At 40.1% G+C, this 50628-nt stretch overlaps 5 protein-coding genes across 6 annotated transcripts; 1 reads left to right on the top strand and 4 right to left on the bottom strand.

Annotated features, from left to right (window-relative positions):
- Positions 1-12991: 12991 nt before the first annotated feature.
- Positions 12992-16737, bottom strand: hsd11b1la (hydroxysteroid (11-beta) dehydrogenase 1-like a). Its single transcript, XM_069694883.1, has 6 exons — positions 16587-16737; positions 14738-14868; positions 14306-14509; positions 14105-14198; positions 13413-13578; positions 12992-13320 (listed from the first exon to the last, which is right to left on the bottom strand). Exons 1-6 carry the CDS (start codon positions 16669-16671, stop codon positions 13137-13139), a joined length of 864 nt encoding a protein of 287 aa, XP_069550984.1. The 5' UTR covers positions 16672-16737; the 3' UTR covers positions 12992-13136.
- A 540-nt stretch (positions 16738-17277) lies between these two features.
- Positions 17278-19967, top strand: micos13 (mitochondrial contact site and cristae organizing system subunit 13). Its single transcript, XM_069694887.1, has 4 exons — positions 17278-17435; positions 17850-18006; positions 19154-19211; positions 19465-19967. Exons 1-4 carry the CDS (start codon positions 17407-17409, stop codon positions 19560-19562), a joined length of 342 nt encoding a protein of 113 aa, XP_069550988.1. The 5' UTR covers positions 17278-17406; the 3' UTR covers positions 19563-19967.
- A 286-nt stretch (positions 19968-20253) lies between these two features.
- Positions 20254-25605, bottom strand: LOC138618862 (spindlin-1). 2 transcript variants are annotated; one of them, XM_069694884.1, is made up of 5 exons: positions 25541-25605; positions 24729-24772; positions 23151-23398; positions 22752-22985; positions 20254-22166 (listed from the first exon to the last, which is right to left on the bottom strand). In XM_069694884.1, exons 2-5 carry the CDS (start codon positions 24746-24748, stop codon positions 21961-21963), a joined length of 708 nt encoding a protein of 235 aa, XP_069550985.1. In that variant the 5' UTR covers positions 24749-24772; positions 25541-25605; the 3' UTR covers positions 20254-21960. The 2 variants fall into 2 exon arrangements, with proteins under 2 accessions (XP_069550985.1, XP_069550986.1); XM_069694885.1 differs by lacking the exon at positions 25541-25605 and adding an exon at positions 25333-25530 and having other exon boundaries at positions 24729-24770.
- Positions 25606-25665: 60 nt separating this feature from the next.
- Positions 25666-28371, bottom strand: LOC138618711 (mast cell protease 1A-like). The gene is made up of 5 exons (XM_069694625.1): positions 28294-28371; positions 27961-28114; positions 27468-27597; positions 27053-27307; positions 25666-26954 (listed from the first exon to the last, which is right to left on the bottom strand). The coding sequence occupies exons 1-5, from the start codon at positions 28352-28354 to the stop codon at positions 26802-26804; spliced, it is 753 nt and encodes a 250-aa protein (XP_069550726.1). The 5' UTR covers positions 28355-28371; the 3' UTR covers positions 25666-26801.
- Positions 28372-30301: 1930 nt separating this feature from the next.
- LOC138618727 (transmembrane protease serine 9-like) lies at positions 30302-36484 on the bottom strand. The gene is made up of 11 exons (XM_069694640.1): positions 36400-36484; positions 36167-36314; positions 35922-36057; positions 35483-35749; positions 35237-35393; positions 32040-32071; positions 31577-31655; positions 31347-31494; positions 31130-31259; positions 30641-30895; positions 30302-30541 (listed from the first exon to the last, which is right to left on the bottom strand). Exons 1-11 carry the CDS (start codon positions 36458-36460, stop codon positions 30389-30391), a joined length of 1566 nt encoding a protein of 521 aa, XP_069550741.1. The 5' UTR covers positions 36461-36484; the 3' UTR covers positions 30302-30388.
- Between the last annotated feature and the right edge of the window lie 14144 nt (positions 36485-50628).

Below are 50628 nucleotides of genomic sequence, written 5' to 3'. Positions count from 1 at the left end.
GGTCTGTCTCAAGGTCTGCAGATGTGTTTCTCATAGCTGCAATGATGGACTCTCGCAGAGATCTCTAGTGTGAGTGACTAATGGCGCGGAGACATCTCTGAAGGCATTGAAGAATGGATTTATCCAGTGTCATTTATCACACTGCCTGTCAGTGCCAATATAAGTGCCTGATGGAAAGCACACACTCACCTTTTAGTGGAAGTAACTCAGTTTCACTACATAAAATGGACACAAATTCTGCATTGAATCACAAAATAAAGTATGAGCAGTACACATTTGAGACAGAAAGATTTGTATTTTTTTGTATTGAAAATATGTGAAGCCACAAATTAGAGCAAGCAAAGGAAATATTCCTGCAAAATTAATACAAAGTTCAAGGTGAGTATGGAGAATACTTGTCTGGAACAAGTTCAGACAAGAATTCAAGGCCGCCTGGTTTTCCCATGTCAGTGACTGTGGCCTATATGGACCATCTGTGGAGGCCGTATAACTTTAGGTCTCCTCATCTTTTCTCGTGAAGGGATTTTACGGTGTGTTTTTTGCATCTGCCATCAATGAGGTTTAAAACGCTCCACTACTCTCCAGTGTGCCGTCTTCCATGAGGATAACCTTGAATTAGTCAGTGACACATTTAACTTCGTCATAAAAACAATGAAACATAAAACAACATCCATTATTTATCCGCACCAAGGCAAGAATGAAGACTTTTCAGGTCTTTGAATTTACCTGTGTCTGTCAGTGAGCAGAAAAATGCAGGAGTACATTGACAGACAGGCTCTGCATGTTCTCGGCACTCGACCACTGGGATCAGGGTTAATATATGTACGAGTTTGTGAGAAGGAACCTCCTTCCTGATGCCTGTAGAGATGACTTTTGTTTTTTATGAGAGGAATCATAAAATGCTTTAAGACTAATCAAAAGGAAACTGAAGCAGAGGGAAGCACAGCCGAGTGCATTTTTGTGACACCACACCAAACACCAAGTTTTATGTAAAGATGATTTAACTGGTGCCAGGGGGAGAGATGGGGAGAGAGGGAGAGAAAGGTAAAAAGGAACAAGGAACTGACAATTAGGGACAACTAATCACCAAGTGTGTAGCCAAGCGCATCCCCCCACGCTGGTGCCAGCGCTTGCACTATGCTTGAACCTGTGCTGAATGCCAACGGCAGATAATTATAAACCCGCAGGGCAGGCCTCCTCTGTGCAGAGGGAGGAATGGAGCCTCAGCCAAGCCTGAACTCCTGACCTTCTTCACACACCAAGCGTCTGTTGTGGGCTTCGGGAGGTGCAAGATGGGTCACAGCAAGCCGTGAGGCAACTGGGAGAGAATGAGAGAGAGGGGCGAGCGACGGAGAGAGGTGGTTGAGGGCTGTGGGAGTGGGGGGGGGGGGGGGAGAGGGGGCACAGAGCAGGGAGGGTAAGGTGGGGGATGGAGGGATTTGAGGGAGGAGGTGCTCAGTGGAGGGTCACTTTTTGCTGGCATTCTTTGGCCAGAGCTTCCAACCAATCGCAGAAGAGAAGCAGCCACTTGACAAATCAGTGAAACTCAGTAAGAGAAATCCCTTTTGTTATGCCTGTTTGGTTATCTCCTCTCTCTTTATCAGCATTCATTAGGTGGGGGAAATGTGGTCTGTTCAACCCCTTTGTATACAAATAAAGGCTTTTGTTTGAGTGGGATCATCTTTTAAAGTTTCTCCTGACCTATCATTACATTTTCACACATCATTAGCAGTTAATTATTTAAACTTAATAGTCCTGATTTTGCTTATTTTTGCCCCATTGAACAAGAGTTCACAGATTGTTTGCACAATATTTTAACTGCAGTGTCAAAAAAAAAATCCTTTACACATTGCATTCAAAAAGTATTTACACTGTTATGACATCATTTAAAAAAAAAAAAAATTCTAATTAACATTACTCATTACTTTGTTTTCATAATTTCCTCCAAAACAGTTAAAAAAAAAAACTGATTCAACAAGCTAGCTGCTAGCCTGCAGTTTAGGAGTGTTAACTGACCATCAACAGCATGTGTAAATTCGATCCCTGTCTCTTCACCTGTAAAAACAGGTAATCTCTGAATGCTGTGTTACCAGTGGCTAATGTCAGGTCAGCAAGCCAGCCAGCTCTGAAAATACAGCATGTAAATAAAATCGGACATAATACAACTGGAGTTACCAGGAGTTGCATTTCTCCTCTTTAGGTGGTACCTGACGTACCTGTGAGGTGATGAGTCGGTGAGCAGAAGAACAGAAAACTAAATTGAGTGTTGCAGTGCTAGTGATTCATAACTGTAATGCAGTAATGGAATTTCAAGTTGTAATCTCTTACACTGCCTAAAGTTTGTCACCTGTAGGTGTACCATTTTATTGAACGACTCTTGTCAGTATGTACCTGATGATGACAAATAGATAACATACAGGTTGCAATATGGTGGTGCATGTAATGCTCTTTTTTTTTTTTCAACCTACATGCAGGTTTTTTTTTCCTGACTTTCTTATCAGTGTATTTATGTGCTTTGTGACCAGAGCCCTGTTCATTTTTCCAGTCTTCTCTGTCAAGTCAGAAATGTCGGCAGACCACCTCGGCTCATCTGGCCTCCTGCTCTCATCATGAAGATCTCTCTCCGCTCTGCACTTTGCCAATTTCCCATGATTGAATGTAATTGGGACCAGATAAACCCCCCTCCTCTCTCCCTCTCCCTCCGTCCCTCCCTCCCTCAGCAGTCTTTGATCACTTCTGACCTGGCTCCAGCTCAACTCTGACACACTGGCAACCATTTCTTGGGTGGTTTGTGATTGCTCACAGACAGACAGCGAGATATATTGAGTATTGATGTGTGAGCCTAAAAAAAAAATTCAACATGCTGCAGTGAATATTACAACTTCATTCTCTGGGATTGGTGGACTTTAGGCAACAATCGACCTGACAGAAACACGTGAAATAGAACAGTGTGAGTTACTTGTACGGTGTTGTTTATGCATGTGTGCGTGCATTTCATGACCGATTGTCTTGAGGGAATAGAGCAAGATGTGCACAAAGATTCCCCCAAATTTGATTCAGGAGATTTGTAAATCCTGTGCAAATTACTGTTGCCTCTTTCTTTTTCTCCCCGCCGTACTCCTCTTTGAAACTCGTCTTCTGAGGCAATCGCTCCCAGATGGAGAATATTAGATGTAATCACTTCCATTTGCCGGCTCTTTTACTCTCACTGCGAGGTGACAGCTGTCTCCCTCTGACATCCCCTCACAATGGACAATTACCCAGCACTCATCAATCACTTTCAACGAAGAACTCTGACACCCAAACTCTGGTAGAAATCATCTCATTTGATAACCTGGAGAAATCTTCGAATCAAATAGGTTCATATTCTCTCCGTGGTGTGTGAGTTTCCTTATCAGTGGTGTTTCAAAACTGTCAAGTGCACTCAATATGAATTCCATAAGCCCTTTACTTACAGCATGGAGCACATACATACTGGCAGAGTTTCTTTTGATCTGCTGTTTGATACAAATACTGTGTCAAGGGTATTGGCTCAGCTTTAAAGATAGCCATGTGCCTTACAGCTATTCTGCTGTCAGGAATCTGTCTCTCACTCTGCCATATGGAAAAAATGAAGATCACAGATGAAGCAGACTGATGTGCTGAGTCTGTGGTGTCAACCTCTTTACCTTCAGAGTTTATTCACCCCCCCCCCCCCTCTCTCCACGTGAAATCCTCTTCTTCTATTCTAATTTCTAATTCTTCCTCTTAATCTCCCTGCTCTTCTTCTCTCCCCTTTTGCCCAACCACCAGCCTCCCTCCTCTCTCATCCGCCCACACCTCCTACCATCCCTCACTCTCTATCACTCTTCCCTCTATCCTTCATTCTCTCAGACAGACAATAAAGCAAGCTTTTCCATGGCTGACCTGCAATTCACCCCTACCTCCACACCATCCCAAACCACAGACAGTGAGGGTGAGTTACTGGGTGTTGCAGAATGGTCCTGGTCCTGGTTCGGTATTTGGGTCCCACAGGGCTTTTTTAACCGGTTTACTCGGTTCTGCTCTGCGCTGATATGGTCACACATACTCCAGACGTGCACACACCACTGTGCATGTCCCATCAGGGGAAATTCCTCTGGGTTTGGAAGTGAAAAAAAACTGAAGAATGAAGTAAAGAGGAAATGCTGCTTCACTGAGAGAGTTCTGCAATTCCACTTTGGCCAAAGAGACTCCTCGATCCACTCCTGAGACAGAACCGGAGCAAATTATGACATTCATCTAATTCTAGGCACATGCTCCTCTCTGCTTTTCTCACGACCCTTATTTGACACAGCCACATCACTGACCTTTGGATCTGTCATTTGGCAAGCAGAAATTATAGTTCATGTGAATCAGATGTTACAGAGAGGAGACTGAACGCTCCTTTGTTGCTTGGCAGCTCCGCCGGAGGAGGAGCACCTGTTTCCATATAAATCTCCAGATAAAAATGATATACTGTAGCTCGATCATATGTCTGGAAATGTGGGAATCTGATTCCTTTCGCATGCATACTGTTTTTTCACTCCCACATGAATTCTTCACCTATCGCCTCAAACTATAAGTTCCCATTTTGCACTCCCTGTATCTTAAATAAATCCTCAAACTCTGGACTTAAAGCTGAGGTGTAAGTCACATGCTTCCCCAGCCGCCTTCATCCCAGAGAGGGTGCTGACCATTTTGACCCCGGGGTTGAGGGGTTGAGGTAGAGGCCCATGCCCGCCCTCAGTGGTGGAACCATGAACCGTGTCAGGTCATGTCAGCTTTCTGCTCAGCTCCCCTTACTTGAATGTAAATAAAGCCAGTCTGGCTTGGTTCCACATCAGCAGTAGCACTCACCCTCTTTTGTCGGGATAACGGATGATGACACCCTAACAGGAAGGTCTTTTATTTAAGCCTCTTGCTCCTCTGTTGAAATTTTTTAAAGTTAGATATTTAATATCCTTAATAGAGTTTAGCTTTTAGATGCTTTTAGATAATTTGAACTTTTTGAAAAAGTGCCCATTTCCTTTCTGGTGTGGCAGGAGAAGGAAAGATTGATGCCACTCTCTGACTTGAAAATGATATTGATCCTCTCATCTCATTCTCTACTAGATAATGAATAAACAAGTCTCCCCAAAATGTTCCTTAAAATGCAACTTACATATTGTTTTTGTGCTATATTGTGACCTGGAAGGATCAATGAGGCCTTTTTCTCAACAAAAGCAAAATCCATTTCAAGCTTTGCTCCTTTCCTTTGACCCATTTCAACTGGGGACCTCATCCAAAAGTAAAGAAAGACGAGAGCACAGACCTGGTCCCGAGAGGTCATAAATTGTTGAGGCAGACCTAGTTTAGGCAGGGAATTGAGTTCAAGCAGAAGCTCCCTTAAAGAGTGTAGCGTCTCTGTTTCTCCCAGAGTTTAACCCTCTCACCTCTTCTCATTGGCTGCTCCTTTATTCAGTAGGCTGATTTATTGGCGTTCACAGGGAGAAAAACAAGCATAGCCATTAGCCTCGCCTGTGATAAATGACCCACAGTGCTATCTTCATCTCAAGTGAGACTTACAGTTGCAGTGGGTGAGAACTGGGATCCTGTTTGTATTGTGGTTTTTTTTTTGCATACAATGTGCTGATATTAAGGGAGAACTCATAATAGAAATATCTCCTTTAGTGGCAGAAATTAGAGTGAATGGTCAATCGAGGCTTGTTGAATGAGACGAAACCATCATGATTCAAACATTTTGATACCTCTGTTTTTGCTGTTTTTTTTTTTTTTGCTACTATGTTATAGTTTTTTCTCTTGTCCTTCCCTGTCTTACCAGTGTCCCCCCTGTCCGTGGTCCTGCCCCTGGCTGTCCCGATGCAACACAGCCCCTCTTCTCCCCAAATGAAATTCTTTGGAAAGTCATTTTATATCACTCTTTGACTGTGCATTGAACTGTAAAACCACCCCATTGGAAACAAAATAAAAGGATAGGAGAGGGAGAGAAGGGGGGATGGGGCAAGGAGGAGAATTATAATTCTTTGCAGGCCTTTGGTATTAACCCAAACACCAGAGCTGTCAGCAGTTCAGAGAGGGAGGTGCGAGGGGCAAACATTCAGTGTTAATTGGCACTTTGTAAGCTCTGAGCCTTCCTTTTGTGAGGGAAGTGGAAGAGAGAGTAAGTGAGCAAGAGGGGAGGGGTGGGTCTGGGGGGGGGGAGTGGTCAGCAGAGTGGGGTGAGGGGGAGAGAGAGAGAGAGAGAGAGAGAGAGAGAGAGAGAGAGAGAGAGAGAGAGAGAGACAGGCTTGTTCTTGTAGGTTTGTTGGGCCTTGTTGAGGGTGTTTACGGTTCACTTCTTATCCTTTGTTAATTGGGCATTCTCTCCCCCAATGAGAAAAAAAAAAAAAAGAATTCATGTAACCCCCTGCCCGCCACCCATGCTCCCTGTGACTCTCCTCACCAGCCTGATCAGCAAGGAAGGGATAAATGACAAGAACATAACAAGAGGATTGTCCTGCGAACATCATTTATGTTGTCCCGAAATGGAAATGAAATTGTGGTTGTGGTTGCCAGGCTGTTTTTTTTAACCAGTTGCTAGATGTAAGTATGCTGAACTTGGTAAATTAATTTGTTTGGAAAATTGTCTTTTATTCTCTCTTGCTTTTGCAGGTGCCAAAATATCAAAGGAGAACATCTTAAAAAACCCCGATTCTCAGCATCCCCCCCCCTACCTTAATCTGATGCCCTCTCTGTTAGTGGTGATACAGATGAGCAGGAACAGAGCAACGTCAGACCATTAGGTACAGGATGTAAAAACACCCTCTGTCCTCTTTGTGGATCCTCTCCTTCCGCCGATGTGTTTGGAGTTATCTGAAATAATTGGAGGAGCAGATTGGCAGGCAGACACACACACACACACACACACACACACACACACACACACACACACACACACACACACACACACACACACACACACACACACACACACACACACACACACACACACACACACACACAGATAGGAAGGCACCTGTCTTTGATAGAGTGAGGGGCTGAGGAGGGGGAAGTTGTTGGCATGAGGCTGGTGCACTCTGCTTCACAGCACCTCTGGCCTCTTTCTGTCTTTCTCTCTCTCTCCCACTGACTGATGTAAATAATAATAGAACCAGTACTGAAAGGACACAGGTGTCAACTATTGTGATGCTCTGAATGGACCTGGGGGAAGGAGGTCAGGGGTCACAGGGCCACCTCAGCCACCTCTCACACCCACAGTTTTTATTCACATTGAGCTCCCTTTCATAGGTTTTCATCTGCCTCCCCCATCTCCTCTGTCTCTCTCGCTCCCTCTCCCCTTTTGTTATCATAGCTCAATGTTTTGTGAAAACTTTTCAGAGGTCATGCACAAGCTTGGTGTTCAGGAAGATTAACATTCTTCTCCAAATTAATCAGCTCACACAACAGATCAATGCCTGGTTTCTATTTGAAGAGCCAATAAATGTTTAAACACATTAAAAAGAAAATTTGAATATTCAACATCGATGGTCTTTATTTTCATCATGCTACATGTATATATATAGTGGGTACAGAAAGTATTCAGACCCCTTTAAATTTTTCACTCTTTGTTTCATTGCAGCCATTTGCTAAAATCAAAAAAATTCATTTTATTTCTCATTAATGTACACTCAGCACCCCATGTTGACAGAAAAAAACAGAAATGTAGACATTTGTGCAAATGTATTAAAAAAGAAAAACTGAAATATCACATGGTCATAAGTATGACCTTTGCTGTGACCTTTGCTGTGACACTCATATTTAACTCACATGCTGTCCATTTCTTCTGATCCTCCTTGAGATGGTTCTACTCCTTCATTGGAGTCCAGCTGTGTTTAATTAAACTGATTGGACTTGATTAGGAAAGGCACACACCTGTCTATATAAGACCTCACAGCTCACAGTGCATGTCAGAGCAAATGAGAATCATGAGGTCGAAGGAACTGTCCAAGGAGCTCAGAGACAGAATTGTGGCAAGGCACAGATCTGGCCAAGGTTACAAAATAATTTCTGCAGCACTCAAGGTTCCTAAGAGCACAGTGGCCTCCATAATCCTTAAATGGAAGAAGTTTGGGACTACCAGAACTCTTCCTAGACCTGGCCGTCCAGCCAAACTGAGCAATCGTGGGAGAAGAGCCTTGGTGAGAGAGGTAAAGAAGAACCCAAAGATCACTGTGGCTGAGCTCCAGAGATGCAGAAGGGAGATGGGAGAAAGTTCCACAAAGTCAACTATCACTGCAGCCCTCCACCAGTCGGGGCTTTATGGCAGAGTGGCCCGACGGAAGCCTCTCCTCAGTGCAAGACATATGAAAGCCCGCATAGAGTTTGCCAAAAAACACATGAAGGACTCCCAGACTATGAGAAATAAGATTCTCTGGTCTGATGAGACCAAGATTGAACTTTTTGGCGTTAATTCTAAGCAGTATGTGTGGAGAAAACCAGGCACTGCTCATCACCTGCCCAATACAATCCCAACAGTGAAACATGGTGGTGGCAGCATCATGCTATGGGGGTGTTTTTCAGCTGCAGGGACAGGACGACTGGTTGCAATTGAAGGAAAGATGAATGCGGCCAATTAGAGATATCCTGGAAGAAAACCTCTTCCAGAGTGCTCTGGACCTCAGACTGGGCTGAAGGTTCACCTTCCAACAAGACAATGACCCTAAGCATACAGCTAAAATAACAAAGGAGTGGCTTCGAACAACTCTGTGACCGTTCTTGACTGGCCCAGCCAGAGCCCTGACATAAACCCAATTGAGCATCTCTGGAGAGACCTGAAAATGTCTGTCCACCAACGTTCACCATCCAACCTGATGGAACTGGAGAGGATCTGCAAGGAAGAATGGCAGAGGATCCCCAAATCCAGGTGTGAAAAGCTTGTTGCATCATTCCCAAGAAGACTCATGGCTGTACTAGCTCAAAAGGGTGCTTCTACTCAATACTGAGCAAAGGGTCTGAATACTTATGACCATGTGATATTTCAGTTTTTCTTTTTTAATAAATTTGCACAAATTTCTACATGTCTGTTTTTTTTCTGTCAAGATGGGGTGCTGAGAGTACATTAATGAGAAATAAAATGAACTTTTTTGATTTTAGCAAATGGCTGCAATGAAACAAAGAGCGAAAAATTTAAAGGGATCTGAATACTTTCCGTACCCACTGTATATATATATATATATATATATATACACCGAGTACACTGCTGCAAAAAAAGCATACAAAATATATATATATATAATATATAAGTTATTTAGAGTTCTTTGTGAGTTATTTCTTAATCCAATCAATTATCTTAGTTTATTTTAGCATACAGACTGAAAACGTATGCAGAAATCACCAGCCTCACCCTGTCCAAATGGCACCATATTCACCTACCATCACCTCCAAAGCTGTTTTATTAACCAGTTGCACTTTGTTTAAATTGCTCAAAAAAACAAAACAAACCCCAGATATTTACAAGGCAACTAGTAAAGTTACTTGCCTTTATGCGAAAGCTAAGGTACGCTAACCAGCTGCTCCACAGTAGCTATAGGCTACACACCTGAGAGTGATGTCAGTCCTCTCGTCAGACTCGTGGAAAGAAAATGAATACGTTTACTTACCAAATGTTGAACTACAAATTGGTTGCTTAGTTTGTTTGACTTAAAACAATACAGTTGAATGATCAGTAAAATGGCAGCACCTTTTTGGAATCGCAGTTATTTATTTTGTTTTGCCTTTGAAGGTTTTGTGTGTTTGTGTTTAACAGATGTACTATAATACAATCTTCCTGTGTCACATTGTGGGCTATCAATACACTATACTCTACATCTGTGTATTACCTCCTGGCTATAGTTTACTTTGCTACCTCCCATTGTCACCCGTTCTCAAACCTCATGGTAGTCCAAGATTAATCTTACATGCACAGAAAATACATGCAAGCCAGACCTGCACAATACTGTATGTGTGTGTACACCAAGGCTGTCCTTTCGGTAGAGCTCAAAGTAAATGATGGATGAAGTTGGACGGAGATTTGTGGAGCAGTGTCCTTTGTGCTCAAAGAAGCAGGACCAGAAAGAATCATAAAGTGGGACTGGTGCACGATGGTTGAGTTGCACCGGATTATTTCCATGGATATGTGACTATTTACGGTCTGAAACATGACATGTCTGCTGCATCAGCAGACTTTGTGTGTGGATATAAAACAGAGGACATAGGCTACAGTAGGCTATGTGGAAAAAGGTTATAGACTTATTTTACATTTCATTTAATTTGACTACTGTAGCACATCTAAAGCTGTTCTTTAGCTATACACATTGAGAATAAATGATATGCTGTATCATGGGGAAGGGGGGGAAAGCATAATTCAAACTCCTTTGTGAACTTCAGTAAATAGGAGTCTGATTGGCTGATCAGTCTAACACCTTTCAAGTCAGTAAAGCAGCCAACCTCAGCTTTGGTCTTGGCCTTGGTTGTTTGCAGTAACAATGAAAATGTTTGATCTTGATAGAGAGCCTGCGCTATACCTGGGGGAAACCTCCATAATATGGACGAAATATAGTGATTATGTAAGTTTAATTTGCAGCATTCAGAGCAGCAGATAATGAAAAAGACAATGTAAATTCATGGATCCATCAAAGTTTTGGTGTTTACTATATTTTCTATGTGTGTGTATGTCATTGTCATTGTTGTGGGTGGATGCTTCTCAGCCTATAAGATCCATGCACAGTGGAATGACAGAGATGCTAGAGAGGGGTGAGAGGATTTATTGCCTAGCATTAGAAGCACTAATCTTTTGCAGGTGTTTCTGGCTGTTCTCCCAGGCCATGCCGTCCCTCCTCTCCAGGAGGCCCCACCATTGTGTGTGCATGTGAGGAAGAGGAAGAGGAAGGGAAAAACTTTTTTTTTCTTTCCATGATATCTGCAGGGAGATTATCAAATTATCAAGAGTGTCAAGATAAGGACAAAGAGAACAAGTATTCCAATGACTTGTCACCATCAGTTATATCAAGACCACGGAAAACTGAATGTGAACTGTGCAGACTCCTATATTACAGATTCAAGACCTCTTTTTGTTGCCCCAGAATCTTATTTATATGTATCCAAAGGAAATTGCTTGTTTCTCAACTTTTCAAACTACAGTATTAGTTTTAGTAAGACTTTTTTTTTTTTTTTTTTTTTTTTTTAAGGACAGCTCACTCCTAATATACAGTAGAGGACTGCTTTAACAGCAGGGTACAGCTTCCAGGGTGTGTTACAATAGAGGAAAGACCACCAGGATGGATTTGGCCAACAGCTTCACAGGAAGCCTGTGGTGCTTTTGGGGATGATGAACAAAGGCACAAAGGAACCCACCGAGAAAGTCCTGCTCTGTGGGAAGTCTGGAACGCCTACTGTGGCCAGCTCTGGGAAGACAAAGCTAAATGAAATATAAGGGAATGGAGATGAAGGAAACTCCAGAGGGCGGAGAAGAGAGGAAAAAGAACAGGGAGTGGTAATATTGATATGGTGATAGAGGTTTAAAATAAATTGTGAACGCAGGGGTATTTAGGATGCATTTTTAAAGGTAAAACTATTTAAAACTAAAATATCTCATCACCATCAAATGCATGATCCACTGCTATTAGTTTTTTGGTTTTTTTCTCAACAGGGAATGGACTTCACTGGTTCCTGTAGTTCAGAGGCAGTGATGCTGCTTTACTATTTTGGCACTACTGCCCTCATGTGGACATTCAAAGTATATCCATTCAGATTAACGCATCATTTCAACACTACGGAATACTTAGATCAAATCAAGTGGCAATAGCTAAAACTAAATGATCTTTATTGGCTTAGTCTAAAATCAAGAATTGAATGCAAAATTCTTCTCCTGTCTTACACAGCTCTTACAGGCCAAGCTCCATCTTCTCTCAAAGCTCTTATAGTACCACATTATCCCACGTTGAATGGGAGGTAGAGCCTTCAGGTTGCTGGGCCCTCTCCCTGTTAGGACCAGTTCAGGTATCTGGTAGGTTCAGGATGCACAGACTCTCTCTCTGGTTTTGTGACTTTGATCCCTTAGTTATACTGTTGTGGGCCTAAGCCGCTGGGGGACCTCCCGATTCACTGAGCTCCTTTCCTCTCCTTGCTCTTTTACACTCCAATCATTCATATGCCACCATTATATCTCATTATCTTTATGCCTTTTCTCTCTCAAATAGTTTGATCTATCGTTTGTTGTCACCCTGTGCAGTTCTCCTGTCTCCCAAGGTTTGTGCTTTTTTTTTTTTAAAGGTACCCGTGACTCTGGAGCTGCATGCTTCTGGTCTGCGGTAACTGGCCCCACTGACATACTGTACTTGTATGTCTATGCTGTTCTTTTTTGTCTTTGCTCTACCCTCACCCCAACCACTCGAAACAGATGGCTGCCCACCTCTCGAGTCTGGTTCTATTGGATGTTTCTTCCTGTTAAAAGGGAGTTTTTTTTCCTTCCAGATGTCACTTGTGAAAATTACTGAATTGTTTGATTCCTTTTATTAATGCTATAAAGACTTTAGTATTTTAAGTAGCCTGAGATGACTTGTGTTGGGATTTGGCATATCAATAAAATTGAATAGGGGTTAACATAAAGCCAAAGCGCTGTTTACCATGCCTAAATTCATATGACTGTCTTACTTCTAAATATTTCTACCATTAAATTCAGGAGTCTCACTTTCTGGAAGAGCCAAATATGAAGCAATTCGTCAGACCTTTAAGATGCAATTGAACAGATACTACACTGACAATGCTAAATAACCTTATTTTTTCTTTGTCTTTTATTTTGGCTTGGGTTTTGGGTTTAAGATCCTTTTATTGGCTTCTATCATTTATAAGATCAGTTGACAAAAATAATAGATTTAAGATTACGTCCGTGTTCAGTTGTAGGTCATTCCCTCCTTTTCTCTCCCGTTGTTTCCTGTCAGCTCTCAAATGTCCACAGACAAATAAAGAAAAAAAATGAATACAACACTTTATAGATAAAGTTCAAGCACACCAAATAACACAGCTAACAAGCACAAGAAACAAAATATGACTGGAAGAAATGTCTGCTCCATGTGTTGTCTTTTACAATAGTACACAATAGTGCTAAAGATAAATGTTCTTCATGGACTGTAGTTGTAGGAGTTCTGGATGATATGGTTTGTGACAGAAGGAAACCAATCTTTGCTAAGAGCCACAATGTACGTGAACCAAGGGTAGAAAAGCTCCAGCTGTCTTGTAGCTCCTGTAATGATGATGTTCAGTGCTGCATCTGAGGCAGGGTAGGCCGGTACTTTAGTGACTCCGCTAGAATGCAGAAAAATACCTCATTTAACAACTGCAAATAGCAAAAACTATATCAATGATGCCAATTTGTTTTGCATGCATATTTGACTGACCTGACTTTCTCCATAGCTGAGTCAGTATCAATGAGCCCCAGTGTGCATATAGAGATTGATATATTGCTCTTCTTCATGGCCAGCTCATGATAAAGGGACCCAAAGAAGCCGTTCAAGGCAAATTTTGTTGCGGTATAAGGTGCCACAAAGGGACTGGACATTTTACCTGTGAAGCATCAACAACTGTTAGTCTTCAGACTGGTCCATTTAGTAACTTTACAAGAGCTTTTAGACACATAATACTCTTTAGCAGATATAGTATTCTGTTAGACTTCATAGTGTTCAGTTGATTGTTATTTTCTGAGCACCAGTAAAAAAATAAAATAAAAAATAAAAAAGTCCACTTGATTAGAAATATGCTGAGAAAAAAAATGTACATCCGCTAATGAAAAGCCTTTGATATGACTGAAAGCTTCTAAATTGACTAAGAGGTGAGACTGTTGTGTCCTCTGCTGTTTTTAAGGTCATAAATGAACTTTGAAGGTCCGCATTATTCATCAATTCATCAAATATTCAATATTTTGAATTTTTCAAAAACTTGGTAAACAGTCTAAGTTTGTCACGAAAAAGAGCTTTACAAAGGAATCATCATAGTATATGATGACCATGATGATGATGATGATGATGACTATATCGTGTGTGTGTGTGTGCTATTATCAACATGTGTATAAAAAATAATGTGGTAAACTTACCCAAAAGGGATGAAACAACCACCAGTGATCCTTTACTTTGCTCAAGGGAGGCCAGAGCTTTCCAAGCCATCTGAATATAGCTGAAGAAATTGACCTTTGAAAAGCACATATACACACACACTCACAAACACATTACACATACAGAGATGAAGGCTTTCTCTGCATTTGATGTGCTGAGAGAACATAAAAATGCTCCAATACCTTCATCAGCCACCTGGTGTGCTCCACATCTCCCTTCCACGTGCTGAAGGGACTTGGGCCAATGTGGTTGAGAACCAGGTAATCCAAGCCTCCCAGCTTCTCCAGAGCAAAGTCCACTACTTTTTCAGGGTCAGACTCACTGGCCATGTCCGCTGCTATGTAAAACACTTTCTGAGCTCCCAAACTCAGGCACTTTTCTGTCACCTGTGAACCAAAATCAGTAAGAATGGATAAATTGTTCAATACAGCTCCAGGAACACCTTTGGCCTCATTCTAGTACAACGTATTTCAACCAAATGCTTTTAATAAACCTGCTGTTGTTCTCTGTCCTATTGCATTTCTATGAAGTACATGATGTGCATGCAGTCTTTATTTTAAAATACTTTTATAAGTTTGAACTTTGATATCATTTATGTTTTAAAGTTCACTGACCTGCTGTAACACTTTCTCCCTCCTTGCTGTAATAACAACCTGGGCTCCAAAGCGGGCATAATGATATGCCATTTGTTCACCAATACCTGTACTGGCCCCAGTCACCAAGACCTTGGCACCTCTGAGAGATTCTGAAACAAATTCATGCCCATTTAGATTGGTGAAACTATATCAACACGTGAAAGACATAAAAAGTAAAGAAATGTTTAAAATGGTGTAGTGATTAAAAGTAATAACACAGATGCATATGACAGTAGATTACATGACCACAGTACATATTATTGTGCCTGTACATTAATTTAAAATACACATGCATATCAAGTTTGAAACTGAATTTGATGATACTAAAATAGTAATCTCAGCTCAAACTATGATCCTCATTATATCTTGAATAATTCATCGCATAGACTTATACCGAGAAAAGATAACGCAATCAATGTCACCCATAAAGGGCATTTAAACTCATTTGGCTCACGGTGTACAAAATCTCTGACTCCGAGAAGGGTTTGGCTTTGTATGGGGGTTGTAAGACGGTCCAATATTACGTTTTTTTTGTTTGTTTTTTAATCAACCATTCTTTTCATCATCATTGTCCATTTGTTAAATACAGAATAAAATAATATAAAAATATTATCAGATCACATAATGTTTTAATTGTGATATGTACAAGTACAACAACACTATCCCATTGACTCAAACCACATCATTTCATCACATGCGGTAACTTGACTGTACTGTGCACTCTGTGGATAAATGCTGCGTTCTCTGGTAAGGCCATATAGTCACAAGCGGAAAGCAGATTATCACCAATTACTCGCTCAGTTTGTGCTTCCTCTCCCAAATTTCCCAAAGGGGACATTAAACGTTCATTATCATCATGATACACAGATTATTTTGTGGAGAGCAGCGCAATAAGCATATTAAGCATCTCATCACCAACACAGTTACATGATGAGTTTACATGGCCCATACGCAAGATTTGACCGTGTAGTTTGAACCTCGCAGTCCCAATTACATGGTCCACACTCGTATGGGGAGCTGGTTCATTATTAAGTGATGAGTGGGGTGACGGGAGCAAATATAGAGAATATCCTAACAAAAATGTGTTACATTTAAAATAAATATTTTCTTAAAGTGTTTTTGAAAATTGAGTTACGTTTTCTGTTTGAAAATGGAAAGCGGTGGTACGAAAGCTCCGTATTTAGTGCTCAACAATGCGTGAATGCAAAGCACTATGAAGCAATAACATTTTCATCAGTACAACTTTGATCTTGTGACATGGAAACAGATGTTCTGTGGACATTTTGACATTAGGATATTGGAAATTGGTCTGAATTTATATTTTATTATGTTACTGCTGATTTGCAGAAATCACATGCAGTTCTCTGAACCAATCTAATATGTGTATCTATACGATCCAATATATATAGGCTAGTTCCTATCTCTTACCCTATATGGTCTGTATGTTATATGTATGTACCTGGCATTACCTCACTTATTGTGGGAGTTTTCTATCGATAAGGGTTCAGTCTCATTGGAGCATAGACAGTCTTCTCCATAACACTTAAAATTAATGTTTCACACAGTCAAAACTTTAAAAAAAAAAGATAAATATACCCAACACATATAAATATAGTCAATGCTTTCACAATATTTTGTTCCATTAATTAATAACGCGTTGCAACCACCTGCAGGTGAAACAATAACCTGCCATGGCGGTGCCCTTAACAACTGCATGTCTGCTGCTGTTAAACTGAAACAACACAAAGTTTTTGATAGTAAGAGCCAAACAGATAAGAAGGTTAACTACAATTTACAAAAGCAGGGAACATAATCTTTCTTAACTTACCTGCATCAAATCTGGGTACAGTCCACTTGACAGCTAAGAAAGCAACACATAAACTGGCCAACACGATTTTTTTTAAAGTTCCCATTTTGGAAAATAACTAGTAAATTGTAAGCACTGGGTTTTTAAAGAAGTGTCCTCTAACTTGCTTTGTCCCAGTTGTGTGGGAAAGAAAAGTGACATTTATGCAATCCGCCCACCTCTCCCTTGACATGGGGGCGGTTTTTTTTTTTTTTTCAGATAAATTTATTGGACTTAAATCAGGATCACATTTCTTCACAGAGATAATGAAGTATTTAATTGTTTAAAAACTGCCTTTTCAAATAAACAACAGCCTTTTATTTATATTTCTTTTTGTTGTTGTTGCTTTTTCTAAAACGTCAAATTAGACATTTAAACTGGGGGGAAAAAAATTGGGTCTTCAGAAAAGAACGAATCTGCTGATGTGAAATAACATCAGCACTTATTTTTGAACGTAACTTTATTGTTTAAAAACGGCCTCTTCAAACAAACAACAGCCTTTTCTTTATATTTCTTTTTTTGTTATTGCTTTTACTAAAACGTCAAATTAAACATTTAAACGGGGGAGGAAAAAAATTTAAAAAAAAATTGGGGTCGTCAGAAAAGAACGAATCTGCTGATGTGAAACAACATCAGCACTTACTTTTGAACGTAGCTTTATTGACAACACTTTTGTGCGCAGAGATCAGGCGCAGGCTTGTCCTTCAGTGAAGCGAACCAGTTAGCCTGTATTACGGTCCTGTGTTGTTGGGAGTGTTTATTAAAACAGCCACGTAAAAAGGAAATCACTCCGCTCTGGACCATGGCGGCGAGGCTTTTGCCCGTGGTGAAGTTAGTATTTTACATTTCACTCGTAAAGTCCCTTATGTTTGGTGTAGATGCTAACTCCTCGATTAGCCAACTAGCTCACTGTCAGTCTGCTCAGTAGAAGTCATTGTGGTTTTTTTTGTTTTTTTTAGTAGCTGGATATTTAGTTTGGTCATTGATTCACCTTGAACACTATTTTATTCAGTATCTTTCCATTGGATTTGTTGACTAACTTCTTAACGCTGTCTTCCCTCGCCAACGTTGAGCTCGTATTTTAAAACTTTCTAACTACTAATTGATCATTTGGCACCAAAAGGACAAATCTGAAGTACGTGTGGTCACGTCACGGTGTTGTGTGGGGAGGGGAGGGGAGGGGAGGGGAGGGGGGTTATTTCTGGCTGACGGGCCTAACCGTGTCCGCTGTTGGTCCATTTCCAGACTGGCCACCAAGGTGACCATCGCGGGAGGAGCCCTCTTCGTCGCCTGTGACTCCGGTCTGTTGGGGAGCAGCGAGCAGGGCTCAAAGGCCCTGGAGAAGGCTCGAGCAGCGATCCCACCCGCCCTGCAGGAGTGGATGAAGTACTTCGGCCTGGAGGTACAGATGGCATCATCCACCGCTTCACTAACTTGGTTCCGACCCATGAACCCCCCCCCCTCCTCCTCCTCCTCTCCTCTCCTCCATGGATCAGGAACCAGTAGTCACTGTTTTTTTGTTTTGTTTTGTTTCGGGACCAAACCAAAAACATGTACAGCCGCCCCCCCCCCCCCCCCTGTCGGGCTTTGGGAAACACTAGTGGAAGTGTTTCACCATTTTCCAAGATTTTAAGGATTAATTGACGAAATAATCGTTAATTGCAGCTCTTGTAAACATTGTAATGCAACATAAGAGAGCAAAAACAAAACAAAAATCAAACATATTTTGTATCCGTCTGTCTGGTAAAACGTGGCCGTACACAATGACGGAACAGATTGATGCTGTAGACAATCCCTGTCGATGCTTTTTGATGTTTCATACGGTGAACAAATGGGATTTCATTTGCCATCTCGTGCCCGGTTCCTTATTGGAGCGTAAATGACTTCACAAAACATAAATATTTACATTGCAACAGTTTTCGGCGTCCAGTTCTGCTGGTTACGAACCAGTCCGGGTCGTTTAAAACCAACAGCAGTCCTATTCATTAACCCCTTACTGATATTTGATTTTCTTCCTGAACTCTTATTGAATCTAAGTTTTGACATTATATAATTTTTTTTTTTTTTTTTTTAAAGTCATTTATCTAACAATGATGTCACACTTAGTAATGTTCCATGGCTCTGTCTTTAAATGGAGTAAAAAAAAACAAAAAAACAACAGCATTTTGTATTCCTCCTAAATCATCGAACTAGACGACATGATGAATAACTGTAGACAGTTTTAGTGTCACGTACGTTGTCAACAACCGACTGTCAGTCTGTTCCCCACACAAAATATCCCAGTGATATCTTATCGTCCTGTTCTGCTACAATTCTACAGCAATACCACTAATCCCTGTTATCGATGAAGCACCGACCTGTCAACCCACGTTCTCATTGCCGGTAGCGGGTTTGGGGCTCGTGTGACGCCGAGTAGCATCACGCGTGAAGAGACATCGATCCAAATGACGTCCATTACGATTCACATTGCCGCAAAGCCTCTTACAAAGCAGTGTACTATACTGTTAACAGAAATTAACAGACATCCTCCTCTCCCTCCTCTTCCTCAGACTCAGCTTCCAACCATGCCGAAGATTGAATTCTCCCCTGTTCAGTCCTGGAACTCTGGTCAGAACCGAATTATATGTTTGTTCCTATTTTTAAAAAGAGAGGGTAAAAATTTAGTAAGTGCATGATTTTGTGTTTTGAGTGTGCTCAGATTAGTGGTTTTTTTTTTTTTTTACTTCACGCATCACATGCAACGATATTTTCCACATTTCACGGTGGCAGTATTCAATTTCATCTTCAGCATTATGACTTTGAGGGTAGTATTATTCTTTGATGCATTAAACCCCAACTACTGATTCTTATTTTATTGCAGGAATACGGTGGACAATTTCATGTCTTTCGGAGGCTCCAACAAAAGCGACTGAATACACAAATCAGGGACTGGAGTATCTGAAGGACCTCACCAAGTGAACAGGAGCTCTCTGGGTGACCTGACACTATCAGCCTGTTTGACTTTTGCACTTGAGAAATGACCTTACTTCAAAACTTGTAGCCCCCACACTTACGCACTCAAGAAAGAAGGAACACCCAACATGACAGAAAACTTGCTAGATGAAAAGAAGTTGAGACATTCAGCTGCAAGGAGTGCACAGCTGTGCTGAATGGGTACTCTGGTTCTATAATTGATGGTGGCATGAGGTGGGAGTTGTACGTAATGCCACGAAGCAAAAATGTATTTAAAAGTTGTTCTTTAATTTTGTGTGTACCAACATAACCCTGTCCTCAGCCTACCAAAGTCATGTTATGAACATAATATCTGTTGTGTATATACACGAAGTTTCACCATTTGTGAGTAATACATCCATCTTAACTCGCGTCTCGTCTTTAGTCCGATTCATTGACTCAAACCACCGCGCGCGCACACACACACACACACACACACACACACACACACGCTGATCAGGACAGCGTGCGTGTTCAAAGAACGAGACCAAACAAATGTGCAAAAATCTTTATTACTCATGACCGAATAAGAACGACACTGTTGATTCCGCTACAGCTTCAGAACAGGAGGTGGTGATTTAAAGCGTATAGAAGAGCAAACACAACATAACACAGAAACACTGCACAGCGCCACATGCGGTGATGTTTAGTGTTAACCCTTCTTTTTTTTTTTAAATCTGACTGCAGGAAAACAGCACTGATTCTGTCCCACGTCCCTTCTTCATGTCAAAATGAACTTTAAAAACCTCCGGGCGCTGTTTAAGATGATGCATGCAGATTTATGACCGCCAAAAACAACAACAACAACAACAAAAAAAAGATTAACAATGACTTTCAAAAGGCTGAGAAGGCCATGACCAAATCTGCAACACGGTGACAAAGTTGGGATGAAGTCTATACTGAAAGCATACATGTCCTGTTTGCAAGACTACAAGACAAAGTTATTAAGACTAGAACCAGTTAGTGGTTGGTATTTCAGTGGATTATAATCTTTAAATACTTAGTTTTTATTTAACGTATATTAATTTCTTCACTAGAAGCTGGTGGTGTTTTGATGAGATACACAACATTACAAGTCATTTTACACAAATTTTACAGATTAAATACTGTCATCCGATGTACTGCAGATAGTTTTTTTTTTCTTTTTTCTTTTCCGTCATGCGTGTAATTTAAAGCATAATTCTGCCACATTTGCTCTTATGGGAAAAAAGCATTTTAGGGAAACTATTATAGTGTACCGTAACCTAAGTATGTAAACTTTATACAATAAAGTGCTCCCCACATTATGAACAGTGAGATTATACAACAATGTGATGATGCGTGTTACATTTGAAGAACATTGTCATTACTGCATTAAGAGCAAAACACATCACGGATACAAACTGAAGGTTGCAAAACTTTCCTCAAGCTGTCAGTGGCGCCGCAATCAGAACGGAAACTAAATAGCAGCCTTCATACGCGAAGATTCATTAAGAGTGAGGACAGTTCGAGAAACTATATACAATATTGCAAAAATGACAAGCCACAAGGCACTTTATGATTTTTGTTGGACCAAATTCAAATGCAAATTTAACATCGTCATTGTGAGCACGGAGGAACTGATGTTCTTCATGCTGTTAAAACGAGGAATCGGTGCCAGTGCAGGAATCTCCCCTCGAGGTCACAAGAGGAGATGCCCACAAAGTATGTAGCCAATTCATATTGCTATGACTGCTACAGTGCTAAATATAGTGCAAAGGTGCAGAAGTATTTTGGCTTTTGAAAATAAAGGGGCCCCATTTAGATGATTTTACATCGCTGCTTTCATTGATTTGGTTCAGTGCTAAAACTTTAGCGTCTGATATTATTGTCGGATAAATACAGAACACTTATTTATCCAAACAATTCAACAAATACCTCAATGGAAAGCCTCTATTCCAAACCTTTAGTAAAATGCTTATTAGCCGTGTAGATAATCCAAAGTCTATAAAAGGATTTTCTGAGCAGCTTTGTTCCGTCATTGGGGTTTAATTAAGAGAACCACTTCACGGACAGAATTACGGGCAACAATGCAAATGCAGGAACAACTATGGCGCTGTTGTGCAGTGCACTTTTGGACTGTCCAAACTTAAAGTTATATATATATATATATAAAGTAGAGCAGCAACAATAAAATAAGTAGACTCTCCAGAAAATAAGCCAAGCATAGCGATGCTACAGGTCTGCTGTGCATACAAAAAAAAAAAGAAATTGCACTGACTTCTGAACAACAAAGCGTGCCAGCTACACGAACCCCGCCACGCCTTTGAATGACAGATTATAACGATGAGTGGAAGAGAAGCAGATGGAGGGAGGCTGGAGAGTGACATAAAAGTGTCCGCTATCTCTAGGTGGTTTTGACAAGGTCGTAGACATGGATATGAAAGTCATCGTCATATTTGATATAGTAGACAGAGGGTTTGGCTGGGACCTGGTAGATGACCAGACCTGTTCTCTTCACACCCTTGTCAGTAACATATTCCACTTGTTTCCCCACCAGGCTCTCCGTCTCTTCTCCCGGCTTTCTGTCTGCAGGCAACAGGTGCTTGTTTTCTGGGAGAGAGGAGGGAATCGTTACAACATTCAAACAGCCGATAACGAACACGTAGCGTATATTAAAAGTAACTCAGCCTCTCTCAAAGTGTCCACAAAAATCCGTTTTTATACTTTGGTTTCAGTACAGATTAAAGAAACGGTGCATCGTGTTAATTAGTGAGCAGTTATTAGAACCAAAGTTATTGCCTCCTTCTGCTCAGTGCGCATTACTTTGCTGCACTCCACAAATGTCAACTGGTGATGCCTGACGCGAGTATTTCACTCCAAACACTTCACTTTTGAGGACAACTTTCACTCCAGGCAGTTTACATTATACATGCCTTTTTGCTAATGGGAGTCAAACCCCTTGATGCAGACTTGTGATGAAGACTGACCACCGTGACTGCTGGTGAATTCACATGGTAGCCACGGAAAAAAAAAATAATAATTTAATGAACGATCTTCCAATGTGGAAAAAATATTTCCGTACGCATGACGGTCGCTCTTGATCTTATTTCATAAGCCTGGGGACAAGATTTTCAGAGACTTAACAGATCTTTGTCAAGTATCAATCTGCCTCTGTTATGCACTAATAAGCAGTACCTGCTTCAGGCAGAATCCTGAGGTCTCCGTCAGCGTAGTCATCCCACAACTGATACATGTAAAGAACGGGGTCCTTCTCATAAGTGATGTAATACCAGTTGGTCATGATTGGAGCTCTGGAGAGGACCATGCCTCGCCACTCGTTCTTTTCTCCGTCTTCCTTTTCGAACAGATGCTCCACAGCTTTGCCCACCAGCTCTTCTGCTCCGGGAGGTATCTTGATTTTGTTGTTTACTGTGGGGAGACGAGTACAAATGATGCGCAATACGAATGCAAAGTAAGATTGACAATATATCACCCAGCTGTCATCGTTACAATCCTACTGAAGTCTGAGGATCTAAACTGGCAATTGAACAGATTGTAAAAAAAAAAAAAAAAAAAAAGCTGCCGCTTACTCACCAACTTTTTCCGACAACACTTGCAGGTTGGACACTCGCTCGTCCTTAAACAACTCGATGCCGTAGACGCAGTCAAAGCCGTCATACTTCACCATGAAGAGAGAGGGATTTACACTGAGTCTGTCAAGTACTGTTCCTTTCCATTTGCTCTGGTTGCCCTTTTCACGCCAGTTGTGCTGAATGCGGACTCCCAGAATGCAGTTGGGGTCCGGGGTTACTGTGTCACTCAGCTCCCCACTGCTCCGCTTCCTGGTGAAACAAGATGAATATGCATGTGTGTGTGTGTGTGTGTGTCTGTGGTTAAGGTTTAAAACAAAGTATGCACTTTAAAGAGGCTATAAGATGAAATTTATGTTATTTTTTTCTGATCTATCTGCAACTTTCCCACCATCAAAACTTATTTTGCTATTTTAAAAAGGAGCTGAATCACAGTGGTGGAATGCAACTAAGTATATTTACTCAAACGCCGCACTTAAGCACAAATGAATACATCGTTTTCCTTTTTATGCAAGTTTATTCTTTCACTTCACTGCGTCCCGGAGGCCGATATTGTAATCTTTACGCCAATGCAGCGAGAGCTAGTTCATGTGACGGGCCTCGTACCCATAATCATCTAACATGCGCACCCTTGCAGTTTGTCGGTCTATTTAAGCTACAAAAATGTCCCATCTCTCCCCGACCTGTTGAGACACACTGTTGCCCTGCATCAGTTCTGCCGTCTTTACTCTCAGACACGGGGCGCGAAGAGGTCCGAGACCAGACACCAAACTAACTATTTTCTTCTGCTGTGATAAAACATTTCAAATGCAAGTTGTCTAACTGAACTACATTTGTATGACAGCTTTAGATACTGGTTACTTTTCACATTTTCCTACCTTTCCTGTCCAGTTACAAACCATTTATCTCCAAATTTGGTCATTTTCTATTGTAATTTTTCTGATATATTTCCAGATTGAAATGTTCCTTTTATGGGTTGAGAAACTTCTACTACTTCTTAGGATGAATACACCCTCTTTCATTAGCAGGAAAATGTATTGTCAGGAAGAGACATGTGGTTCTCACATGACAGTGAGACTACAAATGTGACTTTATAGACTTTGATAAAATACTGTAGACTGCATTGACCAACAGAATACCAAGTAGTAAAATGAGCTCAACCTTAAATATCTACAGAAGTAAAATACACATTAATGCAGCAGTAATATTCATCCTAAAAACACTGTCAGGGAACATTTACTGCACTGTGTGTACATTTACTTTGGATGCTTTTTCTTCTTTTTTTTTACATGCTTTAAATTCAGTAAAGTTTTGAAAGCAGGACTTTTACTTGAAGTGGAGTAGTTTTTATTTTTTAAAGTGTGGTAAACGTACCTTTACTTAAGGCAAGGGCTCAAATACTTCTTCCAGCACTACTGAATCACTAGTATGATTTTTCATCACACATTTAGTCCAACATTAGTTATTTGTTAATTCCAGTGTTTTACACCTGATTCAATCCCTTTGTCTCACGCTGTTTGTGACATTATTATTATTATTATTGCTACCACCAGTAGTACACAGTGGCTTTAGATCTACATACCTGCCCCTTTTCTTGGACATGCCTCCAGAAAATCAAAGGTAACTAAGTGAGAGAAAGACAATATAGTTAATATGTGAGCCAGCGTGACGGCTGCCACACTGTCAAATACACGTGCAGTATGCTACAACACAGGGGAGGCCTCCTTCAGCTGGAAAAAAAAGAAGAAAAAAGGCTGTGCTTGGGCTGCAGTCTGCTCAGCAGGGACTGACAACTCCAACAGCCAATGGTTTTGCTTGATGCAATAACTTCCTGGGCATTTACCGAGACTCCACAGCCATGGAGGTCACTGGCTGTCATAACACGGCGTACTAAGGCACATTTAGTTAGCTCATAGCAAGTCTCGCCTCGGTATAGGGTTACAAAAGTCAGTAAAAAAAAATAATAATAAAAAAAAAAATCTGTCCGCCAGACAACAACTCCCTCCTCCTCTCCTCTCCCCTCCCCCCACCCCCCACCCCCCCCAAAAAAAATAATTAAAAAAAAAAAAATCTGCCATTTCACCGTATGTGACAGCATGTAACGTTAGCCGGTAAACGTGTTAAAGTGCAAAAAGGACTTCCAAACATGCACAATAAACTACGCGACGAGTCGCGGCGTGGCCCACCTGTCCCTTGGACTAAATCCAACACCTCTCGCCGTGGAGTAAATCGGCAACACTCGTCAGTCTAACCTCAATGCAGATGTTAGTGAAGGTACGAGTGGAGGCGGATAGCTACATCCGCTCCCCGGTGTCCCCGACAGCGGTTTACAAACACCAGCAGCCACCGGGTGTTCACAGCCTTATTCCCCACGTGGAACATATTGCCATTACCTTTACGCAGATTTCATGTCAGTATTGTTCAGTTCGCCCCGGCAGAGAAATGTTGCCCCCCACCCCCCCCTACACCCCACACACACGCGCGCACACACGCGCGCGCGCGTACGCACACACCACACACCAACCAACCAACCCGCCGCCGCCACCCGTGTAAATCTCGCGAAACCTGTGGAAAAATGGGAGACGGGAGACGGAGGCGCGGAGGACTCGAGTTCCCAGCAGGCCTTACGGCTGCCGCGACCGCGAGACCAGACGGGTGAGCGCGCGCGCAGTGAATAGCGGGAATTTAGTGGGAGTTTTGACAGCCGACGCGAAGGCGAAATGACAACGTTTATTAGTGCGCACGAAATAAACGAAAAGGTACGAAATGAGGTAAAGTGAGGTGACGCAAGTTGTTTGTTATTAAAGAGGCGGACCGCGTTCACTCTTACTTCAACGTTTCGCTGAGAGAATTATTTGCAAGGTTTCAAAAAAATAAATAAATAAACTGACAAAACTCTAAAATACTTGATTGATTATATCTCATATCCAAAACAAAAGTACATTTTTTTTTTTTTTTAAATCTTTATGAAGTATTTTTGCTACATTTTAATCACTTAAATTAAAACCTTTGAAATAATCTGCACAATTTTAACCTGCAAGCGTAGCAAACAAAAATTATGAATGGTTTGAATTATCTTGAAATATTAAATGAATCAATAAATTTGCAGGAAAGCTGGTCACATTCACCACACATCTATTCAGGGTGAATGAATGTGTCCAAATACTTGAGGATATGGGCTGGAGACTGTTGCCTTCATAGATTGTCCCACTTATGCACCTTATTCACCTGAATCTACATAATTCTAACAGCTGCAGCCTTCAAGTTGGAGTCTATAAATACCTGCAATAGCACCCAGTGTGCTAAACACACTGCATATATTCAGGCTTGACTTGTAGTTCAGCTGAATGCCTTGCCTGCTCAGATGCCATCTTTATAGTTTATGTAATGAAACAGCAGGGGCACATTAGTTTCTTCAATTATTTCCAAAGCTGATGACCACCAAATTAATTATTTTATTAATCATTTTAGGTATATTTATTCCATTCAGCTCAGTATACACTTTTAGTTTTGTCCAACCCATCTGGACAGCATACTGTACAACAAAAATGCATGTTAATGAGTGCAGAGTGACAAATAACATTATTTACCACCTTGTCTAAACAAACACAGCACTACAATCCTGTCAAGCATGCTGACATGTTATAATTTGGGCCTAATTGTTGTTTAAGACGCTTCTAATCCAATCACTGAAGGACGATATGCGTGTGTACACATCAGGGGTCTTGGGGTCTCCACATCGCTGTCCAGAAAAGGAGACAATGCCCGCTGCAACTCCATCACACACCAACGGACCACCTGAATCCCCCTTGAGGAGAAAAGATGCAAGGCACATGTAGTAGGTGGACTTTAAAACACACCATACTCACATACTCAACATTGCCTGCCACCAATGTATTTTCTTACTGAGCAGAAGCCTTGAAAGAAGCGGGCCGCTGTGGCACAAACCATCGTTCTGGTGATGGGAACTTTTCCCCATCTCATTCGACATGTCCCATGTGACAGGATAGTGACGTTGACTTCCTGAAGCCTGTTTGCTAAGGTGTTGTTATCGCCTATATCACCCCAGCCAGCTGTAAGGCACTGACTCTTTGATCTCAGTGTGCCATTTTTCAGAGAGATCACCTGCACGGCTTCAGTCAGTTTGGCCCTGCGATCAAGCTGAGAGGAGATTAATGGTTCAAAAATAAATGCTGATGGTGTTAGAATCTGTGCGATATTACCATAATGTTTTATGATTTTGTGCGGAGTATAAAATAATAATGATGCGAGACTTGTCATATTATTATCTGAACAGTGCACCAGTTAAAATTGTCCTCACCTGTAGGAGCATGATGTCATTCTTATGTCCATCATAGTTTGGATGTGGAATCGATCTGATAGCACGGAACGTCTGCTTTGTTTTCTTGTCACCTGTCAGCGAATCTGCTCCAAGCACAACCTTGTACCGTCTAGAAATAGCATTACATATGATTTTAAGATTAAGCCATCCATTGCTCTCGGTGTGTCTTTCAAAACTAACGTTTTTACATCAATAGCCCGTATTCAAATCCAGTGTCTCCATTCATGTCAGTTTAGTACAACCGTTAACTTGCAGAGACTTGAAACTGTCTTTTTTTTTTTAAGTAAGTTACCTGTTTTTGTACAAGACAACTGGACCTTGATGTTTTTGCAAACTTTAAGACTTTTTCTTTCAGAATTAGATTCCAGAAGACTTTTTTTTTCTTTTTCTTTATCAAGCTTTAAAACAATTTCAAATTCCTAGCTTTTCTACACATTATTTATGGCGACCAAAGAAAACATTGAATTCTCACATTGGTATCGCACAATGTGCGGCTGTGACCACGAAGTCCTCTTTCACCAGTGCCCCTCCACAGCTATGGCGACCTCGGATTTGCAGCGAGGCCATGTACGGGCGCGAATGTGGGGCAGCATCTCTGCCTCCAACAATACGAGAACCATCAGCCCCTAAAACACAAAATACAGCATTGTTTACTTGTGTTAATCAAAGTTAATATTGCGCTGTCAGCAAATGTAGTGTAAAAAAAAAAAAAAAAAATCGTATTACATATTAAAAAAAGACATTACAAAGGAAATAATGCTGGCTATTTGGCTGCTTTTAAGTTTGTTATCACAGCAAAGCTTACTACTGAGGACAAAGAACAGCAGAAGTAGGAGGCTGACTGCCATGGTCTCCAATGAAATCATTACGTTTTTCTCTTCGGTTTATACATGTTGGCGAAGGAAAACCTGTTGCTTATTTTGTGGTCTTTATTGCCCCAGTGTAACGTAATATTGGTTTCATTTGCAGAGTTGTCGTTGAGATTGCAAAAGACTTGGTTTTAGATTTTTAAAACAGGTTTTCACAATCGATACAAGACTGTGGTGGACTTTATTATTGGCTTTAAAGATTTTTAGAAAGAGGCGCACAATGCTCAGGAAGTTCAGGTTGTCTTACACTACGTGTTGCCCCAAATCATGTCCTGCAATCAACTGAAAGTTGTACACTTTTTCAACAAATATTAACATTTTGGATAAAGTCCAAATTGTCTAAGGCATTCTTGCTTAGATCTAAATTTAGCAAAGTATTGAGAACTATTTCACCTTCCTCTTTTCTCTCTGGTTTCCTCACCGTTCTGTTAAAATGATTATTGTTAAGAAAGAATGTAGTTTTGCGCGACACGTTGCATTATGCAAAACCACATTCTTTTCCTCAGCCTCAGAGTAATTCTGCTTTAACATGCAGCTGAGTTCCTCAGCTGTGTGAGATTAAAAGTGAGGGTTTTTTTCAATTCTTCATTAAAATAGTGTCAAACTTTGATTAGTGTGCTTGTAATGTAATGCAGTTTTACATGAGTATGAAGTACACTCAGTGAGAAACAAAGGCCTTTTGAGTTTGTGTTGAGCAAGCACAAACTAAGTTAGATTTAGTCAGTGTAGAATTTGTAGACCTTAGAGAGATTACATTATACATTTGGCAATAAGGGGCTAATAAAGCAGAAATGTGTGCAGATGTTTGCAGGACACTCAGTCTGTCTTCTTGTGGTGTCTGGACCCCTCCATCTTTTAAAAAAAAATGTTGACCTCTTAGCCACATAATAAATATATGATCATTTTTAATCTTGTTTTTTTTTAAGCAACTGGTGCCACAGCAGCCTGAAGCACATTCATTATAATGAACAGACAGTAACAGGTTTAACACAAGTGTGCCACATTAACATATCATCACTCGTCTTCCTTCATGTCATTCACCATTTATTCACACTTTTGCATTTAGTATATAGGACACTGGGATTCTCTTTATCTTTCAATAGTTTTTGGTTCTTTTGGACCTCATTCTCCAATTGTTTACAAGTATTATTTAGCCACAATAAGTAATAATCTACAAATGATTAGCACTGATGGATATACAGTGAGGCTACCTTCTACCAGCTCCTGCTGACTCTGCTCTTTCCACGTTCTTCCATTTCAGCAACACACTGTTGAATATCCAACTTTCTGTTGGGTACTATTTACTATGATTTTTTTTAACATGCAATTGGTTTAATTGAGATTTGTGTATTTTTAATCTTTTTCGTTTGGTTATGTTTATTTAATTTAGATTCGTTATCAAGTTCATTTTTGCAACTGTGGCAGTGGGTTGCAAAGCGGTTTGCAGAGGAAGCAGAAAGGGTCGGCAGACTGAAGCAGCTTCAGTAAGGCCCCCTGTTTGAAATTTGCCAATGAATGCATAGCGGGGAATCAGCTGAGTGTCAGCTGATTCCCGGTCTCGAGATCATCTGTTGATCCGTCAAGAGAACCAAGCTCGACTTCATGGCCTGCCTGAACTAACGCTATCTATAAATAGTATATTATTTAGTTATTGCAGTACCCTGTGATTAGCTCCTATTTTTTATTGTGACCCTTTGTTCTGTTTGAATGTAAGTATATATGGCTCCCCCTCTGGTGCACTGGCACCAAATATGTCCCTTGAGTCTTGTAGAAATGTTGCAATTGTTAAAATGATGATGGCGATACCATATAACTGGACAATCCAGTTCACTAGAACTCACCGAGCCTTCACCTGAGACATAATCATTCTCTATGCTGTTGTTTTTTGTCTTCTGATCAAAAGAATAAAATTAGACAGGGTATGTGAAATACATTTTTATTTCAAATTTTGCTCACACTGACATTGCAGTTAGACACATCAGCATACTTCCATATCACGATTATGCAAAAGAAAAGCTTTGAACAAGGTTTTTAGCCTTTGATAGTACTTTTGATCCAGGGAAGGTATTTTGAGATGTCGGTATAGATGTTGGGAAAATCTGGGTAGTCACAGTTGGAGAGCCTGTTGAAAGACACGATACCAACAGCTACGTCGTTGCACACCAGAGGACCACCAGAGTCACCCTGCAAGAAGAAGGAATCGTATTTTGTTATTCTACATTTAACATGTTTGTATCATTTATATACATTAAGCAACACTTTCTACAAACAGATGAAACGTACCTGACAGAATCCTTTATTTGCTGGATAGCCACCTGCACAGATAACATTGTTAGGAAGACCATTCCATTTGCTGGTACAGAGTTCTTTGTTGATGACAGACACATGCACCACTCTCAGGTCATCAACAGGGCTACCATGAGTCCTAGTTTTTCCCCATCCAGCCACACTGCACGTCTCGTTTTCCTTGGTGTTCATTTCAGCAGCTGGAAGTTGAATTGTTTGTATTTTGCTCCCCAGTTTAGCTTTTTTAGACAGCTGGAGACACATGAAATCAGAAAATAAACATTAAAAGCCAGCGATGCCTTCGTTCTTTTTTATTTATCATACTGCAACATAGGTGTGGCAGGACATTTATAATTTGATTTTGTTAAGTTACAATGCCACTGATACATCATAGCCCACCACAAAATAATACTACAATGGAATTAATATAACTAGACCACAACATTTTATCACATAAGATTGTTGCTTGCATGAATATGTACTTACTTTCAGGAGCATGATATCATTACCCAGGCCAACGTTCGCATAAGATTTGGGCTTGAAACGCTTTTCGATGTTTATTATGTCATGCTGGGTCTTGAGGTTGTGGGTGCCGAGGACAACATGTGTCGGTTTGCTGAATTAATAATTGGGAGGTTATCTGTAATTTTTCAAAAATTTATTTTGTATGACATGAATAGAAATAGTAAGACTGATAACTCACTCATGTATACAGTGTGCAGCAGTGACCACAAACTCGTCAGTAATGAGAAATCCTCCACAGACATGACCAATGTTGTTCTGCACCGAGGCCATGTACAACATTGTGTTCTCCACGGCCTTTGACCCACCTATGATGTGACTTCCATGTGCTGCAAAGACAAGTAAAAGTCCAAAGTAGGTTAATGTCCCATTAAATGGTTGGATAATAATAGTCAGATTCTGAATTCTTACCGATTCGTCCCAGACATGTCAGAATGTGGAGAAGCAGAAACTTGTGCAGCCCGTGCATGATGCCAGCGAGACAGTGAACCTGTTTTCTTTGAGTCTTTTATATAGCAGTTTGCTTTGGTGGCTATGATAATCATCTGTCTCATTTTGACTTCAAACCACATCCTTGCATGTTTGCGGTGTGTATTAAACTGTCATTAGTTAGATGCACATATGTTATGTTATCAGTATGAGATGATTTTATCACTCCCTGCAAGATTGACAGATGCTTCCTTTTTCATTTCATGAAACATGTTCATTTTACGATTTGTGTTAATTACACTTCTAATTGTAAGTCCTCAATGAACAAGGGATTAACCTCTGAAATGAGACAGAGGTTTCAATAAAGAAAGTCAGTGTCGGGAAACTGCCATAACTGGCCATTTATGATACAACTCGGAGAGAAGTCAGGGCCAAAAGAGCCAACCACCCACTGTTGGGCCATTGGGAGGGTGCTACCTGAATGACAAAAGAAATCCAAACTAAATAGAAACACAATGCTGTATGTTCGAACACACTATCAAGAGTGAGTGAACTCCCAGCCAATTTTAGACCATATAGGACTAAAATTAACTAATGAAACACACACCAAAAAATAATGCCAGTCAGCACTGTTCCTGTAGATATAGCACTTTAAAAAATGAGTTGGAGATAACCATTAATAATTTGCAAAACTAAAATTACCTTACATACCTTGACCAGTTTCTTTTCAGCTTTTCAACCTGCAATAAAAGTTATTAGAGGCCCATTGTATCATAATGATTAAAAAGTGCACTACTTCAGGGTGTGTCAAACCAGTAAAACAAGAAATGACAAAACTAAAACAAAAAAAACCCAACAACAGGTAAGTAAACAAAAACAGTCGAACTAAATGAAGGGAGAACACACAGCACCATAATATCAGCCTGCAGTCTCGCTTACAGTTGATTATGAGGCCTCTTATTCATTTTTTTCTGATGTACCTGCATTGACATAGCCCCACTTCTGCATATTTCAATCTTTGGTGGATCTTCCTGTCTTTTTTAATATTTAATCACATCAAATTATCTTTTGTTGGATCTGAAATGAAGCAGAAAATCAAAGTGGTGGTGTTTCACAGCAGACATTTTGACAGGCCACCGCAGGATTAGGTGTAATAATGATTGCTGCGTTCCACTCGGCGAATCTTGCGAGATCAGTGTCATGGCTTGCTGTGATATTTAATGGAACTGAGCTATTAATAATTTAACCTGTACTTAAATCAAGCCAAAATGCCTGCCTTGAAAAAAAATACTGTTTTTAAGGCAAATTTGCCAACACATATGGACATGTGCACCAGAAATGTTCTCTGGCCTTGTATTGTTTGAAACAACTAATTGCTATAACTGTGACGTTGACATGTGTTTGTGTAACATCAGTTGCAGGTGCAATAGCTACATTGAGTAATTCGTTGAATGGCACCGTGGCAAATATCCTCAGCGGTAAGAAGGCGGAGGCAGCACCATTCGCAAAGATTACAGTTTTTCCTTTACGGTGAGGACCGCTGCTCTCTGAGCAGTCATGTTCACTTTCCTGTGTTGGTTAGCATTATAGTTTGTTTGAAATGCATTATAAATATCATGGCAGAGATAAACTTTGGATCCAACAAATATGGGGTGTAACAGAAGGCTTCTCATTTCCCTCAATGAGAAGACCTGGAGTTGATGATTATGACGTTCATCATGTAGTTTCTTTCCCATCTTCCTTAGATATGGTCAGTCCCAACTCACCCTCACACTTCTTTATTGTGTAGCTTGTGGATTACATCTTGGAGATTTGTACACTACTATGTACAGTACGTATACTGTTCTCTTTCTTATGTCGTGAGAACTGGGAAGCACTGTTCTGCTTGTAAATCTGGTGGTGCAACAGGATGAAACAAACAATGTGATTAGTATAATATAATATGATTAGTTTTATTTGTTTACTTTGTGGATCTTCTTGTCTCCCCTTTAGTGAATACAACTCACTCACATCAAAAGAACTTCACTTGCTTTGATCTAACCAGTAAAAAGCGCAGATGCAAAACTAAGATTATTTGGAGTGGAAGCACTTGACTCAGCCTTGACACATTTCTTTGAAATGTGCAGATGAACCACAGAAACCTCTTGTGATCAGAATTACATTTACGCTTTAGTGCTCTGCAGCCTTGTTTAGTACAAACAGGAAAGCACACAAACACACATAGACTCAAGTTGACATCTGTTGAATTATGTTTTGTATGTTTTGTGTATGTTTTTTTCCCTCGGAAACCTGGTAAAAATAAATGTGCATTTAAATATACTGCACATGAATGAAGCTGTTGCTGTTTGCACCTCATTACCCAGCAGAGAAGGCCAGAGTAAGAGTTTTTGGATCATTAGCTGGTGCTACTCCAACAGTTGAGCTGTTTCATGAAACTGTCAATATATTTTTGCCAACTGCAGTGCTAAAAAGTCAATGAAACCTAAACACTGACTGTGACATCCATGCCATCTGTTACACAAATCCTATCACCCTTCACCACCTCGTGTCTTTATGGATCTCTAATGCTTTTAACTTCACTTCTTGGAATACAAATTACTTGCACTCTCTTGCCTGGGGCAAGCTTAGACAACAGATAAGAAAGTGAATGTTTAAAACTCAAAAGTGCAGTGACAGAGCAGCCAACATACAATTTCTTTCTATCTCTCAGCTTTCCAAAGCTCTTTTTGGACCCCCTCGTCTCCTGGATACTACTCTGCCACAGGAAGTGTCAGATGAGTTTTATAAATGAAGAACATAAAAGAAACACCAATATTCTTTGGTGTGGATGTACTCAAAACAGCCCACAGAAGCATGTCTTTAAATTCTGTGACAAAGTAGATGAACCTCAGAAACTAGGTTCAGGTTTGAGCAACAGTGTTCTCGCAGTCACAGTTATGAACCTAATGTTCACGTTACATTTTGTTTTTCAATAAAGGACAGCTAACAGTCAAGCAATACATGTCACTGTACTAACTGACCAAAATATGTTTAAGTGTCATACAAATTTTATCAAGTGAAGTGTCTGACTTTAGCCAAACATAACCATATGTACATCGAGAAATATAGCTGCAGCACATGCAGGCAAACATGCATAAACACAAACAGTTGTTATACATTTAGCATTTATGTCGAAGTCAAAACAACAAACTCCATCTGAAATACTGTATTTCTGATTTCACATTTGTTTTGCATTAGAATATTAATAACTTTACTTTTATTCTGTGCACCATCTGTAGAAATGAGAAAAGTTGTGTAGTAAACTTTTCAGTGCTCTGTGCAACCAACAATCACATATACATCAAACTTACAATAAAAGGTTTTGTGACTATCATGTTAGAAATAGGTTAGGTTAGGTTAGGTAGTTACTTTATTAATCCCCGAGGGGATTTTTTTTATTTTATTTTTTTTATTTTTTTTATAGGACCTTTCATTTCTTACTCTAACTTAAAATTGTTTCCATGTTCTGATGAAACTGAAACAACAGGCAACAAAACAGTATTTGAAGTTGGACTTTTATTTTGCCTTTCCAATAAAGAGCTAACATTTGAAGAAATACTTCTGCAATAAAAGGAAGGTGTGCTGTGCTGTCATATATTTAACATTTTTTCTTCTTGAGAATATTTTTGATCCAGTGCAGGTATTTTGATGTATCTGTATAGACGTTGGGTACATTTGGGTAGTCACAGTTTCTCTGCATGTTGAAAGACACAATACCAGCTGCGACCCCGCCACACACCAGAGGACCACCAGAATCACCCTGTGAAAAGAAGGAGGCTTTATTTGTTCATCCATTACTTAAGACGATAGAAACCAGATGATAACTTCTGTGAAAAGTCAGAAACCTACCTGACAGAACCCTTTGTCCGTGCCATATCCACCTGCACAGGTAACATTGTTTGGAAGGTCAAATTTGATCGTTTTCCATTCATTTTTACAGTCCTCCAGGCCAACAACACGCACATCTGTCACTTCAAGCCCATCAACAACTTTTCCACCAGTTTTTGTGAAACCCCATCCAGCAACACGGCACTTTGCTCCGTTTTTCACTTTAAAATCTGTCTTTGGCAGTTGAATCGGTTGCACTCTGTTGTCCAGTCGGGCTTTCCTAGAAAGCTACAATACAGGAAATCACAAATTGAAAATTGAAAACCAGCAGATACTGACTCTGATACACTTCTTTATTTTCCATCTGACCTCAAGTTTAAAAACATTTGTCCTAAACAATGTAAATAATTAAAATACATGTGATCCTTATGGACAGTTAGTTTAAATAATACATACTTACTTTGAGGAGCATGATGTCATCACCATTTCGAGCACTGTCAAAATTTGAGTACTTGCATTTCTTTACAGTGTATCTCATTGTGTCATCTTTAATCTTCTTCAGATTGTGGGCTCCGAGAACAACACTTGTAGGATTCCTGAATGAGTGATCATGAAGTGGTAATCAGTATTTTATTAAGATCAAAGTTAGTAAATCTGATGAGAAAGTGAATAAAATTTCAATTGACACACAGCTTATAAACTTACTGACTGTCACAGTGTGCAGCGGTGAGCACAAAGTCTTCACTGACAAGAAATCCTCCACATACATGACCTCCTTTGTTTTGCACCGAGGCCATATAGAGCATCATGTTGTCCGGGACCTTTTTACCTTTAATGATTTCACTCCCATGAGCTGCAAAAATAAGAGGACAGAAGGATGAATTAATGTTTCATATTTTTAACTCAGAGTAATAATTATATATTTTTTGAAATCTTACCATTTTGTCTGAGACATGTCAGAACATAGAAAAGCACAAGGTTGAGCAGAGCGCACTTCATGTCGACAAGAAACTCAGCCTGTAATCTTTGAGGAGTCGAGTTGACCCCTTATATGCAGCCTGTGGGTTTTAAACTACTTCACCTTGACTTGTTTATCCGCATCGTTCATTGTTTTAAAATTCTGAGTGCGTGTGGTCAGTAAAGAGACGAGGTCTCATGCAGCAGTCGCCACTTTTACAGGAAATATAATGCCTGTGGTTCTGCTGCCTGAGATGCATGAAGCGCCTTAAGTTCATGTGATACGTGATCAGACGGTGAAGAGTTCATAACTCAGCCTGTTTGATTATTCAATGTTTCCCTCCTACATAATAGCACTTTTTCCTCTTTATTTCTTTTAGACTTTAAAAAGTGAAAAATAAAACCATTCCCATGACTTAACTGTGACGTTTGGCCTGTTTGAGAGCTTCTGTTCCCGCAATGTTGCACCTGTCAGTCAATGTTTAAATTAGTCTCACAGATATGACTGAGAAAAGCAACATTTAAACCTGTGGTTTCTGTGACTAATTTTCAAAGTGAGCATCATGACTCAGCGTGTCATTTCTCGTAACTATTGTGGAACATGTACGCAAATGATGTAATCTCTCTGACTGGATAGGCTGCTGCAAAGGTCATTTTGGACCATGTTGGTTCTCCTCACTTTTTAAGCATCGTACTACTGTACAAACTACTGCAAATAATGCAAGTTTTATGCATATATATATATATATATATATATATATGATGGACATTAATTATTGCTATTGTTAGTAGTATCATTGTTTTTTGTTTCAATGAATCATATTGTCCTGTGTGTCCTATGTTTCCCTCCCTGGAAATAAGACTTTCTTTTATTTCAATTCACATAGAAGCCTGATGTCACCTGGGACTCTGAAGATTTGTAGATATCTGCTGACAGTAAGGAGCAGGGTGTCCTTCCCAGGTGCAGTATTCTTATAAGATGGGTGTTTGCACTCCTTTATCCTGTATGTCAATATGTCATTCAACCCTCTGGGAACTGTGGATGTATAAAACGACAGTACTGTTCCTGTGTAAATAATGATTGACAGAATTATTTAAATCATATCTTGGTGAATAAAAGATTACTGGAAGAGAAGAGGTTACAAAGGCTTTGCTGAAGAGGACCTTTATTGTTATGCCTTCGGTTTGTTCTGCGCCTTTTTGCCATTTATGATTTCACTTTAAGAGTTAAAATGAAGATATAAATTAAAAGAAACAAGTCAGGTATGGAGTATAGCAACACCTCTCACCCCCTCCGTGAGACTGTAGGAGCTTTAAGCAGTCCCTCCAGTGGCAGACCGCAGGTCGTTTGTTCACACGGCTGTCCGACTATTCAACACCACCATAAAATAACTTTGGACTGTTCATTTCATTTCATAGCACCTGACACTTTCCATTCATCCCAAGCTGTATTTATTTATTTTAATTTAATTGTATTTGTTTTTGTGTATATAGTCTGTGTGTGTGTGTGTGTGTGTGTGTGTGTGTGTGTGTGTGTGTGTGTGTGTGTGTGTGTGTGTGTGTGTGTGTGTGTGTGTGTGTGTGTGTGTGTGTGTAATTATTTATTCATTGATCTTATTTTCACTTTTTGTCTAAAATAATTATTTTTATCTATCTTATTTTATGTATACGTATTTGTAAATTTGTTCTTACTGTGTGCACCTTTTTTGTGTTTCTATGCTGCTGTGATGACTAAATTTCCCCACTGTGGGATTAATAAAGTCGAAGTTATATAAGAATAAAATTTTATAACTTTACTACTTGTTCCAGAGCATGTGATAGAAAGTTGTGCAGAGCACGTTTTACATATTCAGCAAACTCAACCTGCTGTTTGGGGAGTCAAGTCGACCTCTTGCACACCACAGTTTGTTTAGCAACCTTTGCAACCAGTAATTGTCTTTTATCTATCTTTCCAGTTGTTTGCAGATTTCCCAATCAAAAAAATCAGTCAACTAAATTATTTGATACAGGCATCTAAGTGCATCGTAGTATGATAGAATATTATTACAGCTTGCTTCCTTAAAAACTACTTGGTTAACTGGTGTGGTTTTGATATGTAGTTAAGAAAAATGCAAACATTCTCCACAAACCTTCACAAATGTAAAACATTTCCCTTATGTTTAGCAAAATGCAAATATGTGTTTGATCTTATAGTTTGATGTTGCTGTTGATCCATACTGCTTTCTTTCTTTTTGTTGATTAGATTGACAAGGGTAAGAGTAAGTAAGTTTATCAGTAGATTGGCAGACATCACATGCATTACATATTACTTATGTCAAAGTCAACAAAAATCATATTCTACTCAGACATAGTTTATGTAATTTACAATAGGGATTCAATATTTGTCATATTCATTTATTACATTTAATTCTAAATGTACTTTTATTTAGCATCTCTGACACTTTCATTCACTTTATTTATTTAGTTTGGACCAAATATTATATTATTTTATTGTATTATTTATGTAGCCCCATGAAATAAACTCAAGGATAAACACGTGAAGCAAAAACACACACACAGCACCAATGTTCTTTGGTTTTGATTCTACAAGATAAAGATATGTTCTTTTAAATTTCATGACAATCTTGATGAACCTCAGACACCACAGTCTGCAGATGCAGAAATTGAGCATGTGCAGTCTCTTGATGTTATAACGGGCCAGAATTGAAAATGTTTTTAAATAAAAGTTTTATAAAACGCTAATCTTTTTTTCTTTTATAAAAGCTAATCTTTTTTTTCTTTTATAAAAGCTAATCTTTTTTTTCTTTTATAAAAGCTCATCTTTTTGACTGAAAAATTGTACCAATATTTTCCGAGATGTCAGAAAATGAAACATCAGAAATTTGTATATGGCATGCATTTTGCTTAGAGTACAAACAAAGTGATGTCTTTCGAGAGGCCAGCTGACCACTTTATAGAGACTTTGTTGTTGTTTTGTGGTTTTCACTTTCTTGAACTACACTTCCCCTGTCTGTCTGCTTCAAGTTTCATGTGTCTTGCTATGTGGTTTTATTTTGTTTTTTGAAGGCCCCCTGTCTTTGTCTCACTGTTAAGATACTATTAAGTTTAGTTGGATGAATTTAAAAGGAATACGATTTCAATATATATACATACATTTGTAGGTTTGCTGTTTCCTGTTTCCAGCAGTGTTGGTTGTTATGAAATATTTTACCTTGAGTAGGAGCTTGCAGGTGCTGTAACAACCCCGATGGTAGCTACAGCAGCACCCCCAAGACATTTCTGTGGTTTGTTTATAATTTTTGATTTTAATGAGATAATTCGAAAATCTTGATTTTTAAAAGTGAATAAATCTCATGATTAAAAAACTGTCTATTTATAGACTAAAAAAAAAAAAAAAAAAAAAAAAGTCAACACAGGTGACCTGATTCGGCCAATGGATGGAGCCACATTGAACCCGTGACCTGACATGTACTTCTTGTCAGCCAGTGCGCGATGATTTGGTAACTTAGCATTAGCAAAGTGCCGCTTTTCTAAATTCATAAAAGTCCATGCGTGGAGACTCGTTCAAAACATGGAGATGGAAGTGACTGTGAAGCTAACAGGACGCATATTGGTGAAGGTAATAAGTGTCACGAAGGTGTAGACACAACTTTAGTAGCCACTGGCCAGGAAGGAAGAGGACCTGCCAACATGGCTGCTGAGGATGGTAACACTCCTGTATATATTAGTGATCAGTACCAGGAGACCCAGGAAGGCCAGTTCTTCCTAAATACCCCGCGTGGCGATTTAGGAATCAGCTGACATTTTTTTTAATATAAAATCTGGTTGGATTAAAATGCATGGTGACCTGTCCAAGGATGCAGTGTTTTGATAAACTACTTGATGAGCAGTGGAGACCCTGGAAACAGAAAACTGCACTGTTGGCTGCAAACAGATGCTGGATACTGGTAAAACCTCTAATGTCTTCAACGTACAACAGACACATCGTTTAAAAACAATATATATATATATATATATCTAATGGTAAGTAAGTGATTTTTCCACCTCTGTTGCCTGTTATAAATGTAATAAGACTGTACAATAACTCACCTCTGGCAAAATCCATCACACAACAATAACACTGTTGTCTGTGTTCTTGGTTGTTTGTATATAATATATATATAGATATATACTGTACTGTATATACTGTGCATTTTATATTTTATATTTTTACTGCTATTTTATTGCTTTTCTATTGTTCTATTATTATCTTATTGCTTCTGTATGCTGCTGTAGCGAAACAATTTCCCCTCGGGGATTAATAAAGTAACTACCTAACCCAGGGGTCTCAAACTCGCGGCCCGCAAGAGACGATATTTTGTGGCCCCCACCTTAATATGAAAGTTTAATGATAGTGCGGCCCGCGAGTTTTATATGAATGGCACTTTCCAGTGTTGTGTGCGGAGCTGAACGAACCTACCAATCACGGTGGGGTATATGGCTCTCGGGGGCGGGACATCGACCGGGCTTGATGCAGGCAGAGAAACATTTCTCAATGACTGAAAGTTACAGCAGCTTTGCCGTGGAGAGTTTTCTTCCGTGCCTGGCTGGCTGCCTCGTTTCTATCCGGCAAACGCGGACATCCGTCCCAGCGCGCTGCGTTCACAACACTTCCAAAGAAAACGTTTTTTAAGTTGCTGCCCAGCGGGACATTATACGTATATATGTCTCTCTCTGACAAAATAAATCAAAGTGATGCGTACGCGGCGAGATAAAAGAAAGGAAATCGTGTAGCCTAACGTGGTCTGCAGTCACATACCGACACCTGTCCGTCGGCAATAACAGTCCCCGATAACCCGGACCAATTATAGGGTCGCACCGTTATTTGGGGGGGGGGGGGACATTATTTTTTTAATTGCATTGCCTCACACGATGAACACTACATGTATTTCTATATGATGTCATAAACACGACAGTGACACCAAGTGGAATTAAAATATATTCCACAGCCCCAAACATGTCTTTTTCAAAGCCTGCAGTGAAGAGAAAGGTTGGTGATGAGCACAGACAATTCCAGGAAAAGTGGGAGATGCAATATTTCTTTGTTGAGCACAGGGGCACCCCGACGTGTCTTATTTGCACAGAGAAAGTTGCGGTGCACAAGGAATACAATTTGAAACGTCATTACACAACTAGACATGCTGAGGAGTATGCAAAATACCAGGGATGCTATGCGAGAGGAAGCGCTGCCAGGTCTCTCGCAGCAAGGAGTAGGCAAGAGAAGCCATGTTCAGAAGAACAGTTCGTGTTCTTCAATGTTCCATTTATGTTCAGGACAATTCATGTTCAGAAGAACCCATTGAGGTTAAAGAACTGTTAATAAAGACGTTTAAATCTGAATACAGCAGATATAGAAGACTGAAGAAACCACACATAGTTGCTGACTAGAGAAATCGAATTATTATTATTTTATTTATTACTGATTTATTTACTTATTTACTTATTAATTCTTAATTTGTTTATTTATTTTTTCATCTTATTTTGTGTTAAAAAAAAATTAATAAATAAATAAAGACATTTGAGAAGATTGGAGTTTTTTTAATAAAGCTTTTCTTGTGGAATACCCGATGCGGCCCAGCCTCACCCAGACTCTGCCTCCAGCGGCCCCCAAGTAAATTAAGTTTGAGACCCCTGACCTAACCTAACCTAACCTAATGGATTTGGTGGTTCAGGCACTCTGTGATGCTCATTCATTTAACATCAGGCCTGCTGAACTGAGCACTGCTGATTGATTAATCCAGATGTTTGTAACTATATACCCTATTCCATGTACGTTTTACTACATATTGCTTTTCTCTTTCTATATCGATATCTGGATCATATCAAATGAAATGCAGTGCAGCATGTAGGCCATGTTCAGCTAATCTGTTGCTCATGTTTCTTCGATCAATACTACATGGTATCCAGCAGAGGGCCAGAGTTCACTGCAAGACTTTTAAAGTTGCTCTGCTCTTCGACCATCAGAGGGAGCTACGTCTCCATCAGTGGAAAGTCTTAAATAGAGTTAGAATGTTAAAGCATGTTGAGATGTTAACCCTCCTGTTGTCCTCGGGTCAAAATGACTCGCAGCTGTGTTCAGCCAAGTTCTATTTTATTTCTATATTATTTTTATATTTTTTGGGGGGGATCATTGGTCATCATTCTTTAAAGAAACCCTCACAGCCTCCTTGTCACCAATGATCCCCAAAAAATATGAAAATATAAATAGAACTTGGTTGAACACAGCTGCGGGTCATTTTGACCCAAGGACAACAGGAGGGTTAACCATTTAGGAAAAACAATAATAAGGGTATCCTCTTACAAATAATGTAGTTCGTGTCTGGTCCAAATATGAACAAATCCAAGTAATTTACAAACTTGGAAAGGAATGTATGCAAAGGAAACACCATCTTAGTGAAGAATCAAACAATTGAATGTCATGATTCAAAGATTACCTGGAAATAAGACAAGTTTCATATGAAATAATTCAGCAAAGACCAAATATGTCTAGATTTACTTCTCTTACAGTCTATCTGCACAGGTCTCACTGTAGCCTACAGTAAATTAATGTTGCCACTACTACTACCCAACATTCCCGTAGTTCCCTGTGGCGGCCTGTATTATCAATATTATGAGGTTCAGCGCACTTCTCTGCAAGGATTATAGATGCAGCCTTTAACAGGGCTGAGACCTGGGTAACTGTAGGCTACAGTAATATCAATACAGTTGTGATTCATCGTTCTTTCCGTTTGACATAGTTTCCTCTGGCTTGATGGCTGTCTGCAGATAATTTGTTGGAAATTTGAAGATTGTATGTGAAAGTCTTTGTTGTGGGAATCATGTAATGACGATGCACTGCACTGACATTGTTTTGTGTCACTATCATGCACTCTCAAAATAAAAAAATAAAAAGTTTTTGGCTTTGCCCACATATTAGTATACTTATTGTTGTGCTGTGATACATGGATTACTTTCACTTTAGTAACACCTCCCAGCTTGTCCAGACATAGGCGGCTACAGTACGGAAGAAAATGAATTCAATTATTTATTTTAAATCCATAGTTTCCGCCAGGATTTAAGTGGAAGATTGTTGGATGTAGCATCCTAAAGTGTTCCAGTCAGAGTCAAGTTCTTGCTCCTACATTATGATGATAGACCTTAAAAGAGGAAAGTGAAATCTACACATGCTTATTTTTTGATACAACCCACAGGTTTTAATCCAATAAAAACCTTTTCACCTGGTTTATTTCAAACCCACTCCCAGCACAAAAGACAGCAGAAACTGACACCGTGCCTAAAGAAAATACACCTGTTAATCTTTGAAGTGAAAAAACACTGCAGCACTGAAGAAATATCACCATGCATGCAGTGACAAAACACAGAGTCTGTCTGGTTTCACTGGCATGAAGAATTACTTCACACACACAGCGGGGCTTGAGGAGCAGGGTGGATAGGCTTTGGCGCAGCTCAAACTTTGCATGAAGCGGCACCGACTTTGGTCTTTTCCAGTCACTTACAGCCAAAGACAACCTCATGATGTTGACCGGGACCTTGGCCAATATGTGGCTGGCCTGCCTCAGCTAACCAAACTCTATAGAAGGAGCCCCTTTAGGCGGCCACCACCTTTTTCAGCTATCCTCTTCGATTTATTCATTTGTTACATATTTTTGATAGTTTACCTGTCACCGGAGTGGTGCAACCTTCGTGCTTTCGTGTGAGTAAAAGTCTGCCCGGTGTAAACTCTCGCCAAAGTACCGCGACCAACAAGCATGATCATGCAGCTGAAACTACATGAAGAGCCATAGTGATGTTCGGCCAGTGTCGCCTGTATCTCCACTATATCCAGAGTCACAAACAACCGCCCCTATACACCCAGTGGCCATTATATCACAGTGTACAGTATAATGCAATCCAATACGACAGCTGTCCGGCCTTTACGAGTACTATAGTTCTAAAATGTGTTAATTCAGCTGTTTATAATTGAGATCATACTGAGCGGTGGTGGACTGCGTCATATTTGAAATGTGTTTCTGAAATTCTTCCTACCTCATGTCTGTAAACAATCAAAAAATATTAGAGAACCCTCTCAATGTAACACGGTGTCATGAGGTGGTGTTAGAACGGACCCAAATGCACACACACAGCAGATGACTTGAGCATACGTTTATTTCCAACACGGAGCAGGAGAATAGTCAGGTGGTGATTATGATTAGTCTGATACGACATCACTTCAAGTGTCTTGTTTTTGTTTGAACAGTGTTTTCCACCAAAGCCTTCGTATGTCCTTCTACCAATCTCAACCTGATGCACACTTAACTGTTCCACATTATTCCTGCGTTTATCTGTTGAAAGGTTTGTAAGGATGTCGGATCTGTGCAAGGTCAAAGATACGTGCTATATTTCTTGCAGTGTGTGAGAAGAGATACCTCCCTCATAATCATTCAGCAGTGTACACGATGAAATTGCAGCCAGCAGCTAATTATCTTAAGTTAGCATAACACTGGACGTAGTAACAGCTAGGCTGGCTTTCTCCAGGGTTTAAAAAAAAAAAACAAAAAAAAAAACTGCTCACCAAGACCTCTAAAGCTCACAAATTAACATGTTGTTTGTTTAATTTTGAGTTGCTTGGTAACCTCATGGTGAAGACAATTACTCAAGGAAGTCTCCGCACCAGGCCAAGAAATAGCAGCAGCACATAACCACCCATGAAACCACAATTTGTCTATTTTTTTTGAGGATTTGGTTTACATAAAATTGTTCAAACGTGGTAATTATCAAGCATAATTGTACTAATAATATTACAAATGTTTATTTATATAGCACTTCTCTGAACTCATGTGACAAAGTGCTTCACATACAAACAAGCCATAAAAACAAAAACAACCGACACAGTTAAACAAGTAACGCAATGACTGAGTAAGATAAACCATAAAACAAATAAAACAGTTACCGTTTAAAAAGGGGAAAAAAAGTAGATAACTAAAATCAGGAAATGCCCTCCAATAAAAGATAAATTAAGAAGATTTAAAAGATGTCACTGACTTTGCTCACATGATTTCTTCAGTCAGCTCACTCCATAACTCGGGGGCTCTGACAGCGAACACTCTGCATTGTTTAGTTTTCAGATAAAAGTCTTTTGTCTGAGGATCCCGGGATACCTACAGGCTGGTATGCAACAATGATGTCAGATAAATAGGATGGAGAGAGACCATGGTGAGTCAAGTAAAAGAAAAGTCAAGATCTTAAAATCAATTCTAAAACATGCTGTTAGCCAGTGGAAGGAAGCTAAAACAGGTGTGATGGGGTCCTTGGACTTTTTTTTTTTTTAAGTCTCAGTTCTCTACCCCCTGGAGTTGACTAACTGATTTGTGATTGAGGCTAGTGAAGCAGCTGTTGCAATAGTTGAGGTGTGAGATAAAGGCGCGATAAATGGTCTCTGAGAAACTTAATTGCAATTTTGAGATCATTGTAAGACGACGAAAATATGATTGTGTGAGCTTTATGATATGGTGTTCAAAACCCAAGTTGCTACCAAGATTTTTTGAAACAGGTGTAATGCGTTTTTAGAATGGGCCAGCAGATGGCAGAATTTGTTTAGTTAAGTGCTGAAAACCAACTAAGAACCTCTGTTTTGTTGAAATTAAGCTTGAGTAAATTTTGTAACATCCAGTTTTTAACATCATCAAGGCTGTCATATAAAGAATGCAGCATGCCGGGATCAGGGTCTCTAACGGGCAGATAGATCTGCGTGTCATTAGCGTAGCAGTAGAAGGAAGCAACATATTTGTGAATGATTAGAAAATAAAATTAGACCCAACACAGACCCCTGAGGGACACCATACTTTACAGTGGAGAAAGATGACCGAAAGTATTTAATGGCAACACAGAAGCTCCTATTGGCCAAATGTGAAGGAAACCACTTTAGTGCTGTAGCAGATATTCCAACCCAGCGCCTTATGGTGCTTGTAGGTTGATTTTTTTTTTTTTTTTAACCTTTGCAGAGAACCAGGCTAACTGTCTGCTTGTGTTTTTAGGTTTTATTCCAGGCAAAGCACATCATCTGCAGGCTCTTGCTTTATGTTTCCCATATCAGACAAGATTAGCCTTGACACACAACTCTCAGCAAGAAAGCCAATAATCGTGTTTCTGTTCTTTAATATCACCATTTTGAGGACCAACTTTCCTGTCACACGATCATCTTTCCATGCATCTCTTCACGTCGCCCCCACATGAAATATATCTGGCATGGCTGCAGGCATCTGGAGAATGCATGACATGGGGTTTGGCCACTCGGCACCACATACCTGTGGCGTGGCATGGCAGGGCTTAAGGGGAAATGTGGCGCAGGTGCCACTCAGCAGCCCTGTCTAAAGTCCGCTAAGTGGCTTCAGACATGAACACTAATCCACTCAGCGATGAGAAGGCCTCCGTCTGATGGCCCTGCAGCAGGCTGCCAAGACTGTCCGAGCACTCTGTCAGGTTCAGACAGAGCACAGTGGAGAAAAACTCCGAGCTTCAAAGGGAATTGTTGTGACTTTAATGAAATTGTATTGCCTTTGCAGGTATTTGTGTGTGATGAATCAATTTGTTCATGTTTTTCCTCTCTCTTATGAAATGTTTATTTTCAAAAGGTGACCGAGGACAGTGAACTCTGTCTTTGCTCTCTCTTTGGGTGAATGTATGCAGCTCTGGCTTTACACAAAAACACGTATGAAACGGGACGTGTTAAAAGACAACGCATGAATATCAAAGCTTTGGAACTGTTAGATTTGCATTTTTGACACCACAAGGCGCCTGTACTGTCTCCTTGACAATCTACTCTTCAAGACAAACAAATGTTTAACCCAGAGACTCACCTTACTTCCCTCTAAAGTGGTTATAAAATTGTTTTTTTTAAATATAAAGTTAATGTATCACAGTAGACGTGTAGAGCTGAATGTACATCTTCTACAGTGTGACATATTTGGTATCTCTGGAAAAATTGTGTTTTAACGATAGGTAGCTAACTAGAAACGAACCAACTCTTATTTGTATTAGTGTTGAGCTCAGCCACTGAATGATCTCACAACTTACCAGAAGTCCCTGTTTTTCTCTTTAATTTGCCTGCAGTCTCTCATTCTCCCTCTTGTCTGTATATGTTTATGAAGCAGAGTAAAGCAGAGTCATAAAGCTCAAGGATAATCCAAAGTTGAAACATTTTCAGCCTGTGTGGACTCATCTTTCCATGCGTTTGCGCTACCCTAGGTGAGTCTGTCTACTCCTGCTCCTTTCCTTCTTTTTAGTGACCTTTTATACAATCGTACCACCTCTAAAATTCACCTGTATTGTGTGTGAACACAAGAAAATGTTACATCCACTTGTCTGCAGAAGGTTTGAAATTTACAATTCAAATAGCCACCTCCAGTCTCACATAAAGACAAAACTGTCATAAACATTTTGCAGAAAACACATTATTTTGAACACATTACTTTTTTTTAGGTCTGTGTTGCTACCGCAAATCACCTGTCAAGGAAACTATCACACTGTATTCGCATGAGTTTGGTCATACACATAGTGTATACTTAATAACCGTACACACACATGTTCCAAGCCTCACATCCACACTCATCCGTCGTCCACCCTTCAGTCCATCTATTCAGCATTATAACTTAGGCTGTTTTTGTAACAAAACAAGCCCTAATCCTAAATTCAGGGAGCTGTGAATGTGCCTCAACAAATGGCAGACAAATGAGAAGGATTAGCGAGGGCCTGTGAAAGAGTGAAAGGTTTGCCATTGATCTACGGTGGTCCTGTTCTCTTTCAGGGCCACTCGGTTTGAAAACCCCACTGAGTAAGAGCATACAGGGCCACTCCAGAGCCCCCTAGGCCACCGAGAGACACACAACAGCCACAATTAGTCTCAGGAGCTGTAATGGCAATTCAATAAGCGCTTTAAAATTGTGCCTTAGTCTGTTTGCCACCCCCCCAACCCCTCCCATCCCTCCCATTTTTGTCTACATACATAAGATTGGTATTATGAGTGGCGAGGGGCTCTTTTTTTTTTTTTTTTTTTTTTTTTTTTTCCCACCCACCACAGTTCTTTTCAGTCACTGTGAGAGAAAATGACCACACAGGGTTTCAAAGGTTCCAGAGGCTGTGGTTTGTTGTCGCTGAAGCAGCATGACTTGTGCCCCTGTAGATTTTGGCTGAAACCCTCAAAATGGGCTTCCATTATTACTTTTTTATGTCACTCAGCTGCAAATTAATTTTGAAGTATTCAAAGTAACCTTCTCTGCAAACATGTTGGCTCATGCAGAATCATCATGTTTTTTCGGACGTGAACATGTACTGTACTGTATGTTTTAGGCGTTTGCCACATTTCGGTCAAAATCAGATTGTAAACAAACTAATGAGAGGTCATTGTAGAAACACGAGGACATGACCTGCTGTGCAGCTGACCAGGTGCTATTTGACAGACACTTTTGCCACTGCATGAGTGCGTGAGTCACTCCTTCAGCCCTCTGCTCACACCGAACAGATCAAACGCAGCCCAGACACCTGTGCTGGTGACATCAACACGTCGTGGCAGAGGAGGAACTAAGGATGTCTTCTCGATGGCTGTCCTTTGCATTCTCCCGAGCTCTCCCTCTTTGGGACATTCCTCGTTGATTTTGCACAGTGTTTAATGTTTTTTCCTTTTGCTTCACGATCAAAGGCCGAAGCTTTTGATCAGGACTTCCAAAGGATCCCTCTTGTTTTGCTGGCGAGCACACTGACAGGACAGTGGTGGAGCAATGATAATTACAGCTCCCATTTACTGTCCCTGGAACTGGCACCAACAGCCAATCGCACCCTCAGGCCAAGGAGAAAGGAGGGATTCTTAGACGGTTAAAAGAAGGGAGAGGAGCGGTGGAGGAGAAGAAATGGGGGACACTGACAAAGAAGCGAGTCAATCGAAAGAACGGGCAGAAAATGGGATTACTTTGTGGCGTGCATGTTTTAGTGTGTCTGTCCCAGCTGAGGGTCAGATAATGATCATATGTTCAGAAACGCCTGCATGGCTGAAATGCACTGTATTATGCAGCGTTAACTAGTACTTTCTTATAACAGGAGAGCAGAAACATACATAAAGACATGAAATATAGTATTTTCTTGTTTAAAAAAACATTCATAAACTTAAACGTTTTAGGAAATATGCTTATCTGCTTTCTCGCTCAGTCATGTTTTGATCTCTCAATGTCATGCCCTTATGCTAACGAGCTAGAGTTAGCAGACAGCTTAACTTTGCACTGGAAACAGAGTAAAAGATGGCCTCCCCCTAAACAGAGGCAACAAAATCCACCTTACCAGCACCTCTAAAGCTTATCAATGAATATGTTATGTCTTGTTTCACTGTACTATAAGCTCAGCCTGGTATCACACCAAAGCATGCAATACACCCGACGGTCCACTCGAGGATACCGGGCCCGTGACACGTTTTGCCTTGTCTGGGCGTGAAAAGTACACGCAAGTATGTCCAGGGGTCAAAGAAGGAACGTGTATGACAGAAGTCATTGACAAATTAGAAAAAGTGATAAAAGTCTTGAGTAGGGAGTGGTTGAACGGAACAAACACACGACTTTAACCAGATCGATTAATAATTGAGTCTATTATGAAATTAAAGTCAATGCAGACTTCTTTTAATAACATAAACATAAACCGTACCAAAAAAAAAATTACCTTTTTTTTTTTTTTAGCCCTTACTGATCTTTTCCGGACCATAATCACATGATTTTTGGTGCCTAAATCTAAGGCATATTACTTTTAATGGCTTTCTGAGGCAAAACATGACACTGACACGGCATTGTGTCGTGGTCTGACGGGTGTATTTAGGCTCTTCAGCACGTTAACAGGGTGGGTAAGCCACATTGTGCCGTAGCTTCATATTAAGTGGTGCTAATCTCCTCAAACGATTGTCAATAAGAAAACGTTCTTCCAAAAATGTCAAACTTTATGATGACTATATTTGCCAGTAACGCGAGAATAACAGTTACAAGTAGTCTTTATTTTTTCCCGAATTATTACGGCACCACGAGGGTGCCCAGCTAAGGACAAATACATTTGCATGGCAACAGTACAGCCAGACCCCCCATACTGATATTTGTGTGCCGCACCCAGACCTTTGCAGCTGAACTACAATGTGACTTCACGCCATTCTGACCAGACATGTACCC

Source organism: Brachyistius frenatus, unplaced genomic scaffold (genome assembly GCF_029030835.1).
Source record: "Brachyistius frenatus isolate BFR_SWC_R1_liver_20210118 unplaced genomic scaffold, ASM2903083v1 Contig_18, whole genome shotgun sequence".
In the NCBI taxonomy this organism is placed as follows: Eukaryota; Metazoa; Chordata; class Actinopteri; family Embiotocidae; genus Brachyistius; species Brachyistius frenatus.
The sequence above is the reverse complement of the archived record's forward strand: the minus strand, read 5'-3'. Positions and strand labels throughout refer to the sequence as shown.

Bases quoted from the DNA above. Each gene is read 5' to 3' on its own strand.
- LOC138618862 (XM_069694884.1), bottom strand. From the start codon at position 24,748: ATGTCCAAGAAAAGGGGCAG. The intron at 22,986-23,150 runs GTGAGTAAGCGG...GTCTCCCCACAG, and splicing joins AGTGTTGTCGGAAAAAGTTG to TAAACAACAAAATCAAGATA. The intron at 22,167-22,751 runs GTACTGCTTATT...CCTCTCTCCCAG, and splicing joins CAGGATTCTGCCTGAAGCAG to AAAACAAGCACCTGTTGCCT.
- LOC138618711 (XM_069694625.1), bottom strand. From the start codon at position 28,354: ATGATTTCATTGGAGACCATGGCAGTCAGCCTCCTACTTCTGCTGTTC. The intron at 27,308-27,467 runs GTGAGGACAATT...ATCTCCTCTCAG, and splicing joins ATGACATCATGCTCCTACAG to CTTGATCGCAGGGCCAAACT. The intron at 26,955-27,052 runs GTAAGAAAATAC...TTTCTCCTCAAG, and splicing joins TCTTTCAAGGCTTCTGCTCA to GGGGATTCAGGTGGTCCGTT.
- hsd11b1la (XM_069694883.1), bottom strand. From the start codon at position 16,671: ATGGGAACTTTAAAAAAAATCGTGTTGGCCAGTTTATGTGTTGCTTTC. The intron at 14,869-16,586 runs GTAAGTTAAGAA...AATTTGTTTCAG, and splicing joins TGTACCCAGATTTGATGCAG to AATCTCTCAGAGGTGCCAAG. The intron at 14,510-14,737 runs GTCAGTGAACTT...TTTGGTTCACAG, and splicing joins GGGAGAAAGTGTTACAGCAG to GTGACAGAAAAGTGCCTGAG.
- LOC138618727 (XM_069694640.1), bottom strand. From the start codon at position 36,460: ATGAAGTGCGCTCTGCTCAACCTTGTGCTTTTCTATGTTCTGACATGT. The intron at 36,315-36,399 runs GTAAGATTTCAA...TTATTTTTGCAG, and splicing joins GACATGTCTCAGACAAAATG to CTCATGGGAGTGAAATCATT. The intron at 30,542-30,640 runs GTACGTTTCATC...TTCTTCTTGCAG, and splicing joins CAAATAAAGGATTCTGTCAG to GGTGACTCTGGTGGTCCTCT.
- micos13 (XM_069694887.1), top strand. From the start codon at position 17,407: ATGGCGGCGAGGCTTTTGCCCGTGGTGAA. The intron at 17,436-17,849 runs GTTAGTATTTTA...GTCCATTTCCAG, and splicing joins AGGCTTTTGCCCGTGGTGAA to ACTGGCCACCAAGGTGACCA. The intron at 19,212-19,464 runs GTCAGAACCGAA...ATTTTATTGCAG, and splicing joins TGTTCAGTCCTGGAACTCTG to GAATACGGTGGACAATTTCA.